The 72,089-nt window shown below is 39.6% G+C and overlaps 1 protein-coding gene across 1 annotated transcript; it reads right to left on the reverse strand.

Moving 5' to 3' along the window:
• Positions 1–13,510: 13,510 nt before the first annotated feature.
• OSTM1 (osteoclastogenesis associated transmembrane protein 1) lies at positions 13,511–47,446 on the reverse strand. The gene is made up of 6 exons (XM_014839044.3): positions 46,910–47,446; positions 38,945–39,059; positions 30,091–30,188; positions 21,612–21,779; positions 19,459–19,624; positions 13,511–15,557 (listed from the first exon to the last, which is right to left on the reverse strand). Exons 1-6 carry the CDS (start codon positions 47,309–47,311, stop codon positions 15,502–15,504), a joined length of 1,005 nt encoding a protein of 334 aa, XP_014694530.1. The 5' UTR covers positions 47,312–47,446; the 3' UTR covers positions 13,511–15,501.
• Positions 47,447–72,089: the final 24,643 nt, after the last annotated feature.

A 72,089-nucleotide genomic window follows, 5' to 3' on the forward strand; every position in this document is an offset into this window, starting at 1 on the left:
ACCAGACAAGGACAACAACAAAAAAAGAAAATTATAGGCCAATATCACTGATGAACATCAATACAAAAATCCTCAACAAAATACTAGCAAATCGAATACAACAACACATTAAAAAGATCACACACAATGATCAAATGGGATTCATTCCAGGGATGTAGGAATGTTTCAACACCCGCAAATTAATCAGTGCGATACATGACATTAAGAAAATGAAGAATAAAAATCACATGATCATCTCAATAGATGCAGAGAAAGCATTTGGCAAGATACAGCATCCATTTATAATAAAAACTCTGGATAAAATGGGTATAGAAGGAAAGTGCCTCAACATAACAAAGGCCATATATGACAAACCCACAGCTAATATCATACTCAATGGAGAAAAATTGAAAGCTATCCCTTTAAGAACAGGAACCAGACAAGGGTGTCCACTTTCACCACTCTTATTCAACATAGTATTGGAAGTCCTAGCCACAGCAATCAGGCAAGAAAAAGAAATAAATGGGATCCAAATTGGAAAGGAAGAAGTGAAACTGTCACTATTTGCAGATGACATGATTTTATGTACAGAAGACCCTAAAGAACCAACCAAAAAACTCAGAAATAATAAATGAATACAGAAAAGTTGCAGGATACAAAATCAACATACAAAAATCAGTTGCATTTCTATATATTAACAACGAAGTAGCAGAAAGAGAAATTAAGAATACAATCCTATTTACAATTGCAACAAAAAGAATAAAATATCTAGGAATAAATTTAACCAAAGGAGTGAAAGACCTGTACACTGAAAACTATAATACACTGTTGAAAGAAACTGAAGAAGACACAAAGAAATGGAAAGATATTCCCAACTCTTGGATTGGAAGAATTACCATAGTTAAAATGTCCATACTTCCTAAAACAATCTACAGATTCAATGCAATACCTATCAAAGTTCCAATGACATTTTTCACAGAAATAGAACAAATAATCCTAAAATTTATATGGAACAACAAAAGACCCTGATTAACCAAAGGAATCCTGAGAAAAAAGAACAAAGCTGGAGGTATCACTCTCACTGATTTCAAAATACACCACAAAACTATAGTAATCAAAACAGCATGGTAATGGCACAAAAACAGACACACAGACAAATGGAACAAAATCGAGAGCCCAGAAATAAACCCATATATCTATGGACAGCTATTTTTTTTTTTTTTTTGAGAAAGATTAGCCCTGAGCTAACTGCCGCCAATCCTCCTCTTTTTGCTGAGGAAGACTGACCCTGAGCTAATATCTGTGCCCATCTTCCTCTACTTTATGTGTGGGATGCCTACCACAGCATGGCTTGCCAAGGGGTGCCATGTCCGCACCTGGGACCCAAACTGGCAAAGCCCCGCCCGAAGCAGAATGTGCGCACTTAACCGCTGCACCACCGGGCCGGCCCCTGGACAGCTAATTTTTGACAAGGGAGACAAGAACATACAATGGAGAAACGAAAGGCTCTTCAATAAATGGTGTTGGGAAAACTGGACAGCCACATGCAAAAGAATTAAAGTAGACTATTATCTTACACCACACACAAAAATTAACCCAGGACGGATTAAAGACTTGAATGTAGGGGGCCAGCCTGGTGGTGCAGCAGTTAAGTGCACACATTCCACTTCAGGGGCGTGGCGTTCGCCGGTTCGGATCCCGGGTGTGGACATGGCACCGCTTAGCAAGCCATGCTGTGGTAGGTGTCCCACACATAAAGCAGAGGAAGATGGACAGGGATGTTAGCTCAGGGCCAGTCTTCCTCAGAAAAAAGAGGAGGATTGGCGGCACTTAGCTCAGGGCTAATCTTCCTCGAAAAAAACCCCAAAAAACTACAATGAGATAGCACCTCACTCCAGAATGGCTATAATTAACAAGACAAGAAACAGTAAGTGTTGGAGAGGATGTGGGGAGAAGGCAACCCTCCTATACTGCTGGTGGGAGTGCAAACTGGTGCAGCCACTATGGAAAGCAGTATGGAGATTCCTCAGAAAATTAAGAGTAGATCTACCATATGATCCAGCTATTCCACAGCTGGGTATTTATCCAAAGAATATGAAAAATGCATAAAGATACATGCACCCCTATGTTCACTGCAGCCTTACGCACAGTAGCCAAGACTTGGAAACAACCTAAGTGCCCGTCAAAGGATGACTGGGTAAAGAAGATGTGGTATAAATGCAATGGAATCCCACTCAACTGTTAAAAAAAAAGATGAAATCTTGCCACTTGTGACAACATGGATGGACCTTGAGGGTATTATGCTAAATGAAATAAGTCAGACGGAGACAGTCAAATACTGTATGATCTCACTCATATACAGAAGATAAAAACAACGACAAACAAACACACAGATACAGAGATTAGATTGGTGTTTACCAGAGGGGAAGGGGGGAGGGAAGAGGATGAAAGGGGTGACTGGGCACGTACTTATGGTGATGGACAGTAATTAGTCTTTGGGTGATGGAACACGATGTAGTCTACACAGAAACAGAAATATAATGATGTACGCCTGAAATTTATATAATGTTATAAACCAATGTTACCTCAATAAAAAAATAATAAAGTGCTTAGAATAACAACAACAAAAAAATGGTAGGAGCAGCCAAGCATAGTATCCTATGCCCAGCCAATCACAGTACGTCATTCTCTTGGGCACAATGCTGGGTCTAGGGAGGGGCATGTGCCCTAATCTCAGTCAGTTAGAGCCCTTTTCTGAGACTTTTCAATTTGGAGCCAGAGGAGAAAAGGTCTTGCTTTTCAGAAGTATGTGAATGGAGACTGCCAGCAGCTATTGTTTTCACTGCTTGGAGGACACCGTGTGCAGTGGGGAAGCATGAAGACAACATGGACAAGAGGGTAGAGGGTGCAGATGGTACCCTCCTTTGAGCTCCTGAGTCTAGTCAAACTGGAAGTTAGATCAATTCCTGGACTTCCCAGTTATGTAATCCAATAAATCTCCTTTTATGCTTAAGCTAGTTTGAGTTGGGTTTCTGTCACTTGTAATCAAAACAGGTCTGAACTAAAGAAAAAGAAAAGAAAAAAAGTTAAATAACATGCTCTTCCTCTTAGAAATAGACAATAAACTTCAAGTCCACAGTAAATTCAGTGGAACGAACACTTAAGCAGATTGGTATCTGAGAAATATTTACTAGCCAACTATGGATAATCAAAGGTGTTTGGGAGAATGTTGAGGAAACCAGCTTTGTTCATTTTTGTTGTTTTCCTTCTTACACTGATAGCTTTTGCTTTTGAAATTTTAACAGGAAGAAAAACAGTAAGTCAGTCAAGGGAGAAGGAATAGATTGAGAGGCAGTGAAAGGACGTATGGGAACAGAGTGATGGAGAAGGGAATGGCATATCAGAGAGCTCTAGCCTGGGAGTCAGGGGACCTGTGTCGCAGTCCTGGCTCTGCCACTACCGCTCCTTTTGCTTGGGTAAGCCACTTTGACTGCTTGTGAGTTCTGCACTTGAGAAAAAGAAGGCCTGGAATGAAAGATGATTACGCTCCCTCTTGGTTCTAACAGTCTATTATTCTAGTATATCCTCTATTTCTAGCAGGAAAATGAAGGAAGCCAGGGAGCAGGGGGGCCTCACTATTGGATTCACAGCTGTCAAGAGTGACCTCAGGTTTCCCAAGAGGTCCACCTCGGAGGGCAGCTGCTCCAACAACCCCAAACCAGCCTCACATCATCCCACGGGCAACTGAGGTTCTGGCTTTTCAAAACATGGTCAATGATTATAAGCCACTTTTGGGCTAGGGGTGGGGGTAGATACAAGGCAGGGCTCCTTGCTCATTAAATTCATCAAATAATTAATCAAATTCCCTATGTAGAGAGGGTAGAACCAACCTCACCTCTCTCCCCTCTCCATCTTTTTCCCATCACTGAAGAATCCCCACCCACACTAAATCCCATCCAGAGCAGCACCCCTGGAACCCATGCATCCTAGCAAGGGCAGCCCGCCCAGCGGAGACCTAAGCAAACCAGTTTCACACAGCAAAATTCAACAGCCTGCTATTGTCACAACCAGGGAGGCAAGGGAGGCACAGTGTCCTCTATCACAGAGATTGAAGTAGGAGGAGAGGGGAGAATGGGAAGAAGTGTTGAATAAACAGACAGGGAAAGGAAGCTCTACGGAAATGTGCTCCTGCTCCAAAGGTGGGGTTGAAGGGTAGGGTGTGAGAAGAAAGGAGTGTTCTTCCAGCCCTTTTATACTGTTTTCTCCATTTCTGCCAAAATAGTCACAAGGAGTTTCTCAGTTCTTAGAGTTCTGAGAATCAAGACTTGGTACACAGTAGGTGCTTAATAAATATTTACTGAATGAATAACTCAATGATTGAATGGATAGATAAATCTATTGGTCACCATGCTGACTCTCGTTGTCTTTGCCTCCCTTTGACGAACCACAAAAATGGAAGATGCTCCATTGAAGAGAAGGCATGATAAGGATAGGGGCTCCTTGCAGGCTCAGCTGAGGCTGCTAGGCCCCAGTTCAGACTATCCAGGCAGAGTCATAACGGGTCACATCACACAGAGGTTATCTCCTTCAGTCAAGGAGCAATTATTGGGCCCTTTCTGTGGGCCCAGGACCATGCAGATGCTAGTCCTTGACTTCTGAGAGTCCAACTGAAGAAACAGTGTTAGCCTATACAGAACAATGATATGAGTCATATAAATCAATAAATAACCAACCTTAAGTAATGTAGGGAGAACTATAATTGCAATTAGAGTTTGAAGAAGAGAGATGAGTGAGCTGGAACAGTCTAGAAAGCTCCACGGAAGTGGGATTTGACCTTGACTCAGAGAACATGTGAATGTTCATTCACTTGGGGAGAACTTGGGCTAATTTTCTGAACTCTGATCCCACCTGAGGCATCACAGTGCTATTCTCCAGACGCACACCCAAGCTCCCTCCAATTTTCCTTCCGTGGTCTGCATGGCAGGCGAGATCTCCATCACCATTAGAGCACACGGGGGCTTCACAAAAAGCAGTGCAATCTGAGTGCTGACGAGACCAACAGGTTTGCTTCTGAAGGTTGTTATCGCTGCCTGGCGGTGGCCCAGGTATAGAAATTTGCTGCTTCAAATGTTCCATCAGGGGAATCGGCTGGGGAGTGCTAATCCTCAGTGAAACCATCTTGATTACAAAGGAAGAAACGACAACACCGTATCATTTAACTGCTGAACCTTAACAAGGAAACACAAAGCAGCATTAACATTCTCTGCCTGTAATGCCACCGTTTAAGCAGTTAATCTTATTTTAGCTGAATGACATGTTCATTACAGCAAATAAGTAGGTAATATGTGGGATTACTGAAAGGAAAGATAAATTAAACCAGTTATGGGCATCATGTTGATTTTTTTTTAACTGTCCGATTTAACTTGGTATTTTTCAACAGTCAGATCTAACATACACTCATTTAGCAGACATTAAGCCAATAGGACTCTTGCCCAGAAAAGGTATTGTGTATGACTTAAGACGCTGGTTTTAAGGGCAGCAATCCATGATTCTCAGCATTGGCTCCAGCCTGGAATCTTCAGTGCTTAAACTGGAGGGTTCCCGAATGGTTAGCTAGCACTTCTCTCTTTCCATTCAATAGTTATGTTTTCAGTATTTACGGTTTTCATGGGCAGCTGAAGGGCTTTCCTTCAGGGTCTCAAACACCCTTTTGTGTGGACCTGCTACAAAGGCCCCTTCAAACACAATGTGTAGTTCAGGAATGCATTTTATCTCAGATACACGTGCTTTCCTCAAACAAGAATTACTCTGACTCCAAAAACGATTCGCTGAACTAGGGGTACAAGAGGAAAGGAGATATAGTCCCTGAACTGGAGAAGATTACATCCTAGTTGGGAGAGAAGGAATAACATGAGGAACCTAGGAAACAATGAGAGAGGGCGTACAATCGAGTGCCAAATTGCGGTGCAGTCCATAAGGAAAAGACTAGTACTTATTGAGCCGTATGAAGTACTAGGTATTGGGCATTGCACCGTAGGGAAGGCTCTTGGTATATTTAATCTGATTTCATTTGCTCAATAATCTCGTGAGGCCAGTATTAGTACTCCCCATCTCACAGGTGTGGAAAGCGAAGGCTCAGAGAAGTAAATTGCTTGTCCACGTAAGGGGAAAAACAGGAGTTTAAACTCAGGTCTGAGTCTAAAGCTTTTGTTTCTTCCTTTATGGCAAGCTGCTTCCTTAAGAAATATGAAGAGTCAAGAGCAAAAGAATATCATAAGAGATGTCATGAAAGAAGTGGAATTGGATCTGAGTCAGAACGTACCTTCAATCCAACTTAACAAAATCGGGGCCGGCCCTGTGGCCGAGTGGTTAAGTTTGCATGCTCGGCTTCAGCGGCCCAGGGTTTCAACGATTCGGATCCTTGACGTGGACATGGCACTGCTCGTCAGGCCATGCTGAGGTGGCGTCCCACATGCCACAACTAGAAAGACCCACAACTAAAATATACAACTGTGTACTGGGAGGATTTGGGGACAAAAAGCAAAAAAAAAAACAAAAAACAAAACAAAATCCTTTACCAGTGCACACCCACTTGACAGTCAATTCTATTTTCAGGAGCAGCCTAAAGAAATAACCTTCTTTCAAGATAATGCAATGATCTTAAAACATTTTAACTCCAAGAATCCCCTCTTGACTTTTATGCCATTGTTGTGTTTTCAATCTATATATACATATACATATTTTAAAAACCCACAGACATTATTGTATATGGTCAATATTTATTTAGATCTATCCACATATTTTTACCTTCTTCATCAACCTTTTCTTCTTATATCTCTGAGTTTCCATCTAGGTTCTTTTTACTTCTGCCTGAAGAACTATCTTAAGTATTTCCTTTAATGCAGGCCTGCTCATGATAAATCTCTCAGTCTTTATGTCCAGAAATGCCTTTAATTCTCTTTTAATTTTGAGGAACATTTTTCCTGGGCATAAAACTCTAGCTTGTCAGTTACTTTCTTTCAGCACTTTGAAAATATTCCATTTGTCTTCTGGCTTTCATTATTTCTCTTGAGAAACCAGCAATAAGTTTAATTATTGCTCTTTCCAAGGTAATGTCTTTTTTCTCTAGCTATTTTGAAGGATTTTCTCTTTGGTTTTCATTTATTATGAACGTGCCTAGATTTTCTGACTTGTTTTAAATTCTTAATCCGCGACAATGTTTTTCACCAGTTGTGGAAAATTCTCAGCTGTTATCTTCTCAAAAATTGCTTCTGTCCCATTTTCTCTCTCCCTTGCTTCAGGGACTCTAAATACATTTATATCAAATCTTCTTACTGCATCCTGTATCTCTTATCCCTCACCTGTATTTCCAAACTCGTTTCTCTCCATGTTTCCTTCTAGAGATATTCTTCTTTATAATCTTAAATATCTCTTCGTTGATGTCTTATTTGCTATAAAACACTTCCACTGAGTTAATTTCCACTACTATATGTTTTTGGTTTGGGATTCGGTTCCTTTTTAAGGTTTCCATAATTATCAATCTTGTGTTTTATCTCTTTGAACCTACTGAACAAATTGCAGAGCAATTTGCTGTCAAGTAACAAGAGTTGACAACAGGGCCGGCACAGTGGCACAGTGATTAAGTTCACATGTTCCACTTCTCGGCAGCCTGGGGTTTGCCAGTTCAGACCCTGGGTGCGGACATGGCACTGCTTGGCAAAAGCCATGCTGCGGTAGGTGTCCCATGTATAAAGTAGAGGAAGATGGGTACAGATGTTAGCTCAGGACCAGTCTTCCTCAGCAAAAAGAGGAGGATTGACAGTAGTTAATTCAGGGCTAATCTTCCTCAAAAAAAAAAGAGTTGACAACAAAAATGCAATCAATGAGTTCCAGTTCCACTTAGGATATAGAAAGCCAAGAAGCACAGCTCCTACAGACCTTTTTTGCTTTGGGCAGAGTACAGGAGGAAGAGTAGCAGCCAAAAAGTGAGAGGAAAATCCCCTAAATTTTAACAAATACTTAAAGACCATGTATGGGCTAGTGTGACAGCTTAGAATCCTTGGGAGCCACAGATACGGAGATAAGGAGATACACAGATAAGGAGAGTCTGCCTCCTCTAGGTGTTCTTAAGAAAGACAGGGGGCAGATCAGGAGAACTGAAAGAGCCTCCCTTTGGTGACAACGGCATGCAGATGACAACCAGCTCCCACTTGGGGAGAGGCATGAAGCCCATGTCCTTCTTTCATATAAAGAAAAAGCCATATGCCACTAGAGGAGTGGTACAAACCATTCCTGTCCCCTGGTCCCAGGAAAAGTTTGGCTGTGGTGGTGCAGAGTTGAAGCAAAAGCCATCAGATGCTGAAGGGAGGCAAGAAAGCCACTTGTGACTAGGATCTTGCATTGATACAAAGCAGATGCCTGCTACCAGTGAGAGAAAGGAAACCTGCTCTCATCTAAGACGCCCCTCATTACAAGGCAGTCTGACTCCCATGGGGCGAGGGAGGCCCATCCCTAAAGTTCAAGAGCCCAGAGCCTGCATGAGACTGAGGCTAAAGGGGGAGAAACACTTCCTGCCCCAACCACAAGCACTGCACAAAGAAACAAGTGTCAGATTTCTACAGCTGAGGGAGGGGCAGGACCACAGAGAGAGATCTTATATACTTATACACTTGTAGTATAGGCGTACGGTCTCCTGAAAGCTGAGGGTGAAGCCGGAACACTGAGAAAAACTCTCTGGCATTCCAGGCCACACACTAAGCACAAGGTAGCAGCAGTCCACCACTGGAGGAATTCAAAATCTGTAGTATACTGAAGGTAATGATATCAATAATAAAACTCAAACTCAGATCAACTACTGATGGGAGTTACTCAGTCCCCCCACACTAATGGCCTGATAGGAGAGACTTGCCCATTTGCAGGTATAAATACCACTTACCTCAGTTTCTACTATTCTTTTACATACAATGTCTGGCATTCAATCAAAACTTATAAGACATCAAAAAAGCAAGAAAAAACAACAACCGATTGCTAAGAGATAAAGTAGTCCACAGAACTAGATCCAGAGATGGCCCAAATACTGATACTATCCAACAGGAACTTCAACTGTGATTAAAATACTAAAGGATCTAGTGGAATGGGTGAACAGCGTGCAAAAATAGATGGGGAATTTCAGTAGAGAGATGGAAACTATAAAAAGGAGTTAATGGAAGTGCTAGAAATAAAAACACACTATCAAGAGATGAAGAATCACTCAACAGGCTTATCAGCAGACTGGACACAGCACAAAAAACAATGAACCTGAAGTAGGTCAACAGAAATGATCCAAACTGAAACACAAAGAGAAAGAGACAGTGAATAAAAAAGAAGAGTGTGTCCAATAGAGCTGTGGGACAGTATCAAATGGTCTAATACAAATCTAATTGGACACCATCCCAGTGGCACAGCAGTTAAGGTCGCATGTTCCACTTTGGCGGCCTGGGGTTCGCCGGTTCGGATCCCGGGTGTGGACCTACACACTGCTTGTCAAGCCATGCTGTGGCAGGCGTCCCACATATAAAGCAGAGGAAGATGGGCACAGATGTTAGCTCAGGGCCTATCTTCCTCAGCAAAAAGAGGAGGATTCGTGGCAGAGGTTAGCTCAGGGCCAATCTTCCGCAAAAATAAATAAATAAATCTAATTGGAGTCCAAGAAGGAGAAGAGAAAAAGAAAACTGGGCAGAAGAATATTTGATGGCATACTGGCTGAGAATTTTCCAAAATTAATGAAAGACTATAAAAAGATCCAAGAGGCTCAGAGAATCTCAAGCAGAATAAACACAAAGAAAAACACACCAAGACACATCATAGTAAAACTGCTGAAAATCAAAAACTAAGAGGAAATCTTGAAGGCACCCAGAAAACAAATTTAAAAATTACATATAAAAGAACAAATATAAGAATTATAGCAGACTTTTCATCAGTAACTTTGCAAGCCAGAAAGCAGTCAAGTGATTTTTTTAAAGTACTGGAAAACTTAGACCACCATCCCATCAGGTCACTTGAATGTTTTTTTCTTCTCCCCAAAGCCCATTGCATGGCTGTACATCCTAGTTATAAGTTCTTCTAGTTTTTCTATGTGAGCCACCAGCACAGCATGGCAACTGACAGATAAGTGGTGTGGTTCTGTGACTGGGAAGCAAATCCAGGCTGCTAAAGTGGTGAGAGCACTGAACCTTAACCGCTAGACCATTAGGCTGACTCACTGGAATTTTTTTTAAATCTTTTTATTTATTTATTTATTTATTTTTGAGGAAGATTAGCCCTGAGCTAACACCTGTGCCCATCTTCCTGTATTTTATATGTGGGACACTGCCACAGCATGGGTTGATGAGCGGTGTGTAGGTCTGTACCTGGGATCTGAAACAGTAAACCCCAGGCCGCTGAAGCAGAGCACACGAACCTAACCACTACGCCACTGGGGTGGCCCCTCACTTGAATTTTTGATGTTGGTGAAGCTAATCAGGGCTAAGAAGAAAAATGGTGGCACTATGGGAACAAGAGTAAATGATAGGGCTTAGATGCAAGGAGCTTAGATGCATGAGAGCCAGCGATGTGGATATACCTCTTGAAATCAGACCATCAATAAGCAAGGACCCCAACCCTGAAAAGGGTTTTCTAGAGCCCAAACAGGTCAGAGACTGCATTCTCTAACTCACTTACAGCACGATGGGCTTAGTTACAAGCAAAATTGCAGTGCCCATGAAAGCACCTATCCCTCGTGTTTCAAAGACATAGAATGAGTGGTGCAGATTCAGTGACAATAGACAAACTACATAGGACACTTCCTATGATTCCATATATTGTGATATTAGGAGACAAGAAGAAAAAAGTGAACAAAGAAGCTCCTGCTGCAGAGGACATAAACCTAGGAGGAGGAGCCAAAGCAGCTAAACAGCCATTTCATGCTGCTCCTATCTGAGATGCTGGCTTGGAGCAAGGAGTAAGTCCTGAGTGGACGGTGGGCAAAGCATGCTAAGCAGTGTAATGCCAAGCAGAGCTTTAGTCCTTTCCTAATAACCATCACTTCCCAAAAGCCTTCCCCAGTAAATATACAATCTAATAACACACAGTGAATTTGCCACGCACACACATCTTCAAGACAAGTGACCCCAATTCCTCTTTTCCATGAGGACTGCCATCCCTAGGTCCCTCCTGCACAGACACTCGGGAATCACAGGGTGGAAGTGAGTGAGGGCAGAGGAGATTCAATCTGGAGATTTGACTTCCTCCCCAGCCCTCTTTATATCCTTATGTTAGCTCTTTGCCCACAAGTTATTAATTCTTAAAGCCCACAGGAGAACAGCAATGAGAGACAGCACGTGTAGGAGTGTTGGGGGGAATATTGGATTTTAACTGGTAAGAGTCCCCGGGTTGTACAAATAAACACTGTGCCTTATTTAGTGGAGAACAGCCAAGATATAAAGAGGATTTTAAAAAGCTGAGGGCTTTGTATCAGCTCTTATTACATTTCTGGCAATAGCACTGCAAATGAATGTAGAAAATGAAGACTAATAAGAGAGAGAGAAAAGGGAAGAAATAACTGGTCCCCTCCAGAAACAGGGTTGACTGCAAGGCTGTCAGTCGTGGGCCCTGCCTCTAGAAACACAATACGGCGACCAGAAACCTTCTCCTAACGTCTTCCAATTACCCTTCTGTTTCAGAAGTCAAAAGGATAAGCAGCTAATAATTTTCAATCCTGCCTATCTACACCTTAGTTGTCTACAATTATTCCAGAAACTACAATTGTTGAATTGCTTTTCACTTCTAATGCTAGTGGGTAAATCTTTTGAATACAATCCTGATATCTAAGTAGGACAATTTAGGAATTACTAAAATATCTAGCTAAAGTGGGCCTACGATTCCTTTAAAAGGTTTGAAATATTTTGATTGCATTTGGGTAATGGGATGGATTTCTTTTTTAATCTGTTTATCATAGGAAAACAGATTTTAAAAATCATTACTGAAAACCTCCATACTTTAAGAAGCCTGAATCAGTCACATTATCTATTAGAAACTCTCTTGAGTTCTAAGGAGACAAAGAAAATTACTGGTCATTAAATGTGTTACACGTATGACTAATATTTATTATACCCAAATGTAATAGTTGAGAACAAGCCAAGTTGGTAGAGCTGTAACTTTTATGTGCTACATGTATGATTCAGCATAGGCCAAAGCCCTTTCATAGTCAATACGTAGGATCATCTCAGTTTATGGAATTTTTACGAGATAAGCAGAGTAGAGTGGTGGAAAAACATGTGATTAAGCATCTCAAGTTTCAATTTGAGAGTTGACTATCAAACAACGGCTCAGTCATAAATAAGGAGCTCTGTGGTGTTCTGCTTCCTTAGTTAAGAAGGGGTGGAATGAGTGATACTTTTTAGAGGGAATCCATGCAGCAAAAAGAAGCTTGGATTAAGTGGTCTTTAGGGATCCATCCAGCTCTAGAATTCTATGACCAGATGATCTCTAAGGTTTCTTCTAGCTCAGAAAATATATATACTTGGAACATAATTTTTTCCATTTTAAATTGCTATACAGGCTACTAGCATTTTTTTGCTCTCACAGTTCATTGCTGGTGATGTCTATTATTTATCTGATGTCAAGTCTTTGGTCGGGAACGCAACCCCAACTACAATGTTGTTCCGGGAAAACATTTCACTTTATAAAGAGCACATTGCAGTAAAAAGTGGAGCCCATCCATGAAACATTAGAAAATACTGGTCCCATTAAAAGTAACATCTACCAACTCAACTCTGGTGTTAGTCACCAATTTAGAATTACACTTTAATATAACTGATGCTATTTCTACTTTTCAAATTCAACAAAAAAATAAATAATCCAAATGTACATTTTTTTCTGAAGATTTTACTTTTCCTTTTTCTCCCGAAGCCCCACGGTACATAGCTGCATATTTTTAGTTGTGGGTCCTTCTAGTTGTGGCATTGGGACACCGCCCCAGCACAGCCCAACAAGTGGTGCCATGTCCGTGCCCAGGATCTGAACTGGTGAAACCCTGAGCCACCAAAGCAGAGCACGAGAACCCAACCACTAGGCCACGGGCCAGCCCCTCCAAATGTACATTTTTTTAAATTTTTATTTTATTTTTGAGGATGATTAGCCCTGAGCTAACATCTGTCACCAATCCTCCTCTTTTTGCTAAGGAAGACTGGCCCTGAGCTAACATCCGTGCCCATCTTCCTCTACTTTATATGTGGGACGCCTGCCACAGCATGGCTCGACAAGCAGTGCAGAGGTCCGCACCTGGGATCTGAACCGGCGAACCCCAGGCCACTGAAGCAGACAGTATGAACTTACGCGCTGCGTCACTGGGCTGGCCCCCAAAAGTACATTTTTATTTGCAGCAAAATTATAAGATATATAGTACTTTTAAAGTAGGCATTTAAATTCAGTACCTGACAAACTGAAATGTGATGTTCAATTACATCTGAAGTTATAATAAAAATGTATTTAAAAATCAAATACAGCACTGCAATTTTCTTAAGGTACTTCCTTTATTTCAAAGTGTGAAAAAAACTGAAGATGTTCTTGCGCACCCATATATGCTATGTGTGTCTCAGAATTCAGAACTATGCAAAGAATTTTTTGATATGAGTAAAAAATGAAATATTTGCACACTTTAGTGTAGTGCTTAATACTTATTTTTTAAATCTATTGCTAATGGTACTTCTAAAGAGCATTGACTCAACCAGAAAAACAGTAAAGGCTGCCTTTTCTTTTTTAAAGTGCTTATTTTCGCAACCATATCCAAAAGCAATGGTTTTTAGAAATACATAATAGTGAAAGGTGCTCAAAGAGTCACTACTTACAGAATCAAATATGCCATTTTGTAACTTTGCGCACGTAAACTGGTTTCATCTGCGTTAATGGAAGATTGCTTTCAACGGCTCTCAACCGTGTGCTTCAAATCAGACAGTGCTATTTCTATCAGCAGCGTGAACAGGGACAGCAAAGCGAACCCCAGCATATTTTAAATGGATCACAGAAGACTAGGAAAACTGTCACAGCTTTTGAATATGGTACATATCCAAGGATGAGCCTTCTCTTTCACTCCACAAATACGGTAAACATTAAAAATAATAACACTTTCTTGTCTCTCTACAGAGCACTTACCAGTATATGAAGGGATTCAAATTCTTGTACCATTTAACCAAACTCTTGTTTCTACATAGAGCAGCCTTCATATTCTCAACGTTTAAAACAAGGTCTATTTCCACCAAGAAATCAAAGAAGGAATTAACAAATGAAATATCTAGCACTAAAAACCTGAGGAAAAAAATTATGAACAACACTGTAACGAAGCTTTTCTTCTTGAAGATTGATACAAACGTTCCCAAATAGAATTTGTTTTCAGAGAGTGAAATATGTGGCTTCATCTCAGTCATATCACTTTATCCGATTTAAATAATTTAGAAAAGAATAAGCATCATCTTAACTTGACTGCTTTCTGTATCAGACTCTCTTACTGACTCGTGCCCCCAGTATGAACCATTCAACAGTCTTATAATGAGCATCCTTTCAGGTCCCTAACTAGTCTCTGGAACTTACGTTTTTTTTTATTCCTCCTTTCTCTCCCCTCCAAAAATCTCCACATATCCCAAGACAAACTCTCCATTAAAAAATCACAATTTAAATACAGTGTGATAATGCCACATTTGCTTTAAAGTAGTAATAAATTATAAATTGCCAAATAACTTAATGTAATTCACAATGCAAATCCCTGGTATAAAAAGAATCCATCTCGCCCTGAATATAATAAAGCAGTCCAGTGATTTCAAATTACTTATTAAATAAAGGCAAAAATAAGGTGTAAAACACTATTTAGAAAAGTCAAGTAAGAAACCAGTTACCATAAATCTTTTTACAAAGATAAATGTAATGTGCCTTCCCTCTTTTAAAAATTGTTAGGGAGGTTTATAATTAGTGGTTTCCAAAATGACTTTAAGGAAACTAGAGTCAAATTACATATTATTTGTAATATATGACATATTAAACACACATACAACAATAATACTGCAATGGCGAGTAATTTAAATTAATCTTTGGACCTGCTACTTTTTGGCAAGTATATTTCTTTTCCAAAGTCTTCGCTATAACTGATTTTTTAAGTGTTAGTTTTCAGAAACTTTGCTACTTGAGATAACATGTTAAAAGGAGATACCAGAAGTCTCAAACAGTAATAATATGCCTATAAAACAAAGATTGTTCTTGCATCTTTTGTTATTGTAACAAACACACTTTAAAATAGACAACACTGCTATGCTTGGAAATTAAAAATACCCACACCCTTAAAAGGGGGTGGAAAAAGAAAGAAAAATTGAAAATTCTTATTTCAAAATAAATGTGAAGTCCTTGCATTTCTTAAGAACTTGACTTGTCAAATCACAGTTTATCTTCTTTTGGACCAAGCCGTGTCTTCCACCATTTATCCACGGGATACGAGGCCAGTTCTCCATTTTGTGGGTTTCAGTTCGAATTTTCTTGCACGTTTGCAAAGCTGGCACTGGACTTGAGACGTTTAGCTAGATAAATCAAACGTATCATATGTTAACTTACATTTAATTCTCTAAACATGATTATTCATTATTTTTATGTAAGCTATACTATTCATCTACTAATTCTATGTTTGAATCTGAATAGATTCAATCTTTTAAGAATTAAAACTTATGTCTACTTTCTTCTACCAACCTCAAAAAACATAACTTTGCTAGAAGTTGCACATGACTTTGCTAGAAGCAGTACCAAATAAAACAGAGATAATTTACATCATCTTGAACATCACAATCTTAAATATGTAACAGACATGAAATTACTCTACTTAAAAAATGGAAGTGTCATGAGGTATAATAATAAAATTACATATTTAAAAGTTTAAGTAGGGGCGCTGGCCCAGTGGCGCAGTGGTTGAGTTTGCACGTTCTGTTTTGGGGGCTCAGGGTTCACCGGTTTGGATCCCAGGTGCCGACATGACACTGCTTGGCAAGCCATGCTGTGGTAGGCGTCCCACATATAAAGTAGAGGACGATGGGCATGGATGTTAGCTCAGGGCCAGTCTTCCTCAGTGGGGAAAAAAAAAAAAAAAGGAGGATTGGCAGCAGATGTTAGCTCAGGGCTAATCTTCCTCAAAAAAAAAAAGTCTAAGTAGGAAGTCCAAATCTAAATTTCTCTTAAAGGAATTTAGTGAAATAACACTGTAGTGTTAAAAAAATTAAATTTAAATGTCTTACAAAGAAAAGTGAGTTGTATATTACACACAGACGCACAAACACATACACGAACATATATGGCTGCTAATAAAATATGCACAGTTTTGATTATGAAGCTAACTGGACTGGGTCATTAGGGTCAATAAAGAAAATCATGGCTATCTGGCTTGGTAAGACGTTTTGTACTTACAGTTAAACATGAATGTATCTCATGTTCCAGAAATGAAAACAATCACGCCATAGTGAAAGTATCTGACACTGGATAACCAGGAAGCTGCCTACTTCGGAGGTTCTTGACACTAGAGGACAGGTTATGACTGAGAAGGTCTGCAAGGGGACCCAGGCAGCTGTAATCTTTTTTCAAAGCTCTGCAGACAATTCTGATACTGGTCACGGAGGAGCAGCACTGTTCTGGTTTCTATCAGGGTCCCCCCTGACCACCACTCCAAGTACAAGATGACAACACGACTTCCTGGAACGGTGTATGGTTTCAGCCTAACTAAAGGGCAATTTAAACAAAAAAACAGCCTAAGTTAAAATTCTACTTCTTAAGCCTTCAGTGGATTTGGGAAGCAAAATAAATCCAAAGTTTTTTTTTTAATTACGTTGTTTAAAATTACTAGAAGTAATCTAGTTTCTTACTGACTAATGACCAAATTTATTAAACTAACCAGGGAACAATACCAATGAGTACCTCTACCTACAACTTCCTTGCTCCCTTATTCTCTATCTGATAAATCCCTACATCCTTCCACATTCCACTCCAGGGATCATCTAATGGTGACTCCCAACACCTCTAATGCAGTCTCTCCTCCTCTGTGGTCCAACCGCACTGTACAGACCTCCACGACATCTGTTGTAATAATTGGATTAGGGTCAGTGTGTTCTCCGAGGGCGTGTACTGTGCTTTGCTCCTATGTTTAATCCCTAATTTCTACCAGTGGACTTGATGAATGGCGGCATAGGAAATGGGGGCATAAAGAAAAGTAATGAAAAACATCCATGAGGTAACAGCACAAGAACTGTTTGCTTGCACTAGCACTTCCTCAGGTTCATAATTTAACTCATAAACAATGTTCCTGTGAAACATTAACAGGTATGATGCAGAAGTTGTACTGTCAAGTTTTGGGAATGTAATCTCAGGGCCTTTAATTTATAACCAGATACATTGTGAAGCTCATAAAAGGGAATTCCACAGGACTAGTATTTTGAGGAACACACTCTAGGAAATGCTAACATTAACTATAATGTTCTTTTATTCAACAAATATTTCTGAGCACCTACTAGGGCCAGGTACTTTCTAGATGCTGGTGACACAGTGGTAATCAAGATAAACAAAATCCTGTCTTGATGGAGCTAACAGCTGAGTCAAGGCATACAAACAAATAAGGCAGAAAATAAATGAATACGGTAATTTAAATAGTGATCAAGTGCCATTAAAGAAAGATGATACAGAAGAATTTTAAAAGGGGTGTTTCCTTAGGTTGGGGGGTCGTAAAAGGTCTCTTTGAATTAAGTAACCTTGGACCTAAAACTTGGATGACAAGAAGCCAGCCAAGCAAAGTGGGGAGGGCAAGTACAAGAGCCTTGGAAAGGCGGCAGTGCGAATGAGCTCAGTATTAGAGAGGAGCAGGAAGAAGGCCAAAACACCTCCTCGCATCATGAGCAAGGAGAGGAGCGCACGCAGTGAGTTTAGAAAGGGGATGGGGGTCAGGTCACATACAGCTTGGAAAGCAGACACTGGAAATAAGTTTGCAGTTTGGGTTTTATTCTAGGTGCAACAGGAAGACAGAAAGAGTTTTAAGTGGGAGAGGGGCATGGTAAGACTCTGTGTTTAAAAAATTACTCCAGCCACTATATGGAGAATGGATTGTAGTGGGTCAAGAAATGGAGGCAGGGTTACCAGTTAAGGGCCTCCTGCATTAGTGTGGGAAAGAGATGACAATGGCCTGGGCTAGGGTATTACCAGTGGAGGGAGAGAAAAGATAATTTAAGATACATTTTGGGAAGTGGGGTTGGAAGTACTTGCTGATGAATTGAAAAGGGGTAGGGAAAGGAATGTGAGAATAGAGAAAAGAAAAGAAGAAATTAAAAGACAATAAGGTGTGTGGCTTGCACAAGCAGATGGATGATAGTGACTTTTGCTGTGAAAACAAACAAAACCCTGATTAGAAGCAGTAAATATCTTCCACAGGGTTAAAGAGACTTGCAAGGCAAATAAGAAGCTAAACTTTAAAGGTACATCAAGTCCTGAAAAATAGAGTTTCTCAATAGTGAGGTCTCTGCAATATTTTATTATTCTAAATAACGGCTTTTAGGACTGAGTTATTATATATTTACATAACGCTGGCAATCTTCAAAAAACATTACTACACACACCCATGATGAAAACTCTCTCTTCTAGTAGCTAGCTTTTTAAGGTGACAAGACATTACAAATATCTACAAGTAACCTTTTCTTAAGTTAGATACATTAGAAGTGAAGTAGGATAAACCATGAAGAAGTGCTAGAAAGAAATTTACAGGAGAAAGAATTTTTACATCATAGACGAGGAATAATATTTGAGAGAAAAAAAGCCTAACTTTTTTCTTCAAAGAAATTCTCTTTAAATTCTAAATTCTCTTTAAAAACTAAAATTACTAAGGGATAAGCTCATACTTTCACTCTGATAAAAAGAAACCATTCTTCTTCAGCTAGATTGGATCTTCTGGTTAGCGCTTTTTCTGCTCTGTCCTAATTGATGGGGAGAAAGGAAAGGAATTAACATCTATTGAGCACGTGCTATAAGTCGAGTAATGTTCTTGCAACTACAATTCCAACTTGTCCATAACAAATTGTCTGTGTGTAAGCTACAGCTTCTCCCTGCCCGCCGTGCTTTTAGGTGGTTCCGCCATGGCTCCAATGGGCCTAAGAGCTGTCTACACCTCCCTACTATGGCCAGTTCAGTCCGCAAAGCCTTCTTTGCTATTCCTGTGTTGTTGCCAACCTTATTCCAGGGAATCTAGCTTTCTTAATTAAACCATCTGAAAGATTTTTGATTACTACACTTACGAACTTCTATATCTCTTCCATTAGTAAGTTTAAGTGTAAAATGTGAAGCAGAAAGCTGTTTAAGACAAATATAGTTTGAGTTCTCAGAGTATATATCCCTTCTAAAACAGGCCTAAATTTTCAGGTTTTTATCTAAATAAATGAACAATTGTAAAAAGAAACTTACGCAGAATGAGTTTGCGTTTCTTTTGCTCCGAGTGAAGAAAGCTACTAAGGTAGAAGACAACAGGCAGAAAGAGAATGAACACAGAAACAGCAATTACAGGCACGGTGTCACTGCAGGGGACCGAGCAGTTGAAAGTTCTACTCCACAGTTTTCGAGTAATGTTCATCTGGAAAAATAACAAATAATATTACTCTATTTTATATTTAACTTGTCCTAAATTCCATACAGTTACTTTGTTAATAAGTTCACAGGCACCCAGGATTTAAACTAAATATCTACCCCTAAAAAAATCTATTGATAGTTGAGGACAATTTCTTCTGCCAGGGAAATAAGCTGGTTCACGATTAGACATTGTTTAAATTCATATCCATACTGAAAGTTCATATTCTAAATTCATAATACTGTCCAAAGAATGTCAACCTTTTACAGATTTCAAGCTGAGAACTCATATCAATAGCAATATAGTTAGACTGTGCTTCATTCATTAAAAAAGGTTTAAAAGAGTAACTCGACAAGGTGACAGATGTGTTAATAAACTTGACTGTGGGAATCTTTCATAATGTATAGGCATGTCGAATCATCATGTTGTACACTTTAAATATATTTCAATTTTATTTGTCAGTAATACCTCAATGAAACTGGGGGAAAAGGCTCACAAAAAGAATTTTTTTTTTCATATCTTACATATGTAATTCACTGAGCTTACTGCAATATTTTCAGAATGGAAATAAAAATACCAACTTTATAGGGCTTCTCTTCAAGAGAGATCTACGAAATGCTTAATAGCTTATCTAAGTTATTATGAAGGACTCATACTCGTGGCAAACAATTTTTTAAGTAGACAATATCTAATGAGTCATGGAAACCTTATTAGACAATGTTACTATCTTACTCAGCAGCTACATTAGAAACAGACTTAGGGGCACCAGCACCTCACTCTCATTGAGCTCAGGGTTTCCGTCAAACAGACTAAATGATGTAAGGAAACTATCAAATTTAATGCAGAAAACTGTTCTTGCCTGAATTTTGTTTAATTGAGATATAGTTTGCAAATGGTGCAGTGTATATTTATTACAAGTTTTGCTTATCGCAAGAAGGATGTTCTAAAATAGGTGGTCATGTTGACTCCTGTCTAATCCAACTTATGTCACAGAACCAATATTCATTTTTCTTCTTTATTTTAAAAACAATGAAATAGACTATTATTTTTAAAATATATATTTATTATTTATTGAGAGCCTACGAGAAGCCAGGTACATTCTAGACATTAGGAATACAGCAGTAAAAAATAAACAAGAATCCCCATGGTGTGTCCATTTTAAGTGCTTTTTACCTTCCTGACTATTATTGATCCACTACAGTTCACTCTGAGCTACTATGATAATTCATATTCAATCATTCTCAACCAGTAAGTTTTATCAATTTTGACTTTGCATTCTCTACTTTTAGCCAATAATTTCTCAGTTTCCTCTAATGCCTCTATACCCAGGCATCATATTCCTGTAAAAAGGCATGTCTGCCATCTAGTGGTGTCCCATGTAAAGGCAGGCTATACAATGGACAAAAAAGCTTTTTTGTTGACCATTCATTCAATCAACACATATTACTAAGGGCCTGCTATATGCCAGGCACTATTCTAAATACTGAAAACTGAACGAAAAAGGACATGAGGTCCTTGTCCTCATGTGGTTTATATTTTAGTGACGGGAGACAGACTATAAACAAGTAAACAAAAATTTTCAAATAGTAATGGATATAAAGAAATAAACACACCAATGGGACAGAAAACAACTGAGGAATGGCTTTGGAAACAAATGGTAGCAAAACCTAGAGGCTTCTTGAATTAGCAACAAGTGCACAAGAAACTGAAATGTAAACGTATAACAATGCCCACGCCTCTGAAAATGACACACGTTGTCAATCCTAAAAACCAAAATGTACCAAATTATCAATTTCCTTATGAAGGATGTGATACATTTCCATTTCAGTTTGACAGATCAGGATATTCTAAAACTTCACTACTTTATAACTAGTTATTTCTGGTTGAAGACAGCATATGCAGATTCCAATATATCCTTAAAAGGGATGATAACATTGAAGGCACATTCAACAACGCTACAAAATATGTATCATATCAGAAGCAAAGTACTTACTGCATCCTCCACATCAATGCATAAGTGTCTTCCAGGCTCAGCTTTATTCTCAAGTTCATTCATTTTTTGCATTTCACTGTACAGACTACTGAGATTTTTGTAGGCTTCGCGACAGTTTTTGCAAACTTCTGAATAATTTCTTAACTGGAGAAGACTGTATGTGCTCCCCTAAAATGTGAAAGGCACATATAATACACACAATAACATTACATCTCTTTAACGTCAGCTATTTGCCCTCCTAGAGGTAAAGATGCAGCATGGTGAAGTGTTGGGCAGGTTGTGAAATCACTCTGAGCCTCAGTTTTACCATCTACAAAATAGGGCTACCACTACCTGTATTACAGGTCCCAAGGATGACAGACCTAGTGTGTAAAGGACACAGCAAAATACTTGGCACTTTCTAATTGCCCCTAAATTTTGAAAAACACCGCATTAGCCTCTGTTAACTGAGGACAACACTAGCTCATATGCCAAATTACTGATATCTAAATACCACAAATTTCCTAAATTATCTTGTCATTTCTATGCCTGCTCTTACGTATCCTACTCTCACCGGATGATTAAAACATGCCCTTGCCTGTGCCGACTTCAACACTGAAGGCTACCTTAGACAGAGATGGCTTTACGCAAGTGAAAGGAAAAGGCACCAAAACTACATCCCCACTCAACCCTCTTACCCCAAGGCTTGTAAGCCAGGACTTTCTGGGCAGCAAAAAGGAACTAACACCAAAGAATTCTAGAAACTAAAATCAAGGGAGTAGATATAACATATAAGGTGTTAAGTTAGTGAATCTCAATCTTTCCCACTTCTGGAACTGACACTTGTCTTTTCAAGAACACGTTTGCTGAACAGCCAGCTCACACTTTTTCTTTCTATTTCCTTTATTCTTTACCTGCAGCCTGGAAATATGATATGAACTGGATATTGGAATGAAAGAGAGAAGGAAAAATTAAAGGAATTAAACTGAGGCGGCCCCCACAATGTTACCCCCACCATCTATTTGACAGAGAAACGAAGTCTCCCTTTAATTCTGCCACAAGAAATAACCCAATGTCTGTTTTTCACAAAACAAGTGTGCATTTAGCTAAATGTGTTCAATCAAAAATTGAGCGCAGAACCTTGATGGGGGGGTGTAACTTAGGCATTTATATTAAAATTTAAAATGCACATACCTTTTTATGTAGCAATTTCACTTCTAGGAATCTACCAAACTCATGCAAATACTCCAAATATATGAAAAAAGATTGTTTGTGTTTATAACAGTAAAACACTGAACCAAATAAAAAGCTCTATCAATACAGGGACTGACTAAATGGTAGCAGAGCTGAACAATAAAAAGCTCTGCGGCCTTTAAAATGAATGAGGAAGTGGGATTCCAGGAAGATGATGATATCAGCATGTGCCTTGTCTCCTGATTTCTTTACTTAAGAGATTCAAGAAAAGGGTAAACCCAGGCACTTGAATAGCACTGTGAAATGTAAAGGTGTGACATGCATATGTCATCACAGGAAGGTTGTGTTACAGCCACCACACCACTCCCAGAGAAACTAGCCAGGCCCACGGTCTCCTGTGAACCTCCACTCCCCTGCAACCACCCACACTGACCTCGAGAGATGCAGCAGGCTGGAATCATAGCCCCGCCCTGCCTGCGGGGCCAGCCACAAAAAAGCAGTCTTTCCACAGCCACCATGACAGTCCAGGTTCCCAGAGAAGCCACCTGCAAACACTTACTACCCAAGGGGGATCTGGTCTGGAACTTAAACCCACATCCCTACTCAACCAGTGAGTTAGAAGTCACTGCCACAGCCAATGTCACCGCCAATGTCACCAATCTCATTGCTTCCATTTATCTCTTTAGCTGACTCCCCTCCCCTCTCAAACGCAGACACACACACACAGCACTGGAGTCCCCCAGGACTCAGTCCTTGGGGCTTCCTGATCATCTCTGTCTACACTCACACATATCCAGTCTCGTGACTTTAAATACCATCTGCACCCACTGACTCTCAAATCTCTATCTCCAGCTCACACTTCTCCCCTGAGCTCCAATCTCATTTACAACACCAACTATTTGACACCTCACCTTGGAAGTTTAATAGCGATTCCATACTTAACAGGTTCAAAACAGAATTTTTTTTTTTTTAAAGATTTTTTTATTTTTTCCTTTTTCTCCCCAAAGCCCCCCGGTACATAGTTGTGTATTCTTCGTTGTGGGTGTTTCTAGTTGTGGCATGTGGGACGCTGCCTCAGCGTGGTCCGATGAGCAGCACCATGTCCGCGCCCAGGATTCGAACTAACGAAACACTGGGCCGCCTGCAGCGGAGTGCGCGAACTTAACCACTCGGCCACGGGGCCAGCCCCTCAAAACAGAATTTTTAGTCCCCACTTTCCTACAACCAGTCTTTCCCATGGCCCCAGCATCCTCTCAGCTACTCAGGACCAAAAGTCTAGGATCATCCTGACTCTTCTCTTTCCTTCTCTGATCAGCCAAAACCACTCTCCAGGAATTACCCAATCTATCAGCAAGCCCTGTTAGATATACTTCTAAACCGTACCCTGAATCCATCTGTTTCTCCAACATCAAGGCCAAGATCCTAGTCCATACCATCTCTGTCCTGTGCCAGCCGCCTAATTAGGTTCCTTACTTTCACTCTTGCCTACATTCAATTGAGTTTCTCCACAACGCAGCCCGAGTGATATTTTTATAAGTAAATCATGTCATGTAACATTCCTGCTTTAAATGGCTTCCCATTGTGCTGAGAATTCAGTCCATACTTCTTCCTTTGTTCTACGAGGCTCTTTATAATCTGGCCTCTGCCTATCTCCCCATATCTCATTCACATTTGCTCACTGTGCTCCAGCCAAACTGGCCTTCTTCCCATTCCTTGCACATACCAAGCTCACTCTCTCCCCGAAGGCATTTCTTTATCCTTGCTTCTGCGGGAAACACTCATCCCATGGCTGACGCTATCTCAAACTTTAGGTCACCTCAACATTCACCTGCTCAGAGAGGTACTCCTTGCCCACCCTATCTAAGGTAGTATACCACACCCCTTCCCGGGACTCATTACTCTTAATCATCTCATCTCTTTGTTATCAGTCTCACCCCTACTAGGACATAAGTTCACGAAAACAGGAATCTTATCTGTCTTGTTTACTGCTCTACCCTCAGTGCCCAGAATGCTGCCTGGTACATAATCAGCACCCAATAAATATCTGTTGAATAAGTGAACACATACTGCCTGCCTGAGGAAACTTTCAAAAGCCAAGCTACAGAAACCAAACTCCATATGGAAAGAGAGAGATTTCTTCCAGTGCTCCCAGCCTGGTATAACCATCCTACCACTGGCCACATGAGCACTTAAGAAAGTAAGATGAGCCTAACAATGGATGTAAAAAGAAAACAAAACAAACAAACAAACAAATGAAATGATTCTAAAGGGAGACACATTAAACCCAGATCTCAGAGCAACAAAAAAGAATTCAGTAAATAGGAGAGAACTTTAAAAATTAATTATAGCCCCAAGAATGAAATAAATACTCATGAGTCCATATTGATATAAATAGATGAATAAATGTGGAAGAAGTGACAAATTTTCCTTACAGAAGATTTCCAAACAATTTAAGTAAACATTCACCCCTCCAGGACTCAGAGCTTAATTTCCCTAACCCCACTCCTTATTACTTAGTAACTTGCTTCCAAAAAAAACAGTATGGAAAGAGGAAGAAGGAGGTAACTTTACGTTAAAGACACTTGGCAAACACCACCCTGTCCACGTGATACAGATTAACATCATCAGGGATAAACCCTGTTGACAGCATGTACCTCTGACAGGATGTGATGAGAAAGGTACTTCACTTCCGTCTTCTCCAAAACCCACAGTCCCACTGTAACCATGCGGAAAACATTAGACAAACCCAAACTGAAGGACATTCTACAAAATACCTAGCCAGCCCTCCTCAAAATTGTCAAAGTCATGAAAAACAGGGTAAGATTGAGAAACTGTCACAGACAAGAGGAGACTAAGTGTGGTACAACAGGAAACAGATATTTGGTCTTTGTCCCTGGTTCCTGGCACACAGCTCCTAAAACCGTTGGAATACCTGAGTGACAAGACCATCTTTTGTACGTTAATGAGGTGACTGGTGGCTGGGGGTTCCTAGAGAGCTTCAGGATGGAGGCTGGTTGCCAGAAAGACCAAGGCATGATCAGGGATTGGAACTTTCAGCCCTACTCCCGACCTCTGAGAGGGAAGAGGAGCTGGAGATCGAGCTAATCATCAACAGCCAACGATGCAGTCAATCATGCCTATGTAGTGAGGCCTTCATTAAAAACCCTAAATGTTCGGAGAGCTTGTGTTCAGGTTGGTGCCCACATCGACGCTGGGAGGGTAGTGCACCCAGAGAGGGCATGGAAGCTCTGCACACCCACACCCCGCATACCGTCTATGCATCTCTCCCATTTGGCTGTTCCTGAGTTGTATCCTTTCTAATAAACCAGTAAACAGAAGAAAAGAGCATTCCTGAGTTCTGTGAGTCATTCTAGAAAATTATCGAACCTGAAAGGGGACCAGCTGTGGGAACCCCTTGACTTCGTAGCCAAGTCAGACAGAAGTGTGAGTAACCTGGGCAGCCTATTTGCAACTGGCATCTGAAATGAGGGCTGTCTTGTGAGACTGAGCCCTTAAATCTGTGGAGTATGATGCTAACTCTGGGTAATTAGTGTCAGAATTAAATTGCATTACAGGACCTAGTTGGTGTCAGAGAATCAGAGAATTGATTGTTGGTGTGGTAAAACCCCACACATTTAGCGTCAGAACTGTCATGAGTAAAACCAGCTTACTAAGGAAACATGACAACTAAATGCAATGTGGTAACCTGGATGGTAAAAAGGACTTTACTGGAAAAACTAGTGAATACAAATAAACTTTGGAGTTTAGTTAATAGTAATGCGCCAATGTTGGTTTTTTAGTTGTGACAAATGTACCACAGCAATATAAGATATTAACATAGGGGAAACCAGATGAGGGGCATATGGGAACTTTTTACTATCTTTGCAACTTTCTTATAAATCTAACACTACTCAAAAAACAAAATTTTTAAAAAATTAGATGAGTAATATGTCATAATATCTACAACTTTCAAGTGCTGCAGCAAAAAAAATGCATATATTCAGACATAAAGCAAATATGACAAAATGTTGATAATTGTTGAATTTGGATGATAGATACATGAGTCTTCATTATATCACTCTCAATGTCTCTGCAAGTTTGAAATCCTTTTATAATAAAAAGATTGAAAAAATAATGCACTTTGTCATATTTATTTGCAAAGATCTATGGTAAAAGAAGATCAGGCTGCCTCTTAAAAAAAAGAAGTCCCAAAAGGTAAAAGTGGCTATATTAAAAATAATTGCTTAGAACTGGATATATGTATCACTTTGTATCCTACAAACAAATTCTTTTCAAATGGCCAGCAAACGTTTTTGTTTTTTTTTTTAGGAAGGTTAGCCCTGAGCTAACTGCTGCCAATCCTCCTCTTTTTGCTGAGGAACCCTGTCCCTGAGCTGACATCCATGCCCATCTTCCTCTACTTTATATGTGGGACGCCTGCCACAGCATGGCTTTACCAAGCAGTGCCACGTCCACACCCGGGATCCGAACCGGCGAACCCCGGGCGTCAAATCGGAGCGTGTGAACTTAACCACTGCACCACCAGGCCGGCCACATGCCCAGGAAACATTTTAAGTAACTGATTATTACATCACAAAGGTATTTCAATAAATTCAAAAATGTAGACAGCCTACATTTACTAATCGCAACTCCAATTAAAATTTGAGACATACAAATGCAAATAAACAAATCATGCCACTCATATTAAAAAATAATCTTCCAAGGAACTCTTAAGTCAAAGAATAAATCAAAATTAAAATTAGAAATTATTTAGAAATAAATGAAAATGCGATCCCTTCATATCAGAATCTATTATTGGAAAGGCCAAAGTTACAAACTTACAGTCTGAAAATTACTTTATTGTTGAGCAAGAAAAGTTGAAAATAAATTAACCATTCAATTTAAAGAACTAGAAAAATGACAAAATTAACCAAAAGAACAGAGGAGAAATTAATAAACACAAAAGCATGAATAAACACATAAAGAAAAATAAAACAGAAATTGATAAGGCCAAATGTAGGTTTTCAAAAAGATCAATAAAAACAAACGTACCTTTAAGAAGCTTAAAGGAAACAAAAGGGAAAAAATTGACTCACAAAAACAGCATTTGGAATAAGAAAGGGAACATAGCTACACATGATAGAAATTTTAAGGAGTAATCAGTTACTAAATGCAATATATTACCCCAGAATAGATCCTGAAACAGAAAAAGGACATTAGTGGAAAAACTGGGGAAATCAGAATAAAGCCTGGCATTTACTTAACAGATACGTACCAATGTTCATTTCTTAGTTTTGACAAATGTACCATGATAATGTAAGGTTAACACTGGGAGAACCTGGGTCAGGGACGTATGGGAATTCTCTGTATTACCTTTGCAACTTTTCTATAAATCTAAAATTATCCCAAAACAAAGCATTTCAAAAGTACCAGTTAAAATCTGTAGTAGGGGAAGGAAAGGTATCATTCACAATGGCACCAAAAACTATATAATATCTTGGAAAAACTCAAGAAACATGTAAGACCTATATGAAATTTAAATAAATAAAACTACTCTAGAAGACATTAAAAAATAGAGACTAATGGTGGTTGTCGGGGGCTAGAAGGGGAGGAATTGGGGTCAATACTTAATGGGGACAGAGTTTCAGTTTGAGAAGATGAAGATCTGACGTGGATGGCGGGGACAGTGCACAACAATGTGAGATTACTTAATTCCACTGAACTGTACACTTTAAAACAATAATGTGGAAATTTTATACTCTGTGGTATTCTATATAATGTGGTAAAATTTATATTTTATCACATTATATATATACACCAAATATATATTATTTTACCACAATAAAAAAAACAACATATCATATTCCTAGATAGGAAAGCTCAGTATCTAAATGTGTCAATTCTTTCCAAATGATGAATCTAAAATGTAACGCAACTCTAACAAAATCTTAAAATGATTAATTTTTTGAACTTGGTTCTAAAATTCATTTCACGGGATAGTCAAGAAGCCATCAGGAAAAAATTGTTGGGGCTATGCCTCACATCTTACACCAAAATAAATTTCAGATAGATAAAAGATGTTTAAATACAGGAAATGAAACCATAAAAGTACTAAAAGAAATCACAGGAGAAATTTTTTAAATAATCTCAAAGTGAGAAAAGGCCTTCTAGTGTGACACAAAGTCCATAAGCCATTAAAAATTTTTTGATAAATCTAACAACACAAAAGTTAAAATTGTCTTCATAACAAAAAGAAAAGCACAATAAAAAGACAAACAACAAACTAGGAAAAAAATATTTGCAACTAACATCCCAGGAAAAATGCTAATTTCCCTAAAATCATTCATCAGAACACTAGTCTCTTAAACCAAAGAGTGCCTGGTCAAATACATGTGGTAAATGCTGTTTACAAAAGTTACCATTTGGAGTTTTACAACGTACATTAGTCCACTAACGTTCTGAAGTCCTGTAGTAAAGCATTTCCCAGCCTTATTAGAACATGAGCCTTTTTTTAGGGACCATCTATAAACGTCCTGCAGAACATATTTGGGGAATGCTCATCTAATAGAGTTTACTATTCTCAGGGAAATTCAGAATTCCATGTTATCACATTTATTAAAGAGGAACTAATACATCCCTGCATCCTAAATATGTTTACATCTCTTTCTGGGGATTACTTACTTGTTAAGCAAGTTTCAAACTAGGATTTTACCAGAGTTCCAATCTCGCCCCCTCACCACCACCAGGGAAGTTCCAATACCAACATTCAAGGGTCAGAGATGGAGAAAACAAAAACCAATGGTAGGTTTCTTAAAGGCTACCTTTTATATTATAATTCAATACTCAAAAAGTTACCTTACTAAATAGTGCCTTTTAAAGTAGGTAAAACATATTTAAGCAAACATTGAGGCAAAGAACAGGCTTTCTGTAGACAGAATCATACTACATTGTAAAATACCCTACTGCTTAAACAGTCACAGTAAATTACTGTCACACAGAACAACATCGTGTTTTAATTAAATAATCACATGCCTCAGTTAAAGTGTTCATGTTCATTACCCTCCTTGGATCCTCACTACAAAATACTTGAAGGCAGGCAGGGTAGATCTTACTATCCCCACCTGACAAATAAGAAAACTCAAGTCTGCATGATTTGCCTAAGGTCTGGTAATGGAAGAACTTAGCAGAAATCCATGTCTACTAGTTGCCCTACATTGCGTGTACAGATAAATATCAACAATTGGTATTATTTATTATTCATTTGTGCAAGGCATCATTTTAATTTCAAGCATCATACATAAAATACCTGAAGGTTATGCTCAAAGCAGGTCAAGGTGTGGTTAAATAAATCGAGGAAGTATACCGTGCTATTTGATAATTCTTCACTTTTGTTCGTTAAACAATCTGTCAAAAAACCAAAAAAGTATATTACTATATCTCAAGCAACAATTTTGTATTGTCATTTATCTCTCAAGCTATCATCTTCTGTTTCACACTACAGTAATTCTCCATTCAAATAAGCATGAAGTGTTCCACATAAGAGAATTTCTCAAATATCTGAAGCTCACCCCTTTCAGTTTCCAAAACAATTTTTTTTACATCATAACCATTTCCATGAAAATCTTTAAATAATCACATATTCTCCTCTTTATAAAAACAATACACCAAATAAAATTTAAATTGATTTTTGATGGTGCAAAGTCTTAATCACGAACATCAGATATCAGACGCTGCGCAGTAAGGGGCACTCCTAATGCTGTTTAGGAATAAGACTGTTTATCCTGCATTAATTTTACCTAAATTCATATGCTTTTGATCCTTTTCTGTGTCAAATTTAGTAGCTCTGTGTCTCTTCCATCTTCACTAGCGGTCATTTATTGCACCTAACAGGGTAACCTTTTTTAATTTGCTCTTTCTAATCTATTGAGTTGGGAGAGAAGAGAAACAAGCTGGTGAGAATTTTGCCTAAAATACTGATCAAGGGGTTTCAAGGAAAGTCTGGAAAAAAATAGAATTGTTTTACACGTTTTAAAAAATGTTACATAAACGATATTCCTCTGCAACTTGCTACTCTCGCTTAGCATTAGCACAGTTCACCCCTTTTCATTGTTTTCTATGTATGACTATAGCACGATTTATCTATTCTCTCTTCTTCGATGAACCTATTCTTTTTTTTTTTTAAAGATTGACCCTGACTTAACATCTGTTGCCAATCTTTTCTTTTTTCTTCTTCTTCTTCTTCCCAAAGCCCCCCAGTACATAGTTGTATATTCCAGCTGTAGGTCCTTCTTGCTCTGTTAGGTGGGACGCTGCCTCAGCATGGCCTGATGAGTGGTGCTACGTCCACACCCAGGATCTGAACCATGAAACCCTGGACTGCCCAAGCTGAGCATGTGAACTTAACCACTCGGCCACTGGGCCGGCCTCGAACCTATTCTTTATCCTCACTTCGCTTTGACCTTTCCCTATGTTCTCAGCTTAGTCTCTCAGATCTAGATTCAAGTGCCTGGTTTCTGGTGGTCAGCCATTTCAATCTCACTCTCCTAGAATCCTCGCTCTCTTTACGTTCCACGTACTCACAAACATTTCCAACCCTGGACAGCCTCCATTTACTTTCTCTACTTTCAATTCTGGTTGTAGAATGAGAAGGATCAAGGCTGCCCCAGGGAGAGAAGTCCAAGGCGTCCTGCCCTATGTACCAATCTATATCATCCTCTGGGAAGCACAGGACATCCTGACCTGATCTGACCTGATCCAAAGTTACAGGACCACCCAGTAATCAGACCCCGCCTGCACTGATACCATTTTAACAACTTTTTTACATAATCTTTCCTTTGTCTTGTAAAGAAATAACTCACATACCTATGCCTTATCAATTTAGCCCTACCCTCAACCCATGTTTGCAGCTCTTTACTGCCCATGGGTCCTGTCCCCATGCTCTTCTCTGAATAAAGGAGCACTAGTACCAGACCTTGAGAGTCTAAGAAATCTTTCTTTCGATTCCTTGGCTCGCTGAGCCTGCATCATGGAACGCTATTATAGAAAACTCTAAAGTTATCATGAAGGGACTCAGTTCAAATTCTAATCTCAGGGCCACAAAACAATCTTGTAGACACCCTGTCAATTACTGCAGAGGGGATGTTCCAAATATTTTCTGTTCTCTAGTACTCAACCCTACTCTTGACTCCTTTAATTTCAACTGATAGCTGTATATTACACCCACTCAGGACCATCTAATATGCTCTCTCTCACCTGGGAGTGGAGGAACAGGAGAGGAGGCTACTGCAACCACCCATGAAAAAGGTGGCAAAGCAAACAGAAAGAATTCAATGGATAAGAGACAGACTGAATAGGTGGTGAAGAGTACCAGAATACAACACCTCAAAATATGCCTCTTTGGCACATGGATTATTTTGAGCTGAAGGCCACTGAGAACCAGCAGATAGATGCAGGAGGGGTGGGGGGCGGCGCTCCAAAAACAGGGTGCAAGTTTTCATTTTGTAAATAAAATTTACATTTATAAAGAAAATGTCCATTTGTAAAGATGTCTCCCTCTCATGTAAGAGGACAAGGAGGACTCTAAACAACTCTTATCTATGGAGAAGGCTCCAACTTAAACATGCATAACAAACCTTACCAAACAACCCTTGTTTACCATGCTTTTCCAGGTCACCTTCCTGTAACTTCCCTCCTCCACCAGAAGCCGCAAATCCCTTTTCCTTTGATTAGCCCAAGATGGTACATAAGCCCAGGTTCTAACCATCCCTTCTTGTTACTCATCACTGTGTGCTCCCATGTGTACACGCACAAAGTACACGTTAATAAACTTGGGTTTGTTTTTCTCTTGTTGATCTGTCTTTGGACAGCCTAATTGAGAGAGTCTCAGCCAGAGAACTTAAAACGGGTGGAGGAAAAAGACTTCTTTCCTCCCCTACAGTAGACACTAGGACATGACGCACTGTGAGATGTCCATGTTCTGTGATAAATGACAATCACGACAACGAAAGCGAACATTAACTGGGTACTTGCTGTGTTCCAAGTGCTCTGTTGTACTTTAAACACATCTACTCATTTAATTTTTTTTTTTTTTAAAGATTGGCACCTGGGCTAACATCTGCTGCCAATCTTTTTTTTCTTCTTCTCCCCAAAGCCCACCGGTACCTAGCTGTGTATTTTTAGTTGTGGGTTCTCCTAGTTGTGGCATGTAGGACGCCGCCTCAGCATGGCCTGACGAGCAGTGCCATGTCCACGAACCGGCAAAACCCTGGGCCGCCAAAGCAGAGCATGCAAACTTAACCACTCGGCCACGGGGCTGGCCCTACTCATTTAATTCTTATAACAACCCTATGAGGCAAGAACTTCTCATTACCTCCACTTTCTAAATAAGGAACAGAGGCTTAGAGGAATAAGGAAGTTGCCAAAGGTCACGAAACTGGAAAGTGAAAACCTGGAATTTTTACTCAGTCTGATTCCTGAGCCTGTACTTTCAAACACTTCAAAATAAATAAAATATTCACATCTACATTCTAAACCACTAAAGTTCAACCCTCGGAGTCAGCACTCCTCCCTCCACTGCACTGGAGGTCTCATGTGCAAGGATTCCAGCAGTCACTACCAACTGATCAGCACTGGCAACAGAGATGAAACATAAACCTGGCGAACAGGGTGGCAATGAGCACGTTTAGACTCCTTTCTGCAAATTAGAAAAAGGCATCCCCTCTGGCTAGATCAGTTACAAAAGGCACTTCTGCCTCCAGAAGTTGAGCTGGAACTCGGCCCCATTCACCCCCTTCATACAGGCCCCTGGTTCCGGGCTCGGTCTGAACCTGGTATACCTGGGGCCCTGCTGATGAACCTATTCCTAGAGCCCTTCCCTCTCTGAACTCAGTACTCTACATTCTCTGCAGCTTTATCTTCTCAAGAATGTAAGTCCCATTCTGACTGTTCACCTTATCATTTAAAAATCTGAGGGATCGGGGCTGGCCCCGTGGCCGAGTGGTTAAGTTCGCGTGCTCCACTGCAGGCGGCCCAGTGTTTCGTTGGTTCAAATCCTGCGCGCGGACATGGCACTGCTCATCAGACCACGCTGAGGCAGCGTCCCACATGCCACAATTAGAAGGACCCACAATGAAGAATATACAACTATGTACAGGGGGGCTTTGGGGAGCAAAAGGAAAAAATAAAATCTTTAAAAAATAATAAAAAAAAAATCTGAGGGATTATTTCACAAATTAGGAAGCAGCCAGAGGAATAAAGTGATATACTGAGGATCATACATCAAGTTAGTAAAGCATTAAAATATAAAATACACTTTCCAGACTCTCCATTAAGTATTCTCTTAATTATACCATGTTTTCTTTATTATTTAAAAATGTTGCTCCATCTGTCAGCTTTCAAAAAATTCACACACTAAATTCTTTTAAAATATATATAGATATAACACAGCCCCTCTTAATCCTGCTTTAACGTCATCACAAAGTATCCTTGAACCCTTTTACACATGAGGCAGAGTATATATAAATAAAAACAAACACAATTACATATATGCAGAATATGAGTATGTTGGGCTAACAAGATTGACAGGGTTTTCAGTTTTTGTAATTTCTTTATAAAAAGTAATTTATAGAATTATGAAAAATAAATAAAAACAAAAGAAAAAAGTAATTTATAAATGAAGCTTCTTTGAACAACAAAAAGGACTTACTCTCTTCTATTTTACTGACCATCACTCCTTTTCACTTAAAAGTATTTGAAAATTAAACTAAAACCTAATAAAGACTGGTCATCTTGTTAAGTACTGCATCAGTGCAGTTCCATCAAAATTCTTCCAATGACCATTAGAGTGGTATCATAAAACACAAAGAAATTCATTTATATAATGGGGTTAAAAATGTCTTCATTATTAAAGAGCCCCGTCTTTCTGACTTAAAACAAAGGAACTCCAGCAAAATTCCTCTTTCATTCTTTTGCAGGAATTGGAAACATAAGGTTACAGGCAGTGAGAAGCTATATATATTAGAAATTAGTAAGTTAAGGAATATCACTAATAATAAAGCTTCCTATGAGCACTAAGTGAAGTGGTCATTATGAATGTTCCTCATCTCAGATAATCAATGAGGCCTCATCAAGGACAGATTAGCATAGCTTCTTTCTCAGTGAGGGTTCAAACATCAGCTCAAGAGGCATTCTTAAAGGTGGTAAAGATTCAAGTTAAAATCTTACATAGAAACCTACTAAACTATCATAACAGGAATTATGCATCTTTAGATAAAGTATCTGGCATCTATTAGGAGTATGTACAAAGATCTCTGTTGTTTTTCAAAACTAGTTTTATAGAAAACAAGAGAGACAATCACCAATTTCTGAAAAATAGGGCAAGCTTCAGAAAATATAGTACAAACTGTGGGAACCTTGTACCTGAACAACATAATTAAGTTGTCATAAGTATGAAAACTAAGACATTTAAAATTGTAAGATACAAATAAGTAGGGCTGATGCTTAGTACATTACCATGTAGATAAAATACAGGAAAGAGGGGTTCTGGTTAATAGACCTTCTGGTTAACCATTAAATTTTATTATTGATTTGTAAAGAACCAAATCATAACAAGTGAAAGATGGCAGAATATGCCTTTCTAAAATATGCCCCTTTGCCATAAGGATTATTTTGAGCTGAAGGCACTTGAAAAACAGCAAATGCAGAGAGAAGCTTTCTGTGAATTCCCCTTTATCTGCCTGAAAACAGATCCTCCAAAAGAAACTGAATGGTCATAAATCCCTTCCTCAGGAGTCCCATCAACTAGGGAAGACTGACTCATCACAGGAAAGGAGATGAATGGAACAGGATCAAGAGTTCAGAAACAAAGCCCCACATGTGTAGTCAACTACGAGCTGAACTCAGAAATAGAAGAATGGTGATTGACAGGGGTTGGAGGTAGCGGAAATGGGGAGACGTTGGTCAAAGGGTACAAATCACCAGTTATAAGTTCTGGGGATCTAATGTACAGTGTGGTGATCACAGTTAGCAATTCTGTATTATATACTTCTAAATTGCTAAGAGAGTAAATCTTCAATGTTCTCCCCACAAAAAAGAAACGGTAATTATGTGACATGATGGAAGTGTTACCTAACACTATGGTGGTAACCCTTTTGCAATATGTAACTGTATCAAATCAACACATTGTACACCTTAAACTTACACAACATTATATGTCAATTATATCTCAATAAAGTTGAAAAAGAAAAACAAAGAACCAACACACTACCATAAAACAATCCACGGTCTCATCAAATCTGATCACGCTGCTAAAAGTATTCAACTGTCACACGCACAAGACAACCAGAAGCACCTCAATAACAAGGCTGTCAGTGTGTCAACAATACACTTTTGATGACAGCTTTAAAATTCTGAACAGGAGAAACCTTTGATATGTCAGTCAGTTTACAGAAGAACTCGTTTCCATGTTATTTGTAACGCGAATTGGAAGAGTTGAGCTCTTGAGACTTCTTTTGAGTCTCCACCAATTTTCAAAAACTCATTTCCCATCAAGACTAATATCATTCAAAGACACGGGAATTCTAAAGATAAAAGAGATGGGAGTGGTCCAAGGATGGCACTCTCTCTTTTTTACTGGGTTTCTAGCCTTCCTTTCATCAACTAGTAACTGCAGAGACTCGGTGTCACCTTACAGCTAGCTCAAGTACAAAGAAAAGGTGGCTTTGGGCAGTGCAGCAATTTTAATATTTTTTAAACAATATTTTCTGTTTTATATTTTTACATTTATATTCTTAATAATATTCTTTTTACAAGTGAATTATTAAATTTGCTTAAAAAGATTTTACCTATATATAGTTTTGTATTTGCTAGCATAGAGGATGAGAAAGGAGTACTTACTTTATATATCAAAAGATATATTCCTACAAAATGGATCATATATTGGTTTAAGTTTCAGTTAAAAACAAATTTTTAAAACATATCCACAGTTTCTGTTCTTCCTTTGTAATTTTTTTCTTCCCCATTTTATATTTTAGGTGCCAGACTGAATGGACTCCATATTATTTACCATTAAAGATCCCTAAAGCTGGCATCACTTACCAGCCATTGTATTTGGAAATTTAATAACTAGTTCATCACAAAAAGGTAACTGAGACAAATGGGTTAGTGGCTTGCATTTGAAAATTTCACATAGGGGGCCAGCCCCATGGCCAAGTGGTTAAGTTTGCACGCTCTGCTTTAGCAGCCTGGGGTTCACCAGTTGGGGTCCTGGGCACAGACCTACACACCATTTATCAAGCCATGCTGTGATGGCATCCCACATAGGAGAACTAGAATGACTTACAACTAGGATGTACAACTATGCACTGGGGCTTTGGGGAGGAAAAAGAAAAACAAGAGGAAGATTGGCAACAGATGTTAGCTCAGGGCCACTCTTAAAAAAAAAAAAAGAAGAGGGGCCGGCCCCGTGGCCCAGTGGTTAAGTTCTCTCGTTCTGCTGCAGGCAGCCCAGTGTTTCGTCGGTTCGAATCCTGGGCGCGGACATGGCACTGCTCATCAAGCCACACTGAGGCGGCGTCCCACATGCCACAACTAGAAGGACCCACAACTAAGAATATACAACTATGTACTGGGGGGCTTTGGGGAGGAAAAGGAAAAAAAAAGGAAGAAAATTTAACATAAATTCTAAGAAAACTGATCAGTCTTTTTTTGTGTTTAAATAAAAAGGCAAATAATCGAGCAAGGGAGTCTTTTTCCCATTTACAGTTTTTCTTCATATGAACTAACCAAAAAGACAAGTCCTTAGAAAAGTTAAGCTCCTTAATGACTTACACACACGCAGATTTTTAATCCACCCTGTCCTTTCTATTTCCACAGCCCAGGCCCCTACTTCATGGTTTTTTTGCTTCTTGCCTAAACTATTATAATAACTTCCTCACTGGTCTCTCTCTTCCTCTTCCAATGGAGTTCCATGAAAAAAAGGGTCTTTGTAGTTAAAAAGGAAAAGCTTGAAAGTGCCAGGTTAAATGATGTTAAAAAACTTTTTTTTTAACCTGTCATACTTCTCACTGCCTTTCATATTCCATGTGTATTGTAAACCCCCAAGAGACTATAGTACACAACTATTTATTAATAATATGTTGGTGTCCCAAGCAGTATTAAAGATGTTGGCATAAGTGATAAACTACTATATCAGTCAAGGTCTTAGTTTCTCTTTCCAACTGTATCTCCCATGTGGTTCTAGGATCCTAGATCATTGACTACTCCTTTATACCTCTGGGCCTCTGTCCACAAGGCCTCTTTATCTGTAACGTCCTTCCTCTCATCTCTATTTATTGAAATCATGCCCAGCCATAAACGTATAGGATCAAAAGGTATCTCTTCCAGGAAGTCATTTCAAATTCTCCCTAATTCAATTTATTTTCTACTTCCCCCAAGGACTCTGTAATTTTATTAATGCATTTATTTATCTGTCTTAGGTTATACTGTAAATATAACTTTCTCCTTCACTAAATTATAAGGCATGGAAAACAAAAACAGCCTAGTACATAGTTGGTATTCAAAACGCTTCTGAATTGAAATAGTAATTTTAATTTTTCCCAAAAATGCCTGAAAATAGATCTCATTTTGTTGTACAAATACATACAAAACTGAAAGAACAGATGTTATCACCTCCCCCTACATTTGACAGATTATTATAAACATCATAATTATTATATTAAACAGCTAACATTTCTAAAACATTAACTGTGTACCAGGTACTGAGCTAACTGCTTTAAACAATTTATTTCATTTAATCCCAAAACAATCATATAAGGTAGGTTCCATTACTATGACCAACTTACCAGTGAGGAAACTGAGGTTCCAAGAGGCAAAGCTACATGCCCAAGATCTGACAGCTGGTAGTTAGGGCTAGTAAGTGGCAGAGATTAGAATCAAGCCCACATCTGCCTGACTGCAAAACTCATGCCGGTAACTCCTACGCTTTTCTGCCTCTCAGTACTTGCCCGAGTAGTTCCCAGTAATAAACCAGGATGCTAATCACAGTTCATTTAAACTCAGTAGCAAAAAGTATTATCTAGTCTCAAAGATTTCAAAATTCACTAAAATGTGACATCTATGCTATTGAACCATAATTGCAAAATGAAAATGAAAGAATTACTTACTTGCACAATTTGCCTTCTGCCACGTGGAATTAAAAAACTCAGACAGAATCAGCACTATCTGCATTCTATCTGACATTAACAGACTTCTGGCACAACTATGACTCTCTGAAGTATTCTGTAACAAAAAAAGAAAATAGAAAAATACAATCTGAATATTTTTTAGACTTCCCAAACACCAACAAGAGGCAAAAAAAACCTTATAAAATTAATTTAAATATTTATTATAAGCATTTTAACATTTTGCCTGATATAATCAAATAATCATGCCATTAATAAGAACACCTGTAATAAAACAATGGTAGCTAACATTTATCGGCACCAAGTTCACTTGCACAGGAAGAACATCTTTGCTTCTTGAATAAGTACTGGCTTCTACAGAACAATCTCAACTACTGAGGCCCAAATTGTGTGCGTGTCATGTTTCTTACTTTTCATGCAAAGGAAAAAATTCTGGAAAGTTATTCACCAAAATGTAGCAGTGGTTATCTCTGAAAAATGGAAATATGGTGATTTTTATTTTCTTTTTCGCCTCTTTTACACTGTCTCAATTTTTTCTATACTGACCATCTATTATTTACACAATTTTTTTAATCTGGTGAGTAAATGATCACCAAACATTTAGTTTCATCTTCTTGGCAATCTTTGGTTCAAAATCTTATAATCCACAAGAAAATGTGACACATCAAGTTTGTACCCAAACAGTTTGCACCCAGATAGAAGACTACGATTTCCAGAGATCATTTCCATAATGAAACTCACACTATGCAAATAATAAAAACAAGTTCCTAAATTATTTAAGCCTTATCTATTTAATTTTCCCTTTTGCCCCAAGCAAAGAACTAAGTCCTGCTTATCCTTCATTCCTTAAAAGTTATTTAACTCCTATTATTTACCAGGTAGTACAAGAATCCTAGAGTTTTAAGGATACAGAAAGTTAAGGGAATGTCATCAACACTGGGACTTCAAGAATCTCCCCAGAGACATACAGATAAGGAATTATATAGTGTGAAGAGTAATGAGAGAGAGAGAGTGATAACTCGGGAAAAGAGCTGATCAGGCAGGTAGGGCGGGAAAAGAGGGAAGGAGGGCTTTACGGCAGAATTCTTGTTTTAAATACCTCTGATGTTCATTTTGGGATAGTTACCCTCTCTGTGGCTTAGTTTTGTCTTCTCATTAAAAGATGTATCCAAATGAACGCTCGCTTTTAAAATAGTGAACCTAAAAATTCATTTAAAAAGTCCCTTTCTGGGGCCAGCCCAGTGGCACAGCGGGTAAGTGCGCACAGGCCCCTTCAGCAGCCCAGGGTTCACCAGTTTGGATCCCAGGTGCGGACCTACGCACCACTCATCAAGCCATGCTGTGGCAGGCATCCCACATATAAAGTAGAGGAAGATGAGCATGGATGTTAGCTCAGGGCCCGTCTTCGTCAGCACAAAGGAGGATTGACAGCAGATGTTAGCTCAGGGCTAATCTTCCTCAAAAAAAAAAAAAAGTTCCTTTCTTGGAATTGCTTTCAGAGCAATAAAGAAAATTTCTATTGTTACTTCTTAAATGGAGCATGGCTGATATATGCTCTTCACCTAGCCACCTTGCTGCCAACCTGAACTGCTCTAAGTGGGTGTAGTTGGCTAAGTGTAATAAGTTACTTAAGTTGAGTCTTCATAAGTACATGACTGGCTATTTAAAAAATCAATACAGTATAGCCTGTATGAGTGGTCAATGTGTAGAATAGTTCAGATGAAGAAGATACCGGTGTAGTTGGGGGAAATTAGGAAAGAATTCATGGAAGAAGTTGGATTTGAACTCAGCCCTATGCTGAGAAAGGGAAGAGGATTCTAAAATGGGAGAACAAAACGATCACAGGGTGAAAGTGGGAGTGATTATGAGGTATTGAGGGGGTATTCAGTAGGCCAATATAGTTAGAATGGAGGGTACCTCTACGAAAGTGGAGGCATTAAAGGGAGATGTTAGGGCAAGGTTATGAAGGGTCTTGAGGGTCATGAGAGTCAGACAGTGGGAAACTTTTACAGATTTCTAAAGAGAGTGACATGAAAAGCAGAGTTTGGGAACACCAGTCTCAGCCACAATACGTAGTGTAAGGAGGCGGGAGACTAACTAGAATATTTCTATAATTCAGGCACGATGAAAAGACAGTGGCGAAAGTGTGAAAGGAAGAGAAGTGACGAATAACCCCAATGATGATGATGTACTTACTGAATACCTAACTGCCCGAAATGCTCCAAATGTGGAACTTATTTAATCCTTATAACAACTCTATGATAGAAGTAGTATCTCTCTGGATTCAAACCCAGCCTCTTCCACTACATGGCCTTGGATAAGTTACTTAATCACTCTGAGGCTCCATTTCTTAAAGTATGATATCCACCTGTGTGTGTCTAGGTTCCTTACCTGGACAGAAGTTCCTTCAGGAAGGGAACTTTGTGTTATATCTTAGTATTCTCAATGCCTAGCACATGACCAAAAATATTGGCCCTTGGTTTATATTTAGAACTCCTAGTACTCAAATGTGTCATAACCACTTAGCAGAACCCTAATCACAATGAACCCAACCATCCACTTTCATCATGCCTGTTTGGCAAAAAAGCAAACCACTAAGCAGATTATTTCCACAATAAACCCATAATCCCAAACTGCACACCTCACTGTCCTGTCTGCTCATTCTCCTCCCTTTAGAACCACTATTCCAATCTTCTCCACTCACCCTTTAATCTCAAGAGAAGATCTAGCTTCCCAGTTGACAGTAAAAAACAGAAGCCATCAAGTTGAAACTCTGACCTGCCAACCTCTACCCTAACCTCTCCTACCCTCCTGTTACAGGGCCAAAAGTGCCTTCCCCCATCAAAGGCTCATCTCCCTGTGGATGCCCTAGATCCCATCTACTCTGCCTTCTCAGGAAAACCGACTTGTTTACTTTTCCACTCTCTCCTGTATCTTCACCTTCTCTATAGGATCCTTCCCATCAGCCTTTAAACATGTTCCGGTCACTTCCATCTTAAGAAAGGAAGAAGAGAAGGAGAGACAGAGGGTTGGAGGGACAAAAGACCAGAAAGAAAGTAAAGAAAATCCCTGAGTCCCCCAGTCTTCTTTAGTGACCCCTCTCTCTTATCTCCTCTTCAAGGCCAAACTCTTCAAGAATTGTGTAGGTTCGCTCTTCCCACTTCCTCATCTTCCATTCACTATTTAACTATTTAATCTTGCTTTCATCCCCAAGCACTCCATCAAAACCACTCCTGTGTTAAGGAACCAATAATGTCAATGTTGATAAATAACTTCCAGTCCTCTCAGCAGGATATGACACAAATAACCACCCCTTCCCTTTTCCTTCATTTACAAGACACCACACTCTCCTGATTTTTCTTCATCTCTCTGACTCTTTCTTCTCAGTCTCCTTTGATACTTTATCCTCTACCCAAATCTTCAATTCGTAGTGTTCCTTTCTCATTCTTCAGGTGCCATGGTTTCAAACACTTATTTTTAAGCCACCTACTCCCAAACATATTATCCTCAATCCAGATCTCTAGACATATACATCCAACCACATATGCAATATCTCCACTTGGATGTCTCATAAACACCTTAAAATCAACAAGTTCAAAATCAAGTTCATGATCTTTCCCCACCAAACAGGTTCCTCCCTCCATCTGAGTAAATGGCAACCCTTATTCACTAAGCTGCTCTTATTAAAACCCTGGGAAGGAGCATTTCCTTTCCTTCACTCTCCATATTCAACTAACCACCAAATCTTGTCAATTCTATCTTTATAATCTCTCTGAAATCTATCCATTTCTCCCCATCACAATGGCCCCCACGTATCCTAGCCACCGCCATTTCCCACATCCCTGCAAGAGTCTCTTAACCCATCTCCCCATACCTACTCTTCCCCTCCCTGCCCCAGTCCCCGTCCCCTCCATTTTCTCTATGTACCAGAGTGGCCTTTTAAAGTACAAATCTGATCATGTCATTCCACAGAATTAAACCTTTCACTAACATCACATTGTTTTAAAATCAAAGTCTAAAATCCTTAACATACCCAACAAGGCCCACATGACCTGGCACCTGCTCACATCCCCAGGCTCAGATCACTAGTCTCCTCCTGACTCACAGTGCTTTCAGTTCTTCCTACCGCTCAAACTTACCAGACTCCAGCCTCAGAGTCTTCACACCTGCTACTTCTTTACATGTATACCTTCTCTCCGCTGCCCTACTCTCACTCAGATTTTAGGGGTCAGCTTTAATCACTGACCACTCTATCTACCTCCAGTCCTAGTCAAGATCAGCACCCTTGTGATAACGGTTTGGTAGCATCTGGTGTTTTTTTCATTGCAACACTTATCACACCAAAATTAAAATACTACTTCTTTATTGAAAAGTTTAAGGTCTATTCTCCCTATCAGAGTACAACCTCTGTCCATTCACAGCTATATCCCTAGTAACTACTACTAGCCTGCACATAATAGGCCCTCAATAACTTTTTGAATGAATTCTTAAGAAGCATTATATTTTCCAACCTTTAAATAGACACAGATTATTGTTATTCTGTGTTCCAATTTTCCCGCTATATTCCTAAGATTTTATTTATTAATGTATACTAAAAGTATGTTGAACACTTCCAGATACATACCCCCATCACTACACCTTCATAAAGACATATACATATCTATATGTCTGTCTATATATCTATCTATATAAATTTTTTAAAAACCAAGGAGAAGATAAAACGTAGCTATCCACAACTTGCCAGGCCAAGGCATCCTGGCAACCACTCTGATGATGCTGAAGAGCTCAAAGAAACCACGTCTCGGGGCTGGCCCCGTGGCCGAGTGGTTAAGTTTGCGCGCTCCGCTGCAGGCGGCCCAGTGTTTCATTGGTTCGAATCCTGGGTGCGGACATGGCACTGCTCATCAGACCACGCTGAGGCAGCGTCCCACATGCCACAACTAGAAGAACCCACAACGAAGAATACACAACTATGTACTGGGGGGCTTTGGGGAGAAAAAGGAAAAAATAAAAATCTAAGGGGGAAAAAAAAAAAAAAGAAACCACGTCTCTCTCAGTTTAAACTAAAAGAAGAAAGTATAACGCTAAGGACGAGGGAATCCATCACTTCTACCATTCAGATTTCACAAATCATTGTATTCTTTTTTTTTTTAAAGATTGGCAACTGGGCTAACATCTGTTGCCAATCTTTTTTTTTCCTTCTCCCCAAAGACCCCCAGTACATAGTTATATATTCTAGTTGTGGATCCTTCTGGCTGTGCTATGTGGGATGCTGCCTCAGCGTGGCTTGATGAGCGCTGCTGTGTCCTTGCCCAGGATCCGAACCTGTGAAACCCTGGGCCACTGAAGGGGAGCACGTGAACTTAACCACTTGGCCACGGGGCTGGCCTCAAATCACTGTATTCTTTACCTAGAGATAATACAACCACATGTGGTCCTTGTCGCAGTAATTCCAAGAGGAAGTGACAAGAAAATAGAATTGTCATAATTCTATTATAGTTAAGTGAATTAGCTTACTGTATCACAGAAATAGCTTGCTAATTTCTACCTTTGATCCTTTTTCTCCTTGTTATACTCCCCTCCTCTCTCGATCCATGAACATGGATTCACCCTAAAGAGGTGAGAAAGGATGTCTTGTTCAAAATTCAGCTTGCAGGTTTTCTCTGATTAACCCCATCTTGCTCTGTTCCTGCCTTTAATTCAGCATCTCCTTCACTCTCTTGCTCTAAATTGCTATTGTACAATTTATAACATTGACATTGACAATTTGTTCCTTTTTCTTTTTCTCAATATAGGTTTACTTTTCCCCAACTACACTGAGAGTTTGAGGCCTGGACCTTATCCTCTTCTCCTTTTATATCCTTTTATCAGCCCAACATTTAAGAACAGTGTGTGTTTGCTGATTAGACTTTTAAAATGAGAGACTGATGCTCAGACAAAAGGAAAATACGGAAATAACCCCCACCAAATACACAAAAGACGACTAATCCCTTCAAGTTCACTCCTAAGAAACTCACAACACATTTTCCCATAGGTTCCTTATTATACATGATGGTTCAAGTCCCAAACCAATCCAAAAAAGCCTGCTAAATCCATGAAGTACCACAGAACTGTAGAAATCATGCTTTTGAGCTAATAAACCACATCCAGCTCTATTGAGGAAAGGAGGGGAAACAGACCAAGGTCTAGGTTGACTTGGAGGGGACACGGAGATCGGGGAAAGGGTTTTTCTGCCTTTTTAATCTCTTTACCTTCTTCCTTTCACACAAGGGTGAGGCGACCCAGGTGCCCAGGTCACTGGTGGAATCTGAGAGGCACAAAGGAGAGGAAGTTCCTGCCACCCCCGACCTGGGAAGCCTCCCCCGGGAAATGTGGAAATTCATACACAGATTGGGTGATGCCCATAATACTGCACTACTGGAGTCTGGGGTGATTTCTTAACCTCTTCTTAATTCCACTATCTACACAAATGGGAAAGGCATTTGCTGCCTCAAAAGATCCAAGCTTTGCATCCTGATTCACGGTCACTCTGGCTACAGAACTCACCTAACTGCTCGAGAATATGATGCCACACCACACCCTGCTGTAGTTGACAGGGACAAGTCTTGGAGCTTTATTTTAAAATCATAGTGAGATGGACCTATATATCCCCCTTGCTATACCCAATAAACGTATACCTGAAAAATCCTGCATCTAAGCCAAAATTTGTTTAAACCATCTTGAAAACGAACTCTTTACAGAAAGATTGACGACAGAATTTATTTAATGTAAATAAATCCCCCATTTTTGTAAAAAAAAAACCCAGACATGTTAAGTAATATCAGGCTGACAAGGCAGGAAGCAACTACATACAAGTTTATACTTTGTCAAATCAACTATGATTTACGAAATAATTCCAACCACATTTTCATGAGACTACGTGTCCTCTCAGTACAAGAGGAACTTTCCCACTCCACAATCCTAATGTCACTCCTCATGTTCTTCCGTTACAAGGCATATCCGACCCACACCTCATGACTCCCACCAGCCCTGATAGTCTAATCCTTTCCTACTCTAGACCCTATACGGTTCACAGGAGCAGGGACACATCTTCTCTCTGTCTCTCTTTCTTTTTATTAAATCCCTCACAGCACCTACCACATGACCAGAAAAGCTCTAAGGGTACCAAGAACGGAGGGCAGATTTACCATCGCCAAAAATTTCAGCTCCTATTTACTGAGAACTATTACTATGTGCCAGTTTTCTAAGACTTCCTTTTATCCCCATCTTACAGATAAGAAAACAGGCACAGAGGATATAAGTAACTTGTCCAGAGTATATTGCTAATAAGCAGAGGAGAACTGCACTCCTGGCCGCCTGGCTCCAGTCTGTCTTAATCACTAAGATGAACTCTCATACGTTATCTCTTTTAATCCTTTTATCAGTCACATCAGGCAGCAGTTTTTCTCCATGTTACAGAGGAGGAAACTAAGACTCTAAGATAATTAATCCAAGGCCAAACTGTTAGTGGAGGATCTGAAAATTTCTGGCTGCAAAGCTCAAGCTCCTACCCACTACCTCACTATAGCTTCCCCACTTCACTTGGGGTTTCAGGAAAGGGCCCTTCCTGGGAACTCCGGGAGAAGATGGGAAGAAGCTGTGGCGGAGTCGGGGGAAGGGAGTAAAGGAAAGTAAGGAAAGACAGGGTTTCGGGCGCAGGAACCCCAAGAAAACTAGGCATACCTGTCTGCAAATATGTACCAAGAGGATGCCGAACAGCAGCCATGGAGGCAAAATCCAAGCCCTATAATGCCTCTACCTCCTTTTCTGATGCCCCGAATTCCACAACCCCAGTCCAACCCCTTTTTCTTCCAGATGGGGAAACTGAGGCCCCCAGACTTAACCATCATTACACCTTCCTGCTTTGCCAACCCTCCACGGCACAGGTCTCGGGTGTGCTCTACCCACCCCCACGGCTCGGCTGATGTTGTCCATCTTGCTGGCGACCTGTTGGAAGAGGGGGAAACAGGTCTGACAGAGGCGCACCGGCCGGGCGCCGCGCACTATGCACCCGGTCAGCTCTGCGCTGCTGTTGGCGAAGTCCAGCAGCAGCTCCCGGCACTCGGGATCCAGATCCGGCAGGCCCGGGGGTAGGGACAGTGGCCCCAGCCTCCCGCCCTGCAGCAGGGTCAGGGACAAGTCCTCCGCCTCCAGCAACTGCTGCTCCGACAGGAGGTCGTAGAGGACCCTTTGGGGGCTGCCGCCCCTGGGAAGCGCGCCCAGAGCCAGCCCGGACCACAGCAGCGGCACTAGCAGCAGCCGCGGCAGCAGCGACGACCTCGGCGGCGCGACCGTCTCGTCCGGATCCATCGCGGGGTTCACAACCCCCAAGGCGCTCGCCGCCGCCCCTCCGTGAGCCGGTACTGTCTACGGCCGCCGCTTCCGGCTTCCTCGGGCGCAGGCCGCGAGCCGGGTCACGAGGAGCGAGCGTCACGGCCCCGCCCCCGGCGCGCAGCGCCCCGCCCCATTGGCTGCCGGGAGCCTCCGCGGCCGGCGGGCCTGCGCACGGGCCGCCTCGCGCACCCAGCCCGCGCAGGGCAGCTGATTGAGGGGCGCGCGACGCCGGAGGTGGCGTCCAGCTGTGGGTCGCCCAGCCGAGGCTCGCCTGCCGTGGGAATCCAAGCATCCGCTACCTTCAACAATTAGATCTCGGGGGTCTTGGCCCTTGGAGTTCCCTGCGTTCTCGAAGTCTGCGGCGTTACTTCCCACCGCAGAAAGAGGGACGGCCTGGGCCGTGAGAATTACGAGTTCCCTGAGAAAGCCTGCTGGCAGGTGCCTTTGCAGGTTTTCACTTGGTGTTTCTAAGCATAATTTTCCCCCTCGTCGTATCTGGAAAGAGTAATGACGTCTGTTGATTATTTTTGGTACTGGAGCCTAGTGGCTTCCAAGCTACTTTTTTTTTTTTTTAACACTGTCTAGGTCGGCGCTGTCGGATAGACTGTCTGCGATGCCGGACAGACTCTGTATCTGCGCCGTCCAAGACGGTAGCCACTAGTCACATGGGGCTGCTGAGCCCTTGTAACGTGGCTACTGCAACAGAGGAACGGAATTTAAGTGTAAAGAGCTGCGTCTGTGGGTGCTGTGTTGGACAGCGCAGGTCTCAGTTCTCTCGCTGGTCAGCCTGGCCCTGGGGTGGCTAATGTCGAGGTGTGCCTGGAGCTGAAGGGGTTCCTGGGGTGCGGCACAAACCTGCATCCAGCACAAAATCCTGAAAATTCCTCGCAAACCTCTCGACCTCAAACCCCCGCCCAGTTTCTGACATGCCCAAGGCAATGGTGTGGGACGGTGTAACAAGAGTACTGATGCCACTGCTGGGCTGTAAAAAGAAGTTAAGCTAGTGACCTGGAAAACGGTTTCCTGACAAGTCTCTACCTAACAAGTTTGGTAGAAAACTATTTCCTGGCCGTTTTGTGTCGTCCTGCTTTCATCTTTGCCTTGTAAATTGCAGGGCAATTCCTCCTCTTCAGCTGATGGTGCTAATTTACCTCTCTGAGGGTGCTGAGAGTTACTTTTCACCCAGTCTGTTTGGTTATTGTTTTGTGTTCCTAAATTCGCTTGTGATGGCTAAGTTTTGTTTCATTTTTGTTGCCAAGAAACTGAATTAGTAGGAAGTTTGATTTGTGTAACAATAAATGTGTTTCCAAAAGAGAAGAGAGTTGTCTTAATTTTCTCAAATGTCATCCTGTAACTTTCAGGTCTTTTTATGTCTTAGAAGTACTGTTCTTAAGTGTTCTTTCAGGCAGCGTCATGAGTAAATTGTTAAACCTCTCTGGAAAGTAATGTGGCGCAATCAACAACATTACAAATGCACATACTCCAACCTAGCAAATCCACTTGTAGGAATTTATCTTAAACATATACTAACCTTATATAGACATGATTATTAATTGCAATATTGTTTGTAATAGTAAAAGAATGGGTTAAAGGGCATGTTAAAGATACTGTGGCCTCTTTTCCCTTTCCTTTCTTTTCCCTTCCCTTCCTGGAACAATTCCTTCCTAAAGCCATTAGATCAAGTAGAGTAAGGTAGGCATCTATGCTGGTAGAGTGGGAGTGTCAGAGGCCCAGGGAGGGGTGTCAGAGCACAGGTAAGAAGAGGAGGACAAGGGGGGTCGGAGGTGGCATCAGCCTGATGCAGGGCATTGGATCATGAGTAGGGTAAGAAGGGTTTCTACAGGGGACGGGACGGCAGTGACTGGGAGTTTGCTTACATTCAGAGAGATTGATCAAATAAGTAAATATATTAAAGATAATGGCAGCCTGGTTTCTGACTGAGAGAAACGAAGAGAGTTACAGACATGAAAAGGGAGGAAAGTAGAATGAACTCTGTAATATTGGATTAGAATCAGCAGTATCCGTGGCTGGAAATACATATAGATATAGAAACCAATATAGATGTAAATGTATGTTTGTGTATATTTACATATAGGTATATGCACGTGTGTGTGTACATTTTCCCTGGCTCTGTCCACTGAGAAGCCTAGTAGCAGAGGCACTCCAATACTAATGAGCACACATGGTGCCCAAATCATGGCTTCAAAATACCATTCTCCACTAAAAGGAGCCAAGAATCTTTGGAGAAATAGCTGATTCCATCACTGGGGCAAGAAAAAGCACAAGTTTAGCCCAGATCATCTTGTTGTGCCGGAAAGTAAGAAAGTGCTCAAAGAATGATGGGAACATGTCAAGAACATACAGGAGCCAACTTGAATAGGCTCCCACTGCCCAAATCTGGGACAATTTGAACATCAAAATAAATAATGATGGTTAACGAGTCATAGTCCATTGACTAAAACAGGAAACCGTGAGCCTATAGTGATATATTTAAATAAATGAATAAATTGAATATTTCATGAGGAATAAGATATTTACGTGTTTTCAAAGTCTTTCCTCCCCTAAAAAATACTTATTAATTACAAATGGAAAAAATGAGTAAATTTACAATGATGAAGTCTGTCAGACTCCTCATTAATCAAATGATCACATGAACATCATCATAATGGGACAAATAGAAATTGCATGCCACTTGATAGAATACAGTTAGAACACAGCATCACTTCTGTTAAAACTATGCCAAAGACACATAACCTGATTCTAATCATGAGAAAGCATCAGATGAATCAAATTAAGGTTCATTCTACAAAATAGCCTGTAATCTTCTTATAGCCATAAGAGTCAAGGAAAGATTAAGGAACTGCACTTGCATAAAGGACATTATTGGGACAACTAGCGAAATTTAAATGGGGTCTGAGAATTAGATGGTACTAATGTATAATGTTAATTTGCTGATTTTGATAATTGTATTGTGGTTATGTAAGAGAATGTTTTTATTTGTAGAAAACACACAGGAAAGTATTCAGGGCAAATAGGACATCAGGTCAGCAACTTACTTGCAGATGGTTCCAGAAAAAAATGATTTGTACTATACATGCAACTTTTTTGTAAGCTTGAAATTGTTTCAAAATCTAAAAATATATTGTAAAAATAAATTAGGGTACAGCAATGCAATAGAATTCTATACATTTGAAATCTTATGTACTGATGTGGAACAACTGCCAAGATAAATGGAAAAAAGAAAGTGTCAGAAAAAAGGATTTTTAATGCTCATGTGCATATGCATAGACTGTCTCCAGAAGGATACAGAAAAACTGGTCACTTTGGTAAAAGAGGAATTTAATGTGTCAACAGGGCTAGGAGAGAGACTGTTCATTGTAAACTTTAGTACTTTTAAGGTATGGTTCCATATGAATATGCTTCTTACTCAAAAAATTAATAAAAATGAAAAGATAGAGTTTCTTTTCTTTTCTTTTCTTTTTTTTGAAGAAGATTAGCCCTGAGCTAACATCTGCTGCCAATCCTCCTCTTTTTTTTTTTTTTTTTTTTTTTTTGCTGAGGAAGACTGGCCCTGAGCTAACATCTGTGCCTGTCTTCCTCTACTTTATATACAGGACGCCTGCCACAGCATGGCTTGCCAAGCGGTGCCATGACTGCACCCGGGATCCGAAGCGGCAAACCCCAGGCCACCAAAGTGGAACGTGTGCACTTAACCACTGCACCACCAGGCCAGCCCCAAGACAAAGTTTCTTAATTTTTCAGCTATCAGTAGGCTCAGACCATTTGTGAATCCCACTAAACTTGTTCATAGAATTTTCTACATATTATTTTCTGAGAAGAAAGTAATAACTTCCATCATAATTTCTGTAGGGGTCTGTGATCCAAAAGGTTAAGAACCATAGATTTAAAATCAACCCAAATAAAATTCCTTCCTCCAAGTTTGAGTTACATTAAATTTGCTTTTTATCTCACATATCCTAGAATATGTGACACAAACAGAAAAGCAAGACAAAAAGCAGTAATTTATTGTGGTAGGCATTAGAATAAACAAAGATGACTAGAACACCATTGTGCTCACAAAGAATAAGACATAAAATCCAATGTGTACAATAAAATTAAATAGGAAAGGAGGCAATGCAGAGGTGTTTTAGAAGCACTGAAGATGGAACTAACTGTACCTAGAAGTTTGGAGAAGACTCAGGAAGCTCTTCAAAGAGGAGGTGATTTTTGAGTGGAGTCTTACAGAATGAGTAGGAATTCACCCACTGGCAGCTCCAGAATGTCTCTGTAGGAGAAGTGAGTGGCAGCAGTCTGGATAGGAGGAAGGACTGGAAAACTCGTTCTAAAGCTCCATCTGCATGGCAAGTGCACTGTTACTGCTTAGAGCTGATGTTACTAGAGTTATTGATGGAGATTATGGGGATCGTACTAAAGCCAATCTGCCCACTTGATACTTTCTGTGCTAAAAAGTTTCAGTTTCATTCTGTAGGCAATGGGGAACCATTGAAAGATTTAAGCAGAACAGTGATATAATCCTAGAGGCATTTTAGGAAGAGAATTCTTGCAACTGTGTGGAAAATGTTTTTGCAGTATTGAGACTAACGCATAATTAAAGTGAAAGATGGTAAAGGCCTAAAGGAGGCTGAGGTAGGAGTGGGAGAGAAGAGGAATTGGATCAAAGAGATATTTATGTTACAGAAGGAACAAGAATTGTTGGTTATGTAGATCTGGAATGTGAACCAGTGATGGCTCCAAGGTTACAGATTTGGATAGCTGGGTAATGATGGTGCCGTGGACAGGAATAAAGAATACAGGAAGAGTGGGATACATTTGGACTGGGAGAGAAACAATGAATTCAACTGGAATTGTTAGTGCGGGATGCTTCTGATAGAGACAACCAGGGAGCTTTTAAATTACAGATCTGGTGTGTGGTAGAGTGGCCTGGGCTGGAGGTCTAGAGTTGGGAATCATTGAGGTTTATGTGGTAGTTGAGTCCTTGAAGGTAAATGAGTCACCCAGAGATTGAGAGACTAAGGTTAATTGATGGTTGTTAAAGAAGATCATATTCATGGATGATATACATAATAGCCCCAGATTATAGGAATAAGATCAAGGAAAGGTCTTGTCTTGAATGTAAATCTAATAACCAAAATAATGCCACTGCCTGAAGTCAGCTCCTTTAACTCTCTTGCCTACAATATTGCAACAGCAGAGGACAGAGATCAAAGGAAAAAGGCAAGAAACCCAGAGAAGAGGAAGAGAAATTGACCTGTGGCACCACCCTAGATTCCTCTAGTAAATTAAAAATGTGAATCAAGACTATCTATGAGACTTTTCAAAAATTTGTTTTCATGGAAATTTGTTAAGAAAATTTACCCAAAATTTAAAAGTAAAGCAAAAGAGAGTCGGTATGCTGGGGCATTGTTCAACAGGCCCAAGCAAGGGTTATTTAATTTTCAAATCTAGGAGAATAAACCTGTGTTTGACTCTTTACTATTTTTTTTTTTAAGATTGGCACCTGGGCTAACAACTGTTGCCAATCTTTTTTTTTTTTCTGCTTTATCTCCCCAACCGCCCCCACCCCTGCCGCCCCATACACAGTTGTATATCTTAGTTGCACATCCTTCTACTTGTGGGATGTGGGACGCCGCCTCAACATGGCCTGACGAGTGTTGCCATGTCCGCACCCAGGATCTGAACCCTGGGCCGCCACAGTGGAGTGCACGAACTTAACCACTCAGCCACGGCACCGGCCCCTGACTCTTTACTATTTAATTAGAGCTCAGACACTATGAAGTTACATGTTAATGTATAAATTTCTCTCTGCTAGAAAAGATAACCCCAAAGGTTATGGTTTGATTACCTTGAGGGACATTTACAAGTTTAGTATCTAACCTAGCAATCTGATTCTAATATTCTTTCTTTTTTCAGGGCCTATATCCAGCTTGAGAGACATTAATGAGTTAATGAATATTCGACACATTTTTATTCTATATTTGTATGTCATGTTTTTAGCTTTTTGAAAATTATAGTTTGACAGTTCTTTCCTTTAAAGCATGTGGAATGGGGGGAAAGTAAGAATGTAAGGCAAGAAGGTAGTCAAGGTTGGTCAGAAGAGGCCCAGAGATCATGGCCAAGAAGCAGTCTCCTTGCTAACACTCTTTCTCCCTTATGGTCTATTCTCACTGTAATGGACAGAACCTTTCAAAACCCAGGTTGGATTATGTTACTCTTGATGCTCTGACCCCACTAGTGGCTACACATCTCACTCAAAGTTAAAGACAAGGTCTTTACTATGTTCTAGAAGGATCTGCCACTCCCACCAGCATGCCCTTTCCCCCTAACCTGCTTTATTTTTCTCCATAGCACTTAATACCCTACAAAATCCTATCTGTTTGTTTATTTTCAGTCTCCTCCCACTGGAATTTAAGCAAGAACTAACGGTTTTGTCAGCTGCTCTATCTCTAGTAAGTGCTTGGCACTTAGTAAATGCTCAATAAATATTTTTTGAAAAATGATTTTCATTTAGAGAGGAGTGGAGTATAAGAAGTTTGAAGCTTGAAAAGAAGGTTTAAATAATTGTTTTGGATAATGAAAAAGTGAACATATTAGGTAAGTGAATAAGATTGCCAGGCAATATTGAACGCCTATTTGAGATGAGTAGATACAATTTTAAGGTCTAACCAGTCGGCCTAATTATGTATTCTCCTCAGCTATGATCAGCTGTTCATGTGAAAGTACAGAACAGCATAAAGGTTGAGCTTAAAATTGTTGGGGCATTGTCTCCGCCAGTAGGAGGAAAGGAGAGAGCACCGTGCTACTTTATATGTCTCCTCACCTGACCCAGTTTCCCATTCCTTCCCACCTTCACAAAGCGTTCCACTGGGTCCTTTGGAACTCACAACCTGTTATCTATAATCTCCCTTTTCCTCAGTATCTTCTCTAAACAGTAACTTCACCCTCTTTGCCCTAAGCAAACCTGGCTCTCCCTTGATGACCTCACTTCCGCTAAAGATTTCATGGAGCTTCCTCAAGAGCAGCCCTAGACTGAGGGTAAGTGGAGTTCAAGGCTGCATTCCAGTCCCCAAGCAGAGCAGTTTACTTTGGTCTACTTTTCACGCTGGAATTCCACATAAGATTTTTTTTAAAGTTCCGCTAAGTGAGAAAATAGTTTGGAAATCACTGTTTTATTACATTTTTGCAGTATTCTACTGTCTGCTGTGTGTCTCCAATCTTCCCATTTCTGAGGTTATCCTGACCCTGTTCCACCATCGTGTGTTGGTATGTGAGGAGCGAGAACTCAGCTTTTCAGTTCATAGGTCTCTGGACCAAGAAGAGAACCTGTTGTAAAGACTACCACATATCACCCAAAGATTCTAGACTTTGAGCTTTATACTATAACAAGATAGAACTTTTGTGTCCTTTGGAGGAGATGGGGGAAGAGTGTATTATGCCTGCAAGGAGAGTGAACCAAATATTTAGGTCAGCTAAATATTTAGGTAGGCATTAATATCTTTCACTAAATATTTCCAGTTTTTCTCCTCTGTGCACATAGTAGGATTGCACTTTGTTGTGCCCTTGGAGTTAGGTTAGCCATTTGACTTAATTTGGCCAGTGAAATGTGAGCAAAAATGACAGGTGGAAGTTTTAGAGATCAGTGTACGATTTACCAGGTTTCCACTCCCCCCCACTCCTATCACAGTAACTAACACCTTTCTAGATGATGGAAGTTCTGTCAGCTTGGAGAAAAAGCATGGAACAGAACCCCCAGCTGACCTGTGATGAACATGCAACTTGAGTGAGAAATAAACATTTGTTTTTATAAGCTGCTAAGATTTAGGAGTTGGTTGTTACCGCAGCAAAACCTAGTTACCCAAATACATATTTCTTTGCTGATTTCCTCCCAACTATTTTCTCTGGTTCTCTCTCTTTGGATCTCCCTTTGTTTATGTTAGACCTTATAGTAGAGATTGCTCGAATTCCTCTAATATCTATTCTCTCCTTCCTTTTAATAATAGAACTGTTGAGTTTGAGCTGAGCATAAGACCACATAAGCAAGACTACATCCCCCAGACTCCTTTGCTTCTAGATGTGAACAGAAGCGATGCAGGTACCTTATGAGTCATATTTAAGTTGTGACTTTTGTCGACTTTTCTCCTGCTAGTTAGGAAATGTTAACAACTGAAACAGCAGCCCTGGATACAGCCGTGGATATGGATGTAATGTGTTTAGCGTGACAGAGCCAAGTGGTCGTAAATCAGAGCCATCTACCTATCCTAGGCCACGGAGAAATAAACTTCTATGCTATTTAAGCCGCCGTATTTCGGAGTATCTTTGTTACAGCAGCATAAGCTGCTTCCTGATGCAGTCCTCCCAGACTCTTACTTTAATTTTCTCATCTTCTATTGTCCTCTCCTATTTTTCCATCTCTTTGTCTTTTTACCCTGCTTCCTGGAGATTTTCATTAACTTTGTTCTCCAGTGCTTCTGTTAAGTTTTCATTTCTGCTACCATATTTTTAATTTCCAAGAATCCTGGTTTTGTAGATGCTACATTTTCTTTTTAAAGTTTTCTCCTTCCTCACAGCCTGTTTCCTCCAAGTTACTTTTTTCTTCGTTTTTTCCTTGAATGACTGGTGAACTTTGGCTGTCTGCTTATGTTTAAGAGAGAGGCACTACAAAGCTGAATGGAAGCTCATGGATAGGGCAGTTTGACTGTGGGTGTCACTATAAGCCAGTGGTTCTCAACTTGGGGCAGTTTATCCCTCTCCCCCAGGGACACTGGCAGCGTCTAGAGACACTTTTGGTTGTCATAACTGGGGGAGGGGTGCTACTGGTATTTAATGGGTAGAGACCAGGAATGATACTAAACATCTTACAATGCATAGAATGGTCACCCGAAACAAAGAATTGAAAACATCAATGTTTCAGATCTTTTCTCTTGGGCAGGTGGTACTCTCCAGAGAAGATTCTGCCAGTGTGCTATCTTGCTGCCAGCATTCTGAGATCCTGGCAGTGGGAAAAGACTAGCGATCTCCACAGTCAGTAAACTGTTATTTAGTCCCTCTGTTTTCGGTAAAATGCCTCTGCCCTCAAACATGCTTGTGCCTCTTGGTCCAGACTCCGTCTGCTTCACTCTCACCAGAGATCAGAACTTCATGGGTATTCTGCTGGAATCAGGGTGGGGCAGAGTTGTGGAAAGGGTATTGTAAACAGACTTTCAAACAGTCATCCTAGTTTTAGCTCTTCCGTCACCTACGTTTTCAGAGGTACCTGAGGTCTCCCATTTCCTGGGTTATTTGAGAATCCTATAATGTAATTCACTGGCTTTTTTTCACTATCGGTTTAGGTTTCAGCTTTCCTGGTTCTGCTAGGTCAGTTGTCATTAGTCCGTCTGCTTTCCAGCTTCCGATATTCTTATTTCGTTTTCTCCCTTCCCGTTCTCTATGTCTTTGCGTGTCATTTAAAAAATCATTTTGGTGGGATTTCAGGAAGGAGCAGATCTAATCATGTATTCAATTTTCTGGCTTAAATGACCGTTTCCTCTGTTTTACCTCACTCTTTATTAAAGTGATTAGAATGTGTCTCTTATGGCCCCCACCTAGGAAATGATAATCTCATAGAAAATGTCAACTGTGTCCTATTTATATTTGTGTACTCAGAAGTACTTGGCCTTAGTAGGTACTCAGTAGATTTGTTACATTGAATTTATGTAATGCAAATGTAACATGCTTTAAATGCCTTTTCCATTGATACATCAGTGGAAACTTATGCTTTTATTTTCCTATTTCTTTAATTGGCAAAAAATGCGGTAAGTTAACTCCTAATGCCCATAAACTTTGCATGCCTGACTAGAATGATCTGGACACATGGAACATGAAAATCATGTTCATTCATGGCACTTTGCAAAGAGTCTCATGTATTCACTCTGGTGGCCAATCTCATTTCCAAATCTCCCACCCCCAAATAGAATATTCTATAGTCTTTGTGTTAGGAGGCATTTTTAAAACAGTGAAGTTTATTCACATTTATCTGACAGACCATCTGGTTGTAAATATGTATTTCAAATAGATGAATCTTACTAGAACTTCGAGTTTTTATCAATATATATTTAAATAAATATTTGCTCAATAAATATATGAATAGAGATATACATAAATATGTGTGCTTCAGTATTTGTATATTATCAGCAACCAAATTCTGATTACTGAATCTATTTCCTAATATAACAGGAAAATCTGGTTGTTAATTGGATACCTAATATATGGTAGGTGTATGTATATAGTCTATACCATAATTATATAGCATAACTATATATATATATACCATATTTTATATATATATATATAATATATACCATATTATATACCAAAATTCTTCTATAGCCGGAAATCACAGGTCCAGGAATGAAGGAATGGAAATGAGAATGGCACTGCTCACTATTACCCCTAGTGACCCACTAGCAAAATTTTTGCTTCCTGTTCCTGTAACCTTGTGTTCTGCTGGCCTAGAGGTCTTAGTTGCAGATGGAAGAAGGCTTCCACTAGGAGACACAACAATGATTCCATTGAACTGGAAGCTAACACTGCCTCCCCAGCCACTTTGGGCTCCTCATGCATCTGAATCAACAGGCAAAGAACGGAGTTACAGTTTTAGCTGGGGTAATTGATCCTGACTATCAAGCGGACATTGGACTCCTGCATCACAATGGAGAGAAGGAAGAGTATGTCTGGAATACGGGAGATCCTTTCATATTACTATGCCCTGTGATTAAGGCCAATGGAAAACTACAACAACCGAGTCTAGGCAGGACTACTGATGGCCTAGACCCTTCAGGAATGAAGATTTGGATCACCCCACCAAGTAAAGAACCATGAGCAGCTGAGGTGCTTGCTGAAGGCAAAGGGAATACAGAATGGGTAGTGGAAGAAGGTAGTTATAAATACCAGCTATGGCCATGTGACTAGCTATAGAAATGAGGACTATAATTGTCATGAGTATTCCTCCTTATTTTGTTATGAATGTTTGTGTATGTATATATATCTCTCCCTCTCAAATATTTTCATTTTCTTCCCTCTCTTATTCCTTTATCATATAAGATATATTGACTTTATGTCATACTATTTAAGTATTGTTAGTTTTACATCATAGAATTTAAGTTATGGAATATCAAGGAGAAGAGTAAACATCACTCAAGGACATACCTCCTCTTCTGGGGAAGGGGTTGGTGTGTTTTTGGTTGTATACAGGACAGTTGTATCATGTTAGGTATAATTATAACCTTGTTATTCTCTTTATTTAGAGATTAAGTTTGGTTTAAGGAGATATATATGGATTCCAAGTTGCCAAGGGGTGAACTTGCGATGGTTAATTTTATATATCAACTTGACTTGGCCATGGGGTGCCTAACATTTGGTCAAACATTATTCTGCTTGTATCTATGAGGGTGTTTCTGGATAAGCTAACATTTGAATGAGTACACTGAGTAAGCAGATTGCCCTCCATAATGTAGGTGGACCTCGTCCAATCATTCAGGACCTCAATAGAACAAAAAGGCTAAGTAAGAAGGAATTCCTCCAGCCTGACTGCTTTGAGCTGCGACGTTGATCTTTTTCCTGCCTTGAGACTTGAACTGAAACATCAACTCTTCTTGAATCTTAAGGCTGCCAGCTTTCAGACTAGAACTTACACCATTGGCTCTCCAGGTTCTCAGGTCTTCAGATTCAGACCGTAACTACACATCAGCTCTCCTAGGTCCCTGGTTTGCCGACTGCAGCTCCTGGGACTTCTCAGCCTCCATGAGACAATTCCTTATAATAAATATCTCTCTTTATATATATGTGTGTGGTATATTTATATCCTATTGGTTGTGTTTCTCTGGAGAACCCTGACTAATGCAAATACCTTAATTATAAATAGAAAATTGATTGCACTATTAAAAAAATCTTGTTCATTGTTCAATGCTTATTAATAACCAGATGCAGATTTTACATATCTCTTGATACATAAAGAGTGTGTTTCATTATTTATTGTTTCTTATCCATTTAATTTCTTGGGATATACAGATTGCTAGAGAAATCAAGAAGATGTTATTTCTATATAGTATGCCTTTTTTAATATCAAATTTTAAATATTCTCTGTAAGTGAATCATATTCACTGTGACATGACAACAGAAGCACAAGGAAGCAAATGTTACTAACGAGGTAAAGTGTATGAACATCCATGTCTCAGAGAAGTGGATGTTCTTCATTTCACCTATGGCAACATTTGGAGCAAGTGCTACTTGTTATTATCCTTCTACTATGCTTACTTGAAGACCTGAGCCAATGTTAAATTGTTTGCTTTTCTTCTGTTGTAAACTATCTTATTTTCCTTCCAATTCTAATCCTGCCCAATTGCTCTATTCAAGTAAAGTCATTTAATCTCTCCTGTTCTGAGTGATATTTTAATTATCTGGTTCTTTCCAGCTGCGTCCACCCCGGTTTTTTATGAAGAATAGAGAGCTATGCTTTCTGTATTTGAATGATAAAACTATGGACAGGGTCATTTTTTTCTCCCAAAAATTAGAGAAAGAAATTACCCACCAAAAAAACTATTCTTCTGCTCCAAGTATCACGGGGGAGATAGTTGCCTATCTGTTCCCTTTATTAGTCTATTAACATTTTAAAGACTATGACAGCTATTTGAACTAATTACTTGGTTTTACTGCACAGAAATATATATACACATTTACGTATACATATAAGTCTTAGACTTGTCAGATGTGGACCAAGATCTCATTTTGACTCTCCTGGGAAACCTTGACTATATTCCTAGATCTTCAGAGACTGAATTCTCTGTACATTTGAGAATAACTACTGGCTGATCTGATAGAGGCAATAATGTGACTGTAGGACTTGCCAGTAGTCTTCCATCAAGACAGTCTACCCGGGGGCTGGCCCGGTGGCATAGCAGTTAAGTTTGTGCACTCCACTTCCACAGCCTGGGGTTCACGGGTTGGGATCCTGGGTGTGGACCTACCCACTGCTCATCAAGCCATGCTGTGGCAGGCATCCCCCATATAAAGTAGAGGAAGATGGGCACGGATGTTAGCTCAGGGCCAATCTTCTTCAGCAAAAACAGGAGGATTGGCAGCAGATATTAGCTCAAGGTTAATCTTCCGCAAAAAAAAAAAAAAAAAAAAAAAAGACAGTCTATCTGTTGGGTCTCTTTTGGTTTCAAGAAACAACTCAAGTTAACTTAAGTAAAAAATGGAAAATATAAGGATGAAACCAAGGTCACGTTTCAGGATGGGACTGAAACTATGTACCAGAAACCCTCTCTTTGTTCCACTCTATGTCTCTCTTTACTACTCAATCTTAATGGTAGAAAATATGGCTGCACAAACTCCATTTTTTATATCGCCTGCATTAAAGATTTCACCCTAGACAAAGACGAGATTTCTTGCTCCCAATTCCAAATTTTCCAAGACTGAGTCTCTGTTCAGCCCAAAATGTAGACAGGACGAGAGTAAGGGGTCATAATTTATAACCATGGCTGCTCAGAGGCTATCCTGTAACCTTGTGGATGAGAGAGAAAGGGAGAAGTTTGCAGAGAAGGGAATCTAGATGGCAAACTTAACAGGTGTCCACTGCAGGACCCTTCTCTTTCCTCCTAATGGAAAATTGATCTCAAACAGTAGCCTGCTGGAGTCTGAGCTGGGGGGAAGGAAGTGGATGGTATTACAGTAGGTTGGGTAAAGGGAGGAATTTTCAGGCAATTGGGCCTTTCGGGGCTCCCTTCCATTTATACCTTAAGTATGGTTTTTTAAGATACAGCTCATTATTTGGGCCATTCTTATTTTACAAAGAGATTTAATTTACTGTGGCAAATTTATTCCTAGATTTTGAACCATCTTCAAATTTAAATGTATGTTAATTATCCAGATCAGCTTTGCAGAGATTCGACTCAATTATCGTGCGCTTGAAAAGACCATAATGGACAAGTGGTGACTCAGTTGTTTCCATTCTGTAAACCAATGGGTTCCAGCCTGAGATCCCTAGACATCTAGGGATCATAAACTATTTCCACTATTTCATAAATTCTAAAGGAAATCATAAACTTACCTAACACAAAGCTACCTAAAACAGCACATTTCTCTGTTTTAGAATAGATTTATATCAAGGCAGAGAAGCAAGCCTGTTATTCCATGATAATTAGTCATCTCTTTAAAAGAATGACCTCTGGAAAATCCTTCCACTTTCCTCTTAAAATATATTAAAATATCATCTACCCCCTTATTGGATGTATTGATTAGGATAATATATTGCCTTAATGACAGGGACCAGCGAGTGATAAGTCATTTACAGAAATACTCTCTGCCTTTAGAACATGAATTCTGGATCATCCTGTGAATGTCAAGGCCTTGGATGTTTTGGATTTCATTCAAGTCCTCATCTCCATAATGATCACAGGTACTTGCTTATTTCTCTGCTTCATCCCTGATTAGGCCCTCTGGACCCAGATGTAAAGAATAAGGTGGATAGGAAAGGTTTCTAAGATACTAATTCTCTATTTGTAGTCCAAGCCGTCAGAAATCTTTTAAGCCCTAGGCTCTCAAGCCCTAGTACACATAGTTGCCTAAAATCCACTTTGGAGCAAAGCCACTCCTCTTCCTATATCCAAGACATGTCAGTAGGTCATTTTCAGTAGCCTTGAACTCTTCTCTCTCAGCTCACCAAGGCTCAAAGCTCTGCACTAAATGGCTATTCCATTCTACCTTTCAGAAAAGTAAATAATCACAGTCAAATGGCAACATCATCTTTAAATGTACCCTCTACTTCAGTTTTGGAAATCATATATCTAAGTTTGAAAAAAAGTTAATGGGATTAGAAGCAATAATGAAGACACTAATTCTAATAGGAAGTATTAGTTTTTTAAATCATTGTTTTAAATGTAAAGCTACATATTCATTCAAAATTGATTCATGTGGGATGGGTAAATCACTTCCCAAATGTGCTTCTTTGAAAGGTTATGAAAATGGGGGAGGTGAAGTAGGTAGAATGTGCATTAATGAGTGTAAGGTCTGCTCCTCACCCTGAAATAGTTGTACAGGATGTTCTTAGTAAAGCAAACGCAGTGAAAATTCTCCTTTTCTTCCATGAAGTATCTGTGAGTCTTTCTTCTTTAGATAAAATGAGCTTTTCTGGTGAGCACATGATTAGGAAGGGGTTCAGTGTAACAAGCAATCATGTTATTTTAAAAGCTCCATCTCAAATTAAGTTTACATGTGGCAGCTTTTTAGAGAGGGTGGGTGGCAACATGTGAGCAATTTAAAAGTGTAACATTTCATTTACAGGTTCAGAGTAGCTTTCAATTCCCTTCTTGGTGTGCTTCTAATTAAATCTTAATTGTACCATTCATTATGAAATGAAAGAAACACTGAGCTACTGGATTTTCCATAAGAGGAACTCAAGATGGCGCTCATAGAATGGCTGGCTAATCCAAAGAAAAGGAATAAAAGTGGAAATGAGCCTTAAAACTAAAGCCTAACATTTGAAGTTTCATAATTATTAAATTATCACAAGCAATATCTTTTTCGATAGACCCAAACAATTTAAATATATATGATTAATTATAGTAAATCACCAGAAAGCATGAGGAGAAGTGAGTAGGTGACAAAATGAAATAAAAATGATATATTCAATAATTTAAGTTGTTACTGTATCATATACCATTTTTTTAAAATATATCCTTGTGAAATAAACATTTTTTTAAACTGGTTTTATCTTAAAGTCAAAAGAAGAAAGGACCAAAAATGTAAGTGGGCCAATGCTGCTTTGTCGTGGGACAGGAGTTTTGTCTGAATTGTAGGGTAATTCTTACACTTGCCTCATTACACCTCTTTGGCCTGTGCTTGAGTAATTTATATTTTCAACTTAGCATGAAATAATTTTCAAATATAAATCAATTCCCCTTCCATTTTTAATTCCTTCTGTGTATAGAGTCATCGTTCCTGAAATCTGGTGATGCTGAATTTAGAATTTAAATGAGCTCACTCTCTTTTCTATTGTCTCCTGCAACTAGCTCTATAGAGAATAAACATGATAATAACTTAAAGGGTATATCAAGAAAGGCTCCAACAGCTTAGTGGAACGGAGGTTGAAAACAAAAGGTGTATTTCTCATATCCTGACTACTAGAAGATAGCAACCCAGCCCTAGGTTTTTCTCATAGTCTGGGATTGGAAATTTATTCTGTTTTGAGAAACAAAGAAAATACAGAAAAGCACATATAATAATGTACCAAACACCCATATACCCACAACCCAGATTTTTAAAATTATTAACGTTTTGTCATGTTTATTGAAAGTCATTTTTATAAAAGTAATTTTTAAAATTCCCCATCTTTTCTTTAATCCCCTTCCCTTCCACTCCACCCCAATCCAGGCTATAACTCTCCTAATTTGGTGTATTAGTATCTATTGCTGCATAACAAATTATCCCAAAACTTAGTTGCTTAGAACAACAACATTTATTATCTGACGGTTTCTGTGGATCAGGAATCGTGTGGTTTAGCTGGATCCTCTGGCTCAGGGTCTCTCACAAGCCTGCAATCAAGGTGTTGGCTGGGGCTGCAGTCTCTCCAGGTTCAACCGGGGCAGAGTCCGCCTCCAAGTTCACTCCAGGATTGTTGGCAGGATCCAGTTCCTTGAGGATTGTCAGACTGAGGGCTTCACTTCCTTCCTGGCTCTTGGCTAGAGGCTGCTCAGTTCCTTGCCGCATGGGCCTCTCTATAAAGCAGCTCACAACATGCAGTTTGCTTCCTTAGAGCCAGAAGAGCCAAAGCCAATAAGAGGGAAGTCATGGTTTTATATACCTAATCTTGGAAGTGACATCCCATCACTTCTGTTCACTACAAGCAAGTCACTAAGCCCAGGCCACACTCAAGGGGAGGAGATTATATAAGGGCATGAAGACTAAGAGGCAGGATTCATTGGGGGCCATCTTAAGGGCTGGCTACCAAAGTGTGTATATAGTGGGCAGCAGGGTAGCATAGTGGTTAAGTTCGCATGCTCCACTTCGGGGGCCCAGGGTTTGCTGGTCCAGATCCCAGGTCCAGACTTACACACCACTTATCAAGCCATGCTGTGGCAGGCGTCCCACATATAAAGTAGAGGAAGATGGGCACGGATGTTAGCTCAGGGCCAATCTTCCTCAGCAAAAAGAGGAGGATTGACAGCGGATGTTGGCTCAGGGCTAATCTTCCTGAAAAAAAAAATTCCGAAGTGTGTATTCTTCCAGCTAATTATTTTGTGCTTTTGTATAAATATCTGTAAATGAACATTTTATACATATAAATATAAAAATATACAATGATCCATGTTTTCAATTTACAAAAATGGTTTCATAATGTGTGAATCATTTTGATCTTGCTTTTTTCTAGCATATTATATATATAATATATATTATATATAATATATATATTTTTTGGTGAGGAAGATTGGTCCTGAGCTAACATCTGTGCCAATCTTCCTCTTTTTGATTGAGGAAGATTGTCACTGAGCTAACATCTGTGCCCATCTTCCTCTATTTTGTATGTGGGCTGCCACCACAGCATGGCTTGATCAGCAGTGTGTAGGTCCATGCCTGAGATCTGAACTCATGAACCCCGGGCCGCTGAAGTGGAGCATGCAAACTTAACCTCTACACTACCAGGCTGGCCCCTCAATATTATATTTTTGACATCTATTCGTGTTGATCTGTTTAGATGTAATTAGTTCCTTTTAACTACTATTCAGTATTCAATCTATGCATTACCACATTTTACTTAAAACTCTACTCATTCATTTTCTTATGAATGGACATTTGTTTCTCTTTTTTTTTTTGGTGTTACTAACGAAGTGACAATGAGCATCTTTGCACATGTCTCTTTGAGTACATATACCAGTTTCTATAAACCTAGAAGTTATTTAAATATTATACTTCCAAATTGTTGTTATACAATTTAAGATTGTACACCTGTTTATACTTATGCCTGTAGTTTAAGAGATTTACCTTTCCCCAGTTTGCATGCCAACCCTATATTGGTGATACATGGTATCTCATTGTTGTTTTACTTGTTTTTTCTCTAATTACCATTAAGATTGAGCGGGATAAATCATTTGGGTTTCCTTGTCCCTTCAGTCTCTATTCACTACTGTGAATGCTGTGGCCATCTTTCTGTTGAGTTGTTTGTGCTTTTGATTACACTTTGATTATACAAAAACACTTTTCATACAAAAAAAAATTTGATGTAGTCAAATATCAGTTCTTTGCCTTGATAATTTGTGCTTTCTGTGTCTAGTTTAAGAAACCTTCTGTGACCCAAGATCCTAAAGATATTCCCTATATTTTCTTCAAACAATTTTGAAGTTTTGTTTTTTTACACTTCAAGCTTTAATCTATCTGAAATTTGCTTGTGTTTTGTCTGAAGTAGGGATCTTAATTTTTCTATGTGGAAAGTAAATCATTCCAACATTATTTATTAACTCATCCACCTTTTAACCCTGATTTAAATATCGGTTCTGTTATAGATCCATATCCCCATGAGTCTATTTCCAGGCTTTCTGTCCCACTCAGCTGACCTCTGAGCACTTCTGAACCAGAACAAAACTATTTTCATTGCTAAAGCTTTATAATGACTCGATATTTTAAAGAGCAAGTCCCACCTCCTTATCATTTTTTCCAGAACTGTTTGGGATATTTTTAGATATTTACTTTTCTATTTGCATTTTAATCAATTTCTCAAATTGTATAAAAAATCCAGGTGGGGTTTTTATTGGAATTGTGTTAAATTTATACATCAAAATTGGGGAAATTGACATGTCCTGAAATCAAGTCTTCCCAAGCGAGAACATAATATATGTATCGCCATTTTTGTTTAAGATTGGCACCTGAGCTAACAACTGTTGCCAATCTTTTTTTTTTTCCTCCCCAAATCCCTCCAGTACATAGTTGTATATTCTAGTTGTGGGTCCTTCTAGTTGTGGCTTGTAGGATGCAGCCTCAGCATGGCCTGACGAGCAGTGCCCTGTCCGCGCCCAGGATCCCAACCAGTGAAGCCCTGGGCCACCCAAGCGGAGCACGGGAACGTAACCACTCGGCCCGGGGCAGCCTCGTGTATCTCCATTTTTAAAAAGCCTTCATAGTATGTTATAGTTTTCTCCTTAAAAAGTGAATACATCTTTTCTTAGATTTATTGCCAGGTACCTTATAGTGTGTTTGCTATAGTGAATGCTATCCTTTTTTCTATTGGATTTTTTTTTTTTTAAGATTTTTTTTTTTTTTTCCTTTTTCTCCCCAAAGCCCCCCGGTACATAGTTGTATATTCTTCGTTGTGGGTTCTTCTAGTTGTGGCATGTGGGACGCTGCCTCAGCGTGGTTTGATGAGCAGTGCCATGTCCGCGCCCAGGATTCGAACCAACGAAACACTGGGCCGCCTGCAGCGGAGCGCGCGAACTTAACCACTCGGCCACGGGGCCAGCCCCTTCTATTGGATTTTTAATTGTTTATTGCTGATTTATAGAAATGCCTTTGATTTTTGTTAGTATTGTGTCAAGAATATTAAACTTCCTCATTAATTTTACAAGTTTGCCTATAAATTACCTTAGATTTTCCATGTAGATTATTATAGCATCTGCAAATAAATAGCATTTTTTACTTTTTCTTTCTGGGTGGACATTTGTCATTTGTTTGGCCACCCAGCATCAGAACTGCTTTCTATGTTTGAGGAATTTCCCATTTTATGAGTCTGGTTGTAAGACAAAGACTGCTCCCTCTATGGGATCTTAAAATATTCCAAACTTCTTTCCCAGCCTTCCTGCCACTGAGGAACAGGCATTTACTGATACTGCAGCGGTGACAGCAGTGACAGTAACAGCAGTGATGGAGCAGAGCTGGCAGCAGTGTCAGCAGGGATGGCAGTTGCAATCAAGTTGCAGGAGCAGAAGTGACAATGGTCTAACAGCAATGTCTACGGCTCAATGGTGGCAGCAAAGGATTCCTTGTCAGACCATTTCCGCAGCACGTTATGGACCCTTCTGGAAACTCAGCCTGAAGCCTGGTTTTTCAGCTCTCCCAGTGATTCTGTGAGCTGCCAGATATTCTTGTAATAAACTCTTTTTCTGCTTAATCAGCCAAAGTCAGCGTCTATTGCTGTAACTAAGAACTTTAAGGGATATATTTTGGCTCCTTAAACCTCTTATTCTTTTTTTTTCTTTTTTCATCCCAGTGGATTGTCAAGGATCTCCAGTACAATGTTAAATAATAGGAGTGATAGTATTTAGTATAGTCTTGTTCCTAACTTTAAAAGGAATGTTTCTGAAGTTTCACAACTCAGCATGCTATTTGCATGTATGTTTTTAGTAGATACCAAATAATCAGGTTAGGGAAATTCTCTTCTACTAATATTTTGCTAAGAAGTTTTTTAAAATCATGAATGGGGGTTGCATTTTATCACCTGCTTTTAAATGTGTCTTTTGAGAGAATCATATGATATTTCTTCTTTAATATGTTAATATGGTGAATTAATAGTTTTCTAAAGTTATTTTTGCATTTTTATTATAAATCCTATCTGATCTTTTTTATACAATGCTAGATTCAATTTTCTAATGTTTTATTAAATATTTTGCATTTGTGTTCATAAGTGAGATTATCTAAAATTTTATTTTCTTCTACTCTGCTTTGGGTGTCAAGGTTATTCAACCTCATAAAATGAGTTTGGTGGCTTTCCCTCTTTCTGTTCTCCAGGATAGTTTGTAAAGGTAGACTTTTCTTTCTTCAAGAATTGGTAAAACTCACCTAGGCCCATGTTTTTTATTTTCTGTATTTTATGATGCTTTGACATCTTGGGGCTTTATGGACCTAGGGAGAGACTGCCCCTCCCAGTGTTAGCTAACTTCTAGAGAGAAACAATTTGCCTTTGAGCATGTCTTTGATATGCAAACCAACCAACCCTAAATCCATATCCCTCTCCTTTTATCAGGCCCCTGCATTCTGAGACATTAGCTCCCTGCCCTAAATCACTCTAGGGCCAGGTACTAGACAACAGGGACCACTTATAGCCCAGAGCCTGCCACAGTTATTCAAACTATCCAATCCTTAATGTACGCAGTTCACCTGTACTGCCTCATCCATTCCTTCCTGCCAAAAGTCACAGCAAAGGATCTGGCCCATGCTTTCCCCCTTGTTCCTTCCACCTCTTGGTTATCCCTGGTGCTTCCCTCTGTGGCTCCCCTGCGTGGCGTGCCATGCCTCCTGTTTCTGGAGATCTGTAAGCGTAAAAACTTCTTCCTTCATGACAGTAATTTCTGTGTCTTCAATCTTTCCATACCTGATTAAGACAAATCCTGGGTACATTTTAAAACAGCCTGGTGTGTTTTAGGAGAGTAAAAGGTTTTTTATGCCAATAAAATTTTCTTAGCAGTTACTGTTCTGTTCACTTTTTCTGTTTCTTCTTGAATGATTGTTGGTGACTTTAATTTTTCTAGAAAATTAACTATTTGATCTGTTTCCAAACATACTGGAAAAATTAATAAAATGTTCATGATTTTTAAAATATTTACAACTTCTCTAGCTATGTCACCTTTTAAATTTTCTAATGTAGTTCACTTAATGTCATTCTCTTATTTTTTTGATTACTTTGTGAAAGGTATGTCTATTTTATTGGTCTTTTCAAGCGACCTGCGTTTGTTTTTTTGATGATCTCTTTTGTTTTTCTGTTTGTTTTCATTTTAATTTCTGACTATTTTTTCTTTTACTCTACTTCCCATGGATTCTTTTGTAGCTTCTGGAGTTGAATACTTAGTTCATTTATTTTCAGTTTTTCTTTTCTTTTTTTTTCTTTTTGGTAAGGAAGATTGGCCCTGAGCTAACATCTATTGCCAATCTTTCTCTTTTTTTTTTCTTTTCTCCCCAAAGCCCCAGTACATAGTTGTATATCCTAGTTGTAAGTCATTCTAGTTCTTCTCTGTGGGATGCCACCACAGCATGGCTTGATGAGGGTGTGTAGGTCCGTGCCCAGGATCCAAACCGGTGAACCCCAGGCCCCCAAAGAGGAGCATGTGAACTTAACCACTTGGGCACAGGGCCAGCCCCAGTTTTTCTTATTTTCTTTTTCATTTTCTTTTTTAAAGATTGGCACCTGAGCTAACAACTGTTGCCAATCTTCTTTTTTTTTTTTTTTTCTGCTTTTTCTCCCCAAATCCCCTCAGCATATTTTAGTTGTGGGTCCTTCTAGTTGTGTCATGTGGGATACCACCTCAGCATGGTCTGATGAGCAGCGCCATGTCTGCGCCCAGGATCCGAACCAGTGAAACCCTGGGCCACTGAAATGGAGTGCACGAACTTAACCACTCGACCTCAGGGCCAGCCCCTCTTATTTTCAAATATGTTCTTCACTCCCAAAATTTCCTTCTGTGTTGAAAGAACTCAATTAGTGTAATACTCTTGGTCTCTCTCCACTCCTTTCCTTACTCCACTGGAGGGCAAGTGAAGAGATTTATTTGATTGGTAAATTTTAGAAGGATTCTGAATTCTTCTAAGAACTAAGAATAGTTGGCTCAATTCTTTGTCCCTTCCTCTTGAGAGTAATTGACCAGCAGAGAGCATGAATTCTCCTCTGCTATTCCATGATGTAAGTCTCACCTCGGCATGATCCCCTGTGGGGACACCTGCCCTCATCCAGTGGCCCTGCATAGAAACTCTCAGTTCTGGCTCATGTTCCCACCTTCATAAGTCCTGGTTTGTTACTGTTTTTCCATGAAAGCTGCCGATGCCCTTAAGATTACTGTCTTCCCTACTTTCTCGTGTGTCTTTACTGAATGAAAGCATATTCCTCAGGGTTTGTCAATTGTAGGGGCCGTGTCAATGAAGTATGTTTAGGATTCTTTCAAGTTATAATTACTATAAGAATCTATAACAGTATTACATGAATATTGGAAAGGGGGGAAAGTGGCTAAGAAATTCAACATCATAGAGCAGCCGCTATCACCATTCTTTATATATTCCTTTGTCATGATGTGTAGACATGTTTCATACTTGTAATCATGGAACATACCTAGCATATATATCACTTCATGTTTCTAGATTGTCTTCATACTTATAATTTTCTTTTTTTTTTTTTTAAAAGATTGGCACCTGAGCTAACAACTATTGCCAAACTTTTTTTTTCTGCTTTTTTACTCCCCAGAACCCCCCAGTATATGGTTGTATATTTTAGTTGTGGGTCCTTCTAGTTATGACATGTGGGACTCCGCCTCACCGTGGCCTAATGAGCGGTGCCATGTCTGCGCCCACAATCTGACCCAGCGAAACCCTGGGCCGCCGAAGCAGAGCGCGCGGACTTAACCACTTGGCCACGGGGCTGGCCCCCATACTTATAATTTTCAATGAAAGGATAACATTTCATTGAGCAGACCTTTCATAATTTAACCATACCATATTACTTTCAGTTCTTTTTTGTGAAAGTAACACTGTAATAAGCATTTTCACATATTTAACATTTTCCTATCTTTTTAATTTTTCCTTGGGATTAATATTAATAAGTACAATTGTTGAATCAAAGAAAATGATGATTTTTGTGAATTTGAATGTGAGTTCCAGTTATATCCCAAATGACCATGTTAGTTTATACTGCTCCCTGTAATACCTGAATACTCGAGTTATAGCAAAACCTTGCCAAAACTGAGTAATTCTTAAAATTTTAGTATAAATGTTTTTTTGTTATTAACTTATACATTGGAACATAGTTTGCTTTTTTAAAATCCAGATTTCTTTATTTTTCAAGGGGTATCTGTTAATGATTTTTCCCACTTATCTTTTAAGCTTTAATGTTTTCTTTTGCAATGACTGAGTTATTTATATAAGATATTAATACTTTTGTTATACTTGCTGTAAATAGTTTTCCATGGTACTTAAGAATATTTGAGATAACACAAAAAATATACACAATCATAAGGTTAATATTTTTTTATTTGTTTTATTTTATTTCATTTTTTGGTGAGGAATGTTGGCCCTGAGCTAACATCTGTGCCAATCTTCCTCTACTTTTGTATGTGGGACGCCACCACAGCATGGCTTGATGAGCAGTGTGCAGGTCCGTGCCCAGGATCTGAACCCCCCGGACATTGAAGCGGAGTGTGCAAACTTAACCACTATGTCACTGGGCTGGCCCCAAGAATTTTTTTAAAAATGGCTGGAAAAAAAAAAGAAGCAAGCATGCTAATCATAGAAGCTGGCAATGATCTAATGTAACATTTGGGCCTAAACTTAGTCTGTCAACCTGAGGTTCAAATCCTGGTTCTGCCACTTACTATTTACATCTAATTTACCTCTCTAACCTCAGAAAGCCACAGTTTTCTCATCTATTGGAAACCTTACAATCATCATAAGGAGTAAAAATAATATATGTAAAATTCCAGGCACCTAGGTAGCTTACTATTGTTAGTTACAAAACTCTCATTATCAGAATAGGAAAACCATAATTATCCTTTAGGGAAGACGAAGCTTTACTGGCACTAAATTCTTAAAACTACCACTTACCACAGAGTTCCCCCGCTTTCTCCTCAAGGTTAGGGGTGGGCTTAGTAAAGCGTGTGGTTGGGTAGAGCCATGTGACGAGTTTTGGCTAATGAGTTTTGAGCAGATCTCTTCTGGGTTAGAGCATTTGATTGCTAATACGAGCCTTTCAGAGCCTTCTTTCTGTTAGCCGTGGAAACTGGCAACATTTGAGAAGAAA

Source organism: Equus asinus, chromosome 24, assembly GCF_041296235.1.
Source record: "Equus asinus isolate D_3611 breed Donkey chromosome 24, EquAss-T2T_v2, whole genome shotgun sequence".
Classification (NCBI taxonomy): domain Eukaryota; kingdom Metazoa; phylum Chordata; class Mammalia; order Perissodactyla; family Equidae; genus Equus; species Equus asinus.

Bases quoted from the DNA above. Each gene is read 5' to 3' on its own strand.
- OSTM1 (XM_014839044.3), bottom strand. From the start codon at position 47,311: ATGGATCCGGACGAGACGGTCGCGCCGCCGAGGTCGTCGCTGCTGCCG. The intron at 39,060-46,909 runs GTGGGTAGAGCA...TTTTTGTTACAG, and splicing joins ACATCAGCCGAGCCGTGGGG to AATACTTCAGAGAGTCATAG. The intron at 21,780-30,090 runs GTATTTTATGTA...TTCACATTTTAG, and splicing joins GCTTTGAGCATAACCTTCAG to GGGAGCACATACAGTCTTCT.